This window comes from Leptonotus elevatus, chromosome 18, assembly GCF_054856555.1.
Source record: "Leptonotus elevatus isolate MCC_2025b chromosome 18, RoL_Lele_1.0, whole genome shotgun sequence".
NCBI classification, from domain to species: Eukaryota; Metazoa; Chordata; class Actinopteri; order Syngnathiformes; family Syngnathidae; genus Leptonotus; species Leptonotus elevatus.
Genome location: NC_141256.1, coordinates 17015441 through 17085671, shown reverse-complemented (window position 1 = coordinate 17085671; position 70231 = coordinate 17015441). Strand labels below are relative to the sequence as shown.

The following is a 70231-nucleotide window of genomic DNA, read 5'->3' as shown; positions in this document are numbered from 1 at the left end:
TTAGTGGATTAACACCTTCGCTGTTCACAACGGGTACTCCTGCAAGCCTCTGACCAATAGTTTTCAGGCTGGATTCGGGTTCGAATTCCTCGCCCTCTTGTCTGCAATGTGACATGATGTGCACATTGTGCATGTGAAGAACGATACGTGCCGTTTCATTTTTTGTCAATACTCTGCGTTCAGTAGCTTTAATGATTTGGTCTTTATTGTACATTTTTATAAAGTACAATATTTTCAAAGTAGCATTTTCCTCATTTAAATACGTTCCCCTAATTTTGGTTGTGTTTATTGTTTCATGATGGAACGGATTAATGGCGTTTAGATTCATTTCAATTGGGGAACGTTGATTTGAGATCCGAGTGGCCACGCCACGAATTAAACTCGCGTCTCAAGACGCCACTCTACGGTTTGGGAAAGAACAACACGCGTTGCCGTTTGGAACAAGACGTACGCGTGCTCGAAGCCAGCCCGGCACGTCCCGATCGCGACGTCATCAAAAAGGAGTCAAAGCGGTCAAAGAGCGCATCATTGCCGCTGTTTTTCACAGATGCGACCTCTCGTGTCAAAATTGCTGACGATTGTTTCTATGGTTTTAAACGGATCCGTTGAGATGAATGAATAACGGGTGATGTCACAAGGCTTTTGTCTTTTGGTGAAACGAATAGAAATGATGTGACAAGGTTTCCAAAGGATGAAAAGCTTCAAAGAGTCGCCGGCGGAGCTCTCGACGTTCGCGTGAAAAAAAAGATTGCGTCGACGACTGAGATGATCGCAATCCAAGTGCAGCAGCGGCGGCGGCGAGACGCAACTGGTATGCGGCCGCTCTCGTACCCAGTCCCGCTTTTAAGCCATTTATTCGTTTTTCGTTGAAGCTGACCTAACTTAACGTGCCGTGAAAATACTCAAGAAGTTGCTTTGAGGAAGTCGACCGGATTTTCCGATTTTCAAGCTCAGGACACGCAAATGAGAAGCAAAATTTGTTGGTGTGCTTTTTTTTCCTCACGCTGGAAATGCGTCACGTCTCGTGAGTGCGTTAAAAGCCAGGTTTGTTTATTGATGGCGTGCAAGTCGCTTCAAGCCGGGACAGCGTTCTTCTTTGCGATTGGACGCGTAACAATTTGCTTTTATTGTCATAAAGTGGCCGTCAAACAAAATCGTTATCCTGAGAGGAAGAAACCAAAATCCATCTGATCAAGAAGAATGTTTTCCGTCAATTCAATCAGGGAGCGCCACGAATATTCAAACGCTGCACGTTTGGGCCTTTTAAAAGCTCCTCAAAGTTGAATCTGCTTTAAATGAGTTGGAAGCGTGAAAAGAAAGTTGTTGTTTTTATACTTAATATTCCGTGATTTTATTGTAGCGCCTTTCAAGGCCCTCAAAGTCGCTTTTCTACTGATGACGCAGCGTCTGGACCGAATGGGGGTTCAGAATCTTGTTCAAGGGTACTTCGATGCGGTCGCAATGGCCCGGGATCAAACCCGCAACCTCGGGGTTTGCGAGATACCGCTGATCCACGCCCCCTTTTTATGACTCTTATTGCAAAATTCCAAGGGGGGGGGGGGGGGGGGGGAGGAGCTTCACCGGACCCGAGCTTCCTCACAACATTCCAAACAGTTTCAAGATTCGAAATTGTTCATAGGTGTGAACGCGAGTGTCAACCATTGTTTGTTTACATATATGAGTATAAAAAGTCTACACACCCCTGTGATATTGAAGACCAACATAAATCCTTTCAAAACGTTTCCCCTTTGTGACCGACATGACTTGTACAACCTATTCAAGAGAGAAAGTGAAAATGATTGAAATGATGTGCTTGCAAAAGTGTGCACACCCTCTTATATAACCAGAACGCGGCTGTGTTTTGGAACGAACCAATCGCATTCAAACACTTCCGAGACTCCCCCCAAAATGAAATGATTTTCCTGTCAAACATTTGAACAGGGGTGTGTAGACTTTCTATGCCCGCTGAGTAACCATCTGGTGAGGACAAGCCATATTTTAAATGTTTGTCTGGGAGCACTTTGGCCATAACTTGCTTTTTTTTATATATATTTTCGCTCCAAAAGCCTCCATTCCCGCTGGGGCGAATCGCTCGTCAGCTGCGCGACGTCCTGATGATTTGTCCTCCTCAACGACATATTTTGTTTTCCAAAACAACTTTCGATGGCGAGGGAACGTTGGCTTCTTTTCCTCGACGGTGTGACTCTTCCGATGCTTCGCGTTGAAAGTAAACATCCATAAACTGATGACCGCATTTTTTTTACGATTTGTTTGTTTGCTAGGAGGAGGCACGGCAAACTGTTGCCTCGGCAACGTTCTGCTGGCTGAAAGACGAGGCTCGTACCCTTTGACTGACAAGCACATCGTTAAGGGTAAGTCAGCTCGTCATGGCACGAGAAAAAGGAGTGTTGTCATGTCACAAGAAACATTGTTGAAAATTCGGTAATACGGCACGAACATTTCTGTAGTCATTATTTTTGACAAATGTCACAATATGATGAAAAAAGTTGCAGTTGGAGAAGAGAAAGTCGTAATACAGCAAGAAAAAAAATTCTATGAAATGACTTTCTACATTTGACAAGAACGAATTGTGATTTTTAAAGAAGAAAGATGGAATGTGGTAAGAAAATTGTTGTATTGTGATCAAGATTTTAATATTTTAATGTGTGACAAAACATTTTTAAAATGTCACGAAAAAAAAGTTGGAATTTGAAAGTCGAAGATTGGCACGAAAAAAATGGGAAAATTGTTGTGTTGTGGTCAACATTTTAATGTATTACAATATGAGCCAAAAAGTGTTGAAATGTTCCAGAAAAAAATGTGGACTTTGGATGAGATGTTGAATTATGGCTCGAAAAAATGTAAATGTCACATAAAAAAAAAGTCTGATTTTTATTTTTATTTTTTAACAATATACCCAACTCATGTTGAAATGTTACAAACATAAATTCATGGAAAAATGTTTGTTATATATCAAAACCTTTTTATTGGAATGCCCCCCCCCCCCACAGAATTGTTTGTTTTTCTTTTCTCATACTGTAGTTCACAATTTATGACTTTTGTTACATGAAAACATTTATTTATTTATATTTTACAGCTCAGTATTGTTCCTTCGGTAGTCGAGTCAACATGTCATCAGCATTGCTCTCTTCTTTTTTCTTTTATTTTGGCAGGAAGAAAAAAAAAAATCTAAAAATGTTGTAACTTGACGATCTCCTCACATAAAGATTTGATTTCTCTCAATAAATCGCTCCATTCTGGAGTTAATTGTTTCAAGTGACGAACGTGTCTTTTGGACGTTCGCAGCCAGCGAGCATCCTCGCGATTTGGAGTCGTCAAGGCGGAGGACGACGACGACGCTGAAGACGTTGCTGAGCTTCCGAAGCTTCTGCCACGCTTCGCGCCTCCTGAGCGGGATTGTGCCGCCGAGCGCCGACTTCCTGCATCTGCTGGATTCCGACTACCTGGGCCAGGCCGCTGTAAGGAGAAAAACACTGCTACCTTGACTTACAAGCCAACGCAATGCAACTTGTAAGTCAAGGTCCAAATGTTCTTTTTCCAAATCTGACTGTTGCCGCGGCAGCGCATGCTGTCCAAAGTGGGCTCGTGGGACTTTGACGTTTTCCTGTTTGAGCGGCTGACGAACGGTGAGCCGGCGCCGACCGAACGCGCCGCCGACCGAACGCGTGGCTCTCGAGGTCACGTTTTGGTGCTGTCTTTGTGTGTGCGTGTTGTAGGCAACGGCCTGGTGACGCTCACGTGCCACCTCTTCAACATCCTCGGCCTCGTTGCTCACCTCCAGCTGGATGTCGTCAAACTGCTTCGCTTCCTCGGTACGTCCAAAACACACAAAAATGGCAAATTCGCAAAATGGAATTTTCTTGCCGGGGGTGTCGAAACTGCGGCCCGGGGGCCATTTGCGGTCCGCCATCCATTTTTTAGTGGGCCCTGGCATATATTAAGAGTGACATTTGACGCCATCTGTAAGCTTCATAAAAAAAAGTTTGGAGCGTGTCAGAGTGAGAAAAGTGGCGAAAAAAAATTTGGTGGATTGAAATGGGATTCGGCCGCAGGGCTGGCTCTAGTCTCAGGGGGGGATACAGGGCAGAGGCCACCCCAAAATCTGAATTATAAAAAATGAAAATTGAAAATAAATTGGCTTAAAATCGTTTGGTTTGGAAAATAGATGGATGGATGGAAGTCATCAAAATGTGCCAGACAGGAAGGACAACTTTCACACCAGAAAAAAAATGTGGTCACAAAAACTTATGTCAAGAACCTGGCCTGAAATTTCTCACTCACATCAAGTTCAATCAATAAAATAAGATTTTGCCGCATATCCTGTTTTTTTTGTAGAAGACAACCAAGTCAGGTTGAAATGTATTGTTGCAAAGCGTTGCCACATGGTGGTGCTGTTGTCACATTATAAGTCTGATTGAAATGATCCAGATGATCATTTGTAAAGCACCTCACCCACCCGCCATCTTGAAATATGACCCGATGGGAATTCGCTTGCCGGTCTTTTTTGGCGGCACAGGATATGGACACCGACCGTCAAGGCGTGGCTACAAGTGAGCCGTAATCCCCGTAATGACCTTCGACCGCCTTTGTTGTCACGGAAACGAGACGCGCGCGAGATTTCCGTTCACTTTTTGACGCCATCAACTTTTTTTGTTTGTTTGTGTCGTCAGGCATGCTGCGACGTGACTACCACTCGCACAACCCGTACCACAACGCCGTGCACGCCGCCGACGTCACGCAGGCCATGTACTGCTACCTGCGGGAGGACAAGGTGGGCCGGCACGCGTACACATCGCTTTTTCGTCGACGTGATTTTGTCACGGGCCGAGTTTTTCCCGCCTGGACGTCGAAATGCGACGGCGCGCTTTTTGTTTGCTAGCTAGCAGATGAGCTGAGCCCGCTGGACGTGTTCCTGGGCCTGATGGCGGCCGCCGCCCACGACGTGGACCACCCGGGCGTCAACCAGCCCTTCCTCATCAAGACCCGACACCACCTGGCCTCCCTCTACCAGGTAGCACGCGCGCACGCACGCACGCACGCACATTCAAAATGAAGCAGAAAAACCCAAAACCTGCGCTGGTGATGTGCAGAACATGTCGGTGCTGGAGAGTCACCACTGGAGGTCCACGGTGGGAATCCTGCGAGAGTCGCGCCTCCTCTCGCACCTCCCTCGTCACCAGTCGTAAGAACGCGCGCACGCACACGCCCCAACAAGAACAGACGTCTGCCATGTTGTGTTTCAAATTTCAAAGTGTTTCATTTGGCCATCTTGATGTTTATTTTAAAAAGAAGAAGCGTCATTTGCTGTGGTTGGCCACAAGGTGGTGCTGTTGTTGAAACCTGACATTTACATCAGCCGCATTGATTTGAAACGTCTCCCTCGTCTCTACAAAAGAAGGATTGCTGAAACTTGAAAACTCGTCATCGTGACTTGAAATTTCTCACCTAATTCCATTTTAGCGTGCTGTAAATAAACTTGTCAAATTGTAATTTGCCACATTTGAGGACGTTTTCGGGGTCACGCCCGTCAGCAGGGCTGGACTAGCACAAAAGAAAATGGGCCCTGGCATTTTGATTTAGGCCCACCAGCTCGGCCCCGCCCGACTCCCGCCTCACATGTAGTTCTGCCACTGATGAGGTTTCAGTTTGCCATCTATATTCAAACAAATTATGGGCCAGTCTCTTATCGTAAAATGTAGGAAAATAATCATGTTTGACCGACTTGAGAATTCTTACGCACGTTAAGCTGACTGAGAAACCTTCTTAGTGATTCGATATTTGATTTGTGTCCGTTGAAAGCAGTTAAGACTGTCAGGTTCCACATTTGCATCTGGGCTAGGCTGACCATTTTGAATAGATGAGACCTTCTTCCGCATTCGGCAAACAAAACTCAGTGACATCCAGTAAATAGTTCAACTGAGAATATGCAGGCTCCTGCTCGTTGTCACGGCAACTTCAGGGTCGCAAACGCTGCGAGACCGCCTTGCGTTCTTGTGGCGCAGGCACGAAATCGAGCAGCGCTTGGGTTCGCTCATCCTGGCCACCGACATCAGCAGGCAAGGCGAGTTCCTGCTCGGCTTGCGGGCGCATCTGGACCGGCGGGACTTGGACCTGCGCTCGGCCTCGCACCGCCACTTTATTTTGCAGGTACGCCGACTCCGCCCCCTCACCGTTGGCCAAGGTTGAGAGCCGCGTGGTCTCCGTCCGCAGATCGGCCTCAAGTGCGCCGACGTTTGCAACCCGTGTCGCGTTTGGTCGCTCAGCAAGCAGTGGAGCGAGAGAGTCTGCGAGGAGTTCTTCAGGCAAGGTCCGTCTTGCTCTTTCACGCTTCCTCGTACCTTCCAATAAGGCCCGATACCGATACTCGTCCATCCCTAGTTCCGTTGACATTGTATAAAAAAAATGCAAATCAAGTCATTCGTTGCCATTGACGGCTAAAGACGTCCAAGATCCGAGTTCAATTGCTTTTTTTTTTGTTTTTAATTCAATCCAAATAGCATTTTATTAAAACAATGGGAATAAAACACAATACAGTTTTAATTATGTTCAAATATATTTTAAAAATTACCTTCTGTTTACATTTAAAAAAATAAATATGAATAAGAAAAATGTAAAATGTAAAAAAAAAAAAAAGGATGAATGGGAACTAATTTGCATGATTGGCATTCCCCCCCCCCACACACACACACATTTCCATGTATTAAAATAAAAAGTATGAAAATAAATGTTTTAAAAATCCATCTTTTTTTTTTTTTGCTTTTTCAAAAAAAAAAAAAAAAATTAAAATGGAGTTTTGCAAATGAATGGTAACAATGGATTTTTCAAACGTTGACCTTTTAGGCGACCTGGAGAGGAAGTTCAACTTGGAGATCAGCCCGCTGTGCGACCCGAAGGCCGACTCCATCCCGGCCATCCAGACTGGTGAGGACGCAAAACCCGCACGCGCACGCCTGAGATCGTGTCGTTGCACAAGTGTGCACACCCTCTTATCACATTTCTGTGTTGAGAATCAAACTCATGTAAAATGGGCGTCGGCAACACATTTTGCCACCATTTCAAGCCTCTCTGATGAAGCCTAAATAATGTTCTAGTAGGCTTTCCCTGCCATTTTTTATGCTTTTGAAAGTTTCGTGTAAAAGCCTCAAGGTTTCATACTGACAAAAATTTGCGCCCCACCTCCAAATCTCAATCAAAGGTTTGGCTGCTTTTGCACGATATTCCGGCCTCTTCCTCTTAAATTGCGGGTCGGTTTGTTGAGGAAGGCGGAGAAGGGCCCAAGTTGGCCACCTGACGCGCCGCTGTTCGTCCAGGCTTCATCTCGTACATCGTGGAGCCTCTTTTCACCGAGTGGCGCCGCTTCACGGGCCCGAGCGTCCTGAGCAGCGCCATGATGGCCCACCTGCGGCGCAACAAGGTGCGCTGGACCCGCCTGCTGCACGACGCCCAAGCGCGGCCCCCCGACCCCGCGGAGGACGTCCCGTAAGGCGCCGCCGGCTGCCACCCAATCCAATGAAACGGGTTTTTTTCCCACAACATGGCGTGCGTCCCGACAAATCGCAACATGATGCTAACAGATGTCATTTCTTTTTCAAGATCAGTTCAAAAAGGGAAACTCGTCAAATCTTTCATTTGAGTCAATATGATTTCGATGATAACGTAACAGGAACCCAAATTTCATCATCTTTGGAAAATTCAATAATTCAAAATTAAATCCAGGACATTCAATATTTTGTTTTCACAGTGCAATAAATTTGAAGGAAATCTTCAAAAGGATTTGTTTTTCACTTTAAAGTAATATTTGTTCTTCTTCGATTTTGTGATACTTTTGAAGATGAAACCTTCATTTCTTCAGTAGAAAAATAGTGCAGAAGTATTTTCCTAAAATGGGAGTTTCACTTTTCCACTGGTCAGACAAATGAACCTTTCTGCAATATGCTAATGAAGAGCGATCGGATGTGCTTTTTTTCTAAATATGAACGTTTGACTGAAGAAGCGAAAAGAAAAAAAGGGAATACACGAATTGTTGACAGCTAAAATGAAGAACAAGAAAAAAAAAAAATTTTAGACTGAGGACGAATGAGTTTGTTGACGCATTGAAGCGTTTTTTTTGTCCACATTTCCCGTACGATGGCCTTAACAACTTTTTAAAAGACGTATTAAACGGCCCGCGTTCGCCTTCAGCTGCTCAAGTGCAGAGGGGGATGGGCAAGGCCTTTATTATTTAGACTGAAGCCTCACATTTATTTTTATATTTCACAATTAAAAAAACGTCCATTGCAATATTTATATATATTGTGTATTGGTACCATTTTAACAAATGTTTTTGGGGGGTTTTTGACACTTGACTTCTGCTGCTCAACTGCAGAAGGAACCGCGTGAGGCGAGGCCTTTATTACGACTAAAGCATCGCAAAAAAAAAATTTAAATACTTTTTTCCCAAAAAATTCCACAACTAAAAAGCAATGCTAAAAAAATGTTATAAGAAATATTGTATGATGTCGCTGTGCAATAAAAACAATCTTGAAATATTTCCATTTCATTTTTTACTTTGCCGTTATTACAATTCAGGCCTCAAATTGACTAGAAATATTTTTTGTACTTATTATTATTATTATTATTATTATTATTATCATCATCAATTGCCCTCTGGGTACTGTGAACAATAAAAATATTTGCCTCAATATCATCTTTTCGAAACTCTTTTTTTGTGTGTGTGTGGCGAGTGGCCACCAGGTGGCAGCAAAGTTGAGTGAAAAAGAGGCACGTGGTTAGGAGTTGGGTTAACCCTAACCCAAACCAATTTGACCCGGGATGGACAAGGTGGCTCATTGGTACAATTTCAACATTTGAGTTCATACAACAAGTATTGAGCAAAATGGTTAGCAAGCGTGAATTAATTTCTGATACTTTTGGATCATTGAACATGTCTCGGGTCAAATTGACCCGAGACATTGCGCTTTTTCCTCAGGAATTTTTTTTTTTAATGTGTCACTATCATAGCAACAATGTATTTTTCAATTGGATTTAAAAAATAATAATAATCATCTTTCATCACAGGGCGCATTCAATATTGTCGTGCGGCGTCGGTTTACTCGAGTAAATGTACTTCTTTTCTTTGACTTGGTATAATTGAGAGCTAAAACAAACGGGTTGGTTTTTCCAGCATTCAAATTGTGCTCATCATGTGCGACGTTTGACTTGCATTCAACCTCATCACACACACACTGTAAATATTGACACTCCAAACAGACCCCCCCCCCGCCTCCCCCCTTTCTTGGTTTTTAGCCCCCCCTAAATGACAGTGAAGGCACCACTCCCTCTGAAACAACAAAGTGTGCTGATAATCATCTCCCTCATCAGCCTGCAAAATGCTGCACTTGCATTTTGTAACCCCCCCCCACCCCCCTCCCCCCTCCCCCCCAAATATCTCAAGGGAAAAAAATAGACAAAAAGGGCCACTGTGGATTTTCAGTTTGGACGCCACTCACGCGTGGCCACCTTTATTTTGTCTCCATGATCCGATTGGGGGGGGGGGGGGGGGGTTGATAGTTTGGGGTGACGATGCTGGACGAGGCCTTTAAAATCCTCCAAACAAAGCAAAAGCTTTTATTTTCAGGAGAGAAAAAAAAAATCCGAATTCACATTTTGTTTCCGTTCCCGGACGGCCCGAAAATCAACATGTCCGCCATCCTTGCCAGGATCTCGGCTTGAATGGGGCAAAACGGGAATTCCCCCGCAAATTCCGCAAAAGGGGAAGTTGAAAGCTCGGAGGGCCGCGCACCTCGTCGAGGTCGCGCGGGGTCACCGCCGTCGTCACACTTGAACCCAAAACGTGCGTTCCTGCTCCTGCATGCCGGCGCTCCAAAACATTTGACTTGCAAATGTTCCAAATGCAAATTCCGGCAAGGTGAATGGGCAGCAAGCAGCCCGCCCTGCCGTTACCCACGGCAACCAGTCTGTTGTTGCCACGTCAGGATTTGCATGCCAGATAACACACAAGCTGGTTCACTTCTTTTTTTTTAATTCAAACTTCCTTTTTAGCTCATCTTGACTTAGTTCTTAAAATTCAGTTTGTTTTTTTATTAGCTTTTTTGTTGTTGTGGCTTAGTTTTAGTGTGAGATTTAGTTTTGTTTGTATTACGGAGTATTTGTTAAGCGTAAGAGAAAAAAAAACTACGATTCCCAAATTTGGTTTGAGGCAAATGGGATTTCTTTACGATTCTATGTTGAACGTGACGGCGTTCTTGTGAATGTTGCTGCTGTGCGATATCCGGGAAGCAGCATTTTTCTCCATTTTTCTCCCATTTTGCAGTGAAATGAAGATGACATCACGGTTGGCGATGACATTTTTCCCGGGATGAATTTTGTTCCCAGTCGGCCTCGCGACCAATCGCAGTTCAGCTTCAGAAAACAGGCGAGCCGCGATTGGTCGTTACCTGAGCCCTCCTGGCGCTATGACGTCACCTCCAGTCGATAACAAGTGACAAAATGGCCGCCTGATGCGGCGCGGAGATAAACCGGTGGATTTTGTTCGTTCGTATTCTACAACGGCAATGTTCGTCACAATATTATGTTTGGACTCGTGTCAATATTGTGAGGACAATTTTTGACTTCCATTTTATAAAGAAGACAATAAAATATTGTGTATGATTTATGTTGTAATTTTGTGGACAAAAAGTTACACCAGCTCCATTGATGCTATTTGTTAACTCGCCAATGTGGTTTTCCATTATGTGTTAGCATTAAGCTAACATGAAGGTCAAGTTGCGCGGTTTTCCATTATGTGTTAGCATTAAGCTAACATGAAGGTCAAGTTGCGCGGTTTTCCATTATGTGTTAGCATTAAGCTAACATGAAGGTCAAGTTGCGCGGTTTTCCATTATGTGTTAGCGTTAAGCTAACATGAAGGTCAAGTTGCGCGGTTTTCCATTATGTGTTAGCATTAAGCTAACATGAAGGTCAAGTTGCGTGTTTGTTTACGTCAACAAAGTGTAATTGTCTTTGTTTGAATGCAGCCAGCGTCACGCGTGAGTGACATTAAAACGCTTTTCAACCTGTAACGTGTACCCGGCAACGTTCGTTTTCACCAAAACCTTTTACCGCTAGCCAGCTTCATTACACAAAATAAAATTGAAGAACGCGTTTGTCGACGTAAAGGAGCAGGTGGAGTTGAAGTTCATGAACGTGTGTGTGTGTGTGTGTGTGTGTCGTGCCCCCCCCCCCACTCTTTGCATCACAACAGAATGAGTGACACATTTCCCTTCCCCTTTCGTGTTGCAAAACAACGCTGGCGCTCGTAGTAGCCGCTCGTGAAAACAGTGAGGAAGTTGTCGCCAGGAGGGGAAGTGTGCAGTCGCCTAAAAAAAGAAAAACAAATGGCAACCCTCATTGAAAGACAAGATGTCTTCCCCTTTTTTTCGGCGTGGCAAAACGTGTGCGACGTTCCAACACGATGACTTTGTTTTGCGTTGTTTGTCATGGATGATGGAGTGACGGGGAACAGGTGACGTTCCCTCGCTTTTGGAAGCAAATCAATGTTTTGCGTCAGTTCCCACCAGCGCCCGCGTCGCCTCAAATTGTCGTTTTCTGCGCACAAAAAAAGTACACAAAAGACAACATGGAAAATGTTGTCTTGGGGACGAACATTTTGAAACGGCGTCCACTGGGATGCGGTTTTTGCTGCCGTCACCGCTTCAGGTTCAAGTTTCCAAACGTTTTGCTCTTCGCCGCCAAAGATCCGAACGGAAACGATTCACAACAGACGACAGCATAAAACTCTTGACTTTTTGGATTTCGGCCTCTTTTGCTGCCACGTCGACCCACTTGGAAGTTTGGAGTTGGTCAAATGTGCGTGCGTGCCGTGCCAGGAAGTGTTTTCCTTTCTGGGAAAAGACGAAGGAGGAATGAGGAAGTTGGCGCCGCCTTTTGTTGCCGTGCTTTACCTGCTTGTCAACTGGACAAATTGACAGGCACGGAGACAAGATTATTTATTTTTTTTTAAACCGGTCTCGCGCCATCCCTGCAAATTGGACTTGAAAATGATCCACCTGCTGGTTACAGGAAGTCGTTGACATATGAAGTCCCGCAACATTCGTGGCACTTTTTTAACTCTTTTTTTTTTTCCTCAACTTTGAGAATCTTTTTATTTTTGGATTCATTTATTTCACTAAAACATTTTTTTGCTTTATGGTGATGACATTATTAGTTCCAAATGACATTTGAATGGATTTGATAATTGGCTGATTATTTTCATGAAATTAACTCGAAATGATGGTTTGAAAAATGAGCATGAATTACTTTTTTTTTTTTTTAAATAGAATTAACCTTTTTTATTATTGGTAATTTAGCCAATCTTCCCTAAAATTGGTTCATTAAAACTAAATAAATAACATGATTTATTATTTTGTTAAATACATTTAAAACATTTAATAATGAAATATTTTCCTTCTAAATACGCAGAATTCTTTAAATATTTTTGTTCAGCTGTGGGAAGTATCCAAGTACAAATACTTTGTATTTTTGAGCTATCGACATTTCCCTCGAGTATTTATTTCTACTTTTCTGCCCTCCATCGTTGACTTTCTTCTCCTCATTTGGTCCAAATGTTCCCTTGACACGTTTCGAATCGGTCCGGTTGGCGAACTTTGGTTGTCAATCAAACGTCTGCCGTCTTTCGGAGCAACATTCTCCGGCGTGGCTCATTTCGAAAGAGAAATTGTCTTTGGTGTTGTGCTCACTGGAGCCAATCCAAAAAGGATCCGGCTGAGCAGGAAGACTTTCCCAACGCGGGTGCGAGTCCTGACACGACGGCCGCCTTCGCGCGACCTGGATGGGCCGAACCAACAGGGAGTGAGTCCGGACCCGGAAAAACGGGATTCCAATCATCTGGGCTCACGGAACCACATGCCTTTCGCCAAGAGGTTCCCACGAGAAAAAAGCCGAGGCGCCAAAGTGTTTTTTGTTTTTGCTGCCGGCCGGGTCGACCTGCTCGGGGGGGCGGGCGCGCGAGAACCTGACGTGTTCAGATGAGGGTCGGTCTGCGTACGGGATGAAGACCTGAAAACAAACGGCAGGTGATCAGATATCGCGGTCGACTCTGTTTGGATCGTAAACTAAAGTTTTACTTTTGAACCCGCAGTACTTGTTTCGAGTGGACCGAGCATATACCGTTTTTAGGACCCTGTGGCTTGATAGTTGTTCTCAGTTGCTTTTGTAAATGACAAGGTAGTAATGCAAACTTCCAATGGAAAATCCACTAACGAAGGGTCCTACAGTCCAGCCCCAAGTTTAGTAGTTTATGACCCCCTCGACCCAATAGTTTATGGCCCTACATTCTAGTACGTAATGTTGCTACAGCCCAGAATGGTCCAACACTCGGGTACTGATTGGCCCTGCAGTCCAGTGCTTTATGGTCCTCCAGTCCAGCATCTGCCGTCCAAGATTTATGGCCCCATAATCCAGTAATTTAGGGTCCTACATTCTAGTACATAATGGTGATCCAGTCTAGTACCTAATAATCCAACATCCCAGTGTTTATTGTCCTTCTAATCCAGTTCTTAATGGTTTTACAGTCCAGTGCTTTATGGTCCGACAGTCCAGCATCTGCCGTCCAAGATTTATGGCCCCACAATCCAGTAATTTAGGGTTCTACATTCTAGTTACTGAATGGACCTGGAGTCCGGTTCTAAATGATCCGACAGTCCAGCACCAAACGGTCTTTCAATCGAGCCGTTATAGTCCTACGGTCCACTTTTTAAACATGTTTTGACTTGTTGGTAAATTCATTCGACTTGATTTGATTTTTTTAAAAACTTTTTCACAATCTTTGACATTTTTTGGGGTTCCCCGCTGGTGTACCTAATGTTGTGTCCCAACGTTATGAATGACGTGGCGCCGCGAGGGCCCGGCGGGCCGGTTCGGCACTCGCTGACTCATCTTTCATGAACTTTACCTAAAAGCCGCCTCGGAGCCAGGTGGGAGTTTTTTCACCCAAACGCTGACTCACTCTTTGCATCTGATTTGCATAGTTTTGCATTCGACATGTCCATTCATCTTTCTATTTGGGGGAAAAAAAAAAAGGGTGACAAGAAACGAGAAGAGGAGAACCTCCCCCAAGGCAGAGGCAAGTCAATGTTGCTTGGAGATGTTTATCAAATGTGACTTTCGCCTCATTTTTTTCCCCCCCCCTCCTTTTGTTGCTTCATCTCTTGTGCAAACATACATCATAGAAGCATGACGCTGTTTGCGCAGCGGCTACATCCGGTTACGCACGCGCGCAGTCGCGCACGCGCACGCACACGCACACGCAGCCATACGAGAAATTGTTAATGTTATGTTATCATTAGCAGCTCTCAATACGATGCAAGGCAGCTTCACACTTTTGCAAACCGCATCCACAATAATACACATTTTAAAAAGCAATTCAAACTTCCCTAAATGAATTAAATACAAAAAAAAAATGAGTTGTTTAATGCAAAAAAAATAAAAAAAACAGAAAAAACCTGCATTTCAATACATTCATCACGCAAGAGTTTGGAGAAAACAATTGTTGACAACAAAACAGCAACACTGACACACAACGGCGACTTCATGTTCCTGCCTGGCCAGTTTGGACGCGCGCGCGCGTGCGTGCGTGTGCGTGCGTGCGTGTTAACACTTGCCCGTCGCGAGTGTGTGTCTGTAAGTGTGTATTGTGCTGTGGTGGCAAGTCATAAAGTACAAATACTTTGTTACTGTACTTATTTGTTGATGTCTTTTGACTCTCTCGTTTTTGAGAAGTGCTGCCTTGAGATACAAGCGACCCAACTTAAGAGTTTCCCAAGCTTTGAATTGAATTACATTTTTTTAAAGATCTGAGCGCTTTATGGCGGCAGCTCGACTGACTTGTCGGATGCTGAACGATTCTTCGAAAAAAAAAGAGAATGACACGTGAACCACATGAGTTAGCTTGATGCTAACTCATAATGGGAAACACTGCAGACATGCTATCGAATAGCATCCACGTAGAACAGGAAGGAACTGATATTTGAACAACGGTAGTTGTGAAAGTTATCTTGGCTTGTGTCGAAAGGGCTGTTTTTACTGCCCCCCGGTGGCCAAGTTGCGCACGCCAGAAGCCAAAGTTTCATTCTTCACATTCTACTTCATTGATATGTTTTGAGAAAGTACGACATTATGGAGCGCAAGTTTCCTTCTTGGAAAAATATGTTTTATTTTGTGGGGTGCGAAAAGACGACTGATTTGAGTTAAAAGGCTGAGGATGGAACGTATTAAGCTTGTATCTCAAGGCACCGCGGCATCTCTACTTTCTACTCCTTTCGTTGTCAAGATCACTTTTTTAACTTCACCGGATGACATCATCATGTAAAAAAAAAAAAAAGGACAAATATAGAGAGGCGATGTCAACTCTGGTTGAGAAATGTTTCATGCTAATCAAGTACCTGTACTTGTACTCGAGTACCGAGGGTGAGTACTTTTGCCACCTGTACGGTGCGAGTCTCCACAAAACGTACGTCGTCATACGTGCTGCTTCACATCACCGCTCACCTTTCTTCTGTTTTGCCTCTGCTACCTGTTTGTCTGGATCGGTGACTAACGCGCGCGCACGCACGCACACGCACGCACGCACACACCCCCACACACCTTGTACTTGTGGGCATCAGAAGATGCCTGACTGGTATGACAAAAGCAGACTTTTGACGACAAATTCGACAAATGATCTTATGCTGGTTTGTGTGTGTGTGTGTGTGTGTGTGTGTGTGTGTGTGTGTGTGTGTGTTATCAAGACCTGTGTTTCCTGTTTTGCAATACACGATCTGCCCTCCCAAACATCTGCCACAAGATGATTCAGGAGCTGTTGTTGTTGTTTTGAAAAGCGAGGCTTGATGGTGTGTATATATATATGCTATGCATATATATGACGTCAATAATTAATTCATGATTAATCACAAATTAATCTTACATTTCGCATCCGTTCTAAATGTACAATAAAATATTTTTTCCAAATTTTTCATACTCTCGTTAGCCTAAAAGTGGAAAAAATGTGATAACCTAATGCAAATATGGTGGCATATTTAAATTCATTGATACAGTCATTTCATAGTAATTCATAAAGTTATTTGAAGTTAAAGTAAAAAAAAAAGAAGGTGTGAGACATTGATTTGTGTTCGGGTCATTTTCTGCCACTAGATGGCATAAGCGTTTAATGCTGGACATTGATGACACCACAGTGGCAAGCGGGCGAGCGTTAAACGAGTATTAAAAAAAATGAGAAAGCAACTTCATATGAACTTGTTTATGAACGCGCTCATTTTGACATCCCTGATCGAACCCTAACCCTAACCCTTCTTCAATCGTGTGCTCGTTTGCTTTGTGCGGTCTCCGATGATCTCCTCCATGAAAGCAAAAACAGCAGCTTTATCTTCTGCCAATGATCTGCCTGCTCTGGTTGCGCACCTGTACTTTTACCAGCGGTTCAAATCAGCCCGCGTCTTCTGCATGCCAGGAGTGTGTGTGTGCGTGCGCGCGCGCGCGCGTCTTGAGTGTCACGACGAATAATCGGTGCTCAAGGTCAATTGCGGTGCTTTCCCGCCGCGGCAGCTGCGCGTTGACGAGGGGGATCCCTCGCCTCACTTAACGATAGTTGATAAAAGTCTGCATTTCATAACACACGCGACGCCATCTTGAGAAACAAGAAAGAAAACAAACCCGATGCGATGTTGCGTAACACACTACTCGCCTGAACCCGGGACCGAGCCTTCTTATAGGTGTGCCCTTTGTCGGGCCCCGGCGTTGCTTTGATCGAGGCAACTGCGGTCAAAAAGATGCAACTCGTGTTTTTGTGCGTGCGCGTGTGGTTTTGGCCCAGGATGGGCGGAGTTCTTTTTGCGAAGAATGCGGCCCATTTAGCCAGAAATGAAAAGGAAGTGGGTCAAAGCGGCACAACAAAAATGTCTGCCGCTCCACAATAGCAAGCAGTCGCAGACGTCCCGCAAGCGGCCTCGCTTGGATCCAAACTCATCCGAGGACTGACGATGAACTTCGCGCGCGCGGGATCCGCCGCGCGCGCGCGCGCACACGCGTGAGAGGGAACATATGTTGATAAATGCGGGCAGCGTCTTTTATTATCGTTCCAAAAATGTGCGCAAACAAAATACATTCCGGTACGTTCAGCTGTTTTTCTCCATTTCAGGTTTGCCAGTTTTGGGGGGGCGTGGCTAAAAACAGCACCGCATGGCGCACTATGGAGTCGCAATCCATAAGAACTTGGACGCCTTCATTCGTTATTCCCTTCAGATAGTCCACTAACTAGAGCGCCTCGTTGTGGGCCGCAAGTGTGCGCAAGTCACGGCGAGAAAGACAAAAAGAGAGTGGACGGTTGAATTCCATTCGATTTCTAACCCCCCCCCCCACCCCCCGACCCCCTCCTAACTGACTTCTTATTTGTAAGACATTTCTTCTTCTTTTTCTTCCAGGACTTCTTTTCAGTCCCTCCCAGTGTGAGGAAGTGGGAATTCCGTGTCCAACGGTCCGCCTGATAAGGCCGCAGGTACGGCAGATGGTACGTGGCCAGCGGATAAGGCTCGGGAGATTTCTTTCACAATTCCTCATGCTTTGTCCTTGTTAGTCGCAGCAACAAAAGAAACGCCATTTGGAGGGATTTCCCAAACGGAAAGTCTCAACGGATTGTGAAGGAAAATTCTGCCCCCCCCCAAGCTCGTTTCACGTAACATCATATTTGGTTTAACGTGTCATTCTGGAGTAGACCCACCAAAAAGTCTCATGAAACGATGTCTGAAAAAATACAGTGGCCATTTTGGGGGAATTCCAGGGCTCAGTCAAAAAAAAATGTCAGCCCCCCCCTAAGCAAGTTTCACTTAACAACATTACATTTGGTTTATCATGCCAATCATGAGTAGACCCACCAAAAATCTCATAAAGTGATGTCCAAAAAGACACAGGAAGTCTGCCATTTTGGTTGGAAGTGGCCATTTTGGGTCATTCCAGAGTTCCTTTCAAAAAAATTCCGTTTTTCTTACAAGCATGAAAATTGCCCAACATTTCCATCATGAGTCGAGCCACGAAAAAGTCTCAAGAAGCGACGCCTGAAAAGATACTGCAAGTCGGCCATTTTGCTTTGGCGTGGCCATTTCAGGGCCGCCATTCAAAGGAAATTCGTCCCCCGAAGCTAGTTTCACTTAGCCACAAATTTGGTTGTCATGTCCGACCCACAAAAATGTCTCATGAAGTCATGTCCAAAAGACACAGGAAGTCTGCCATTTTGGTTTTGAAGTGGCCATTTTGGGTCATTCCAAGTCTTAAAAAAAAAAAAAAACGTTTCACTTATCAACATCAATGACAATCATGACCAGAATCACAAAAAAGTCTCCTGATCCATGTCCAAAAAGACACATGAAGTCTGCCATTTTGTTGTCCATTTCAAGTGGCCATTTTGGATATTTCCAAGAGTCCTTTCAAAGACAGACGGACTATTCCTTGTTTTTTCATCAGATGATATTGACACCAAATTGGAACTTAGTGCAGATAGCAAGAATTTGGCGTTTTCGTCCTCACACGTGGCCGACGTGTGATGATGCGCTCTCAAACTCTCGCTTCAAACCGTCCAATGGCCGAACATCAGCCACGAGATTCAAAAGTATCCAACCAACAATGTTTTCCCTCCAATTGTTTGGCAGCGCGCAGGTGCAGCTAGCGTAGCTAGCATAGCTAGCACGCGGTCCGTGCCAACCGCCCGGCGAGTTGACGCAACAATTTCCACGTGTTGACTGTCAACACGGTCGCGATGTTCTTCTGCCGCCTCATAAATAACAAGAAAAGAGCGTCCGGCGTGTGAAACAATGACACGGCCGCGCTTGCGCTTTCTCCGCATCCATCTGTTTTTTCTCTCTCTTCGACAATCCCGCAACTTCTTATCTCGCTCGAGCACGGCTGCGCTCCTTACACACGCACACACACACCACAAACAGAAGTCTGTTCCTGCCACCTCCTCGGAAACGCGCGCGCGCACACGCACACACCTCCCGCACGCCGCAGACGAGTGAAAGCGTCACAAACGGCGAGTGTTGAACTGTGATAAGTTGACTGCGAAGTCTGTGGGTTTTGTGTTTGCGCTCATGTGGCAGCGCAGCATTCTTGTTCGATATGAAGGAGGCCGTCCCGAAAATCCGGATGGAAACCCGCCGTTAGCAAATATCCATTCATTTGATCATCGATTCATTATCGATGAATCGATGACTTCGTTCATTTATTCACGACAATCGCGGCGTGCCGTAGCGTTCGTTTTGGCTGCGCTGCGTCCAGTTGGTGCACGTGTTCAATTTCTTTTATCCAATCAAATGTCAGCTTTTACGTGTTGCCAATTCAATTAGCTTTCATGATCGGTGTTGCAATTGAATTCACATTTGTCGTCATTTTCGCACTCTCGAATTGTTTGCCGGGAACGAAACTTGGCAAGACGCCGCTGCGATGTTAATGGGCTTCATCCTGTAGTTCTTATCTATGGACGGACAGGTGGCGGTAAAATCGCCCGCGGCGTCTTCAGGCGCCCACGCCCACACAAATTCAAACACGCCATGTATGCTCAGGATGCCCCGCCCAATAATGGTCGCCTCCGCCACAAGTCAAATTGCCCTGCAATAAATGCCTCAGATTCGGTTCATGGGACAAAATATTAGGAACATGCTCTCATTTGAAAGAAAATAAGTGACTGGTCATCCCACAGCGAATGGTTTGTTGTCGTTAAGAATCGGGTTCGGGACGATCAGGATGACGTGTTTGTTTGTCTGACGACATTCCCGCTCGTTTACTTTTCCTCCTTTTTGCCTCCTTCATATTTGCATTTGTTCTTTTTTCCGACATGCTGACTGTTGAGCCCACGGGCTTTTGTACATTTTCCTAGCAGGCGCCACTATTAGCATCGACAACACCCACACGCACACACGCGCACGCCCACGCAATTTAATTAATTATAATGTAATTTATATAATTTTTTTTAAAGCAAAAGTTTTTCTTTTCTTACCTTTACATGCAAATATATACTTTTTAATTATATTTTAATTAATTTAAGAAATAAAAGAAAATACCTCTTTTTTTTTAAAGTGCAATATAATGTTTAAATATTTTGTTACTTTATCATTTAGAAATTCAAATTACATCAATAAAAAATGACTGAAATATGTATTTAAAAACTTAAGTACAATATGTCAAAATTTATTTCTATATATTTTTTCCTGCACTGCCGTTTTGTTTTCTTCATTTTCATTGTCTTATTTGTGTGTGCCTTGTTTTCCTGCAGTGTGCACTATGGCCTCTTAGGGGCAGTGTGTTATGACACATGGAGATAACACACCTAAAACTCGTTACTAAAAGACCCGAAGAAGAAATGTCGCGTATCAAGACACCAACGAAGAAGAAAAAGTAGCCGACATGGGGAATGTTTGCTAGGCTGCAAAGGGCTAAAGGCTTCAAGGAGGAACTTTAAAACAAACAAACAAACAAACAAACAAACAAACAGACAAACAAATAAATAAATAAAAGAAGTGTTTAGGGCTGCTTGACAGAAGATGAGGCTTCTCTGGACACGCTATTATTAAGAAACAACAAGAAAAACTGTGAAGGAGTTGTCAGGTAAGACCAGCTGTGCCAAAAGTGGAGAATGAAATCTTTGAAAAAAGTATAAAAGTGAAGAAGGAAGTGGAGGAAAACTGAATTTGAACAAAAACTAACAAATAAAAACGCCAGAGCTCGGAAAGGGAAAGTTATTTTGTTTGTTAGCATTTAACCACTCATATGTGTTGTGTTAAAAAAAATTAATAATAATAAAGTACAATGTGTGTAGTAATTGTTTTGCTTTACGGCGGTTACTTTACAAAGTAGTGCAGTCGATACAGAAACCGCTTTACAGTACGCGCTCAGCATTTGTCGTTGAACTTGAATTTGAAATGTGGCCTTAAGAAATAGTAAGAATATTTGTACACTCATATGTTGATGTGTGTATTAAAAACTTGTAAAATATTATTTTGGTTTACATTTAGGACCGATACAAAATATGGGATTAATTTGCGATTAATCACGAGTTAACTATGGAAACCATGCAATTCATTGACACCCTAATACTGTTAGAATTTTGAAAAATCTATAATAAAAAAAAAAAATCAACTTTGTTTTAAAAGAACAAAGTGCAATTATACATACTTTAAAAAGTAAGATGAATAAAAGTTGATGAAATGGAATGTAATATTGCTATTATGTTGTAAAATCACCTCATTTTTGGAGCCCGAATCAAACGTAAAATTCTGTAAAATGTTAGAATCAATGTAAATACTGCAAAATGTAATGAAGAAATGCAAAAATGTATTTTTTTATTTGGGTTATTAAAATGGATGATGATGATGATGATTTTCTAATTCCCATTATTCTTACAATTCTTATTACCCACAGGCGTCTATTGTGTGTCGTGAGGCGTTGCAGGTGTACCTAATGTAGTGGCCATTGTGCTTGTTATTGCTGTGATGGTGCGTTTACTGCCAGCTGTAAATGGAATTGCTGCTGTTGTTTTTTTCCCCCCAATTATTTTGCTCTCCTCATCCATTCCTTTGCCTCCATATGGCCCCCTCATGAACACTTGTGACACACGCACACACACACACACACAAACACACACTTGCTCACATCAGCTGCCCATCTTGGAAGCGATGATGTCATAGCAGTCGGCACACACTCCTACTAAGCCAGTTTGTTTCGTAACAGGTGTCATGCATTCGAAGCGTTTGTGTGTGCGTGCGTGCGTGCGTGCGTGTTTGGTTTTGCGCCTTTCCAATGAAAATGATATTTTTGGACTACTGACCACAAACAAGCCCTCAGTTGGCTGAGCATTGTTGTCTTATTGCTGCAATTATGTGCCATCTTGCTTGCCCGCACACACACACACACACACACAGACCCATGGCGAGTTCAAGGTCAGTAGATGGGCGACTGTGTTTTTTTCTGGGTGGCGAAGGCCCGGCGGCGGGCCTTTTGGCGGCTCGGGAAAGCCCGAGCGGGCAGGCGGGCGTGTTGTGCATCAGTCAAGTGGAGCGTGATGTTGACGCGAATCCACTTGTCAGCATCACTTAAACGCAACAATGGAGCGCATGCACACCACACGGAGGAGGCGGGGCTTACATGACTTGCATGGACACTGCAAGAATACTGTACATTGTACGAGGAAGGAGCGGAGGAGGCGCTCGTGCTCTTTTGCAAGTTTGCTTCTATACTTTTGTTGCCACTCATAGGAAGTGCAAAATCAAGCAAATCTTCGCGCAGTCGAGAAAAATATTTTCCACGCTCGCCTCATCTTTGTGGCCCCCAAATTCAACATGCGATATTCAGCATTTTCTAACAATGAAAGTGATCTTAAAGTTGCTTGATTTTTCAAATGTATCCACCGAAATAATTTAGAATGCTGCAAAATGTATTTATAGAAGAGATGCGAAATCAGTAAAAAAATATTGATTTATTTTTAATAGATTAAAATCCCCAAATTGAAGTGGAATAAACATCATTTAAAAAGCTGGATTTAATTCATTAAAAAAGGCAAACGTGAGTATACATTTTAAATAAAGGAATGATTGAAAATACTGAATAAATAACATTATACACTAAAACAGAAAAGTTCATATAGAAAGTAATTAACAGTTTAATAAAACATTATTGGTACATTTTTTACATACGATTATGAAATGGAAGAAAGGATAAGAATAAAATAAATGAAACGAATAGCCTCAAATTAAAGTGGAAGTAAAATGAATCAACAATAGCAATTTATTAATAAAGTAACTTTAAGAGCCAAAAAATTTCATTAATTAAATAATTAATATATATAAATAATTAATATATAAATATAAAAAGTATCAATGTAAATGTGAATGTACCCCCCCCCCCCAAAAAAAAATCTTGAATTTTAAATACAACTTTTCTCTCGCTTATCGTTTCTTAACTCGTAAGTGTTGAATTGAAAGTTTAGTAACTTTGTGAATGCTGTGTTGTATTTGAAGTGTACGTCATTGTTTTTAAGGCTTGTGACGGTGGCCAGCAACTGAGATTAGTGCGTGTGCGCGCGCGTGCGTGCGTGCGTGTGCGTGCGTGCGTGCGTCTCCATTGAAAGGGCCTTCCTTCTGCTCTATTTACCCAGGTGAATAGAAAAGTTGGACCAAGCCTGAGCGGGAAAACATGTCATTTGCTGTGTGTGTGTGCGTGCGTGCGTGTGTGCGTGCGCGCGTGTGTGTGTAAGTGACTCCCCCAGTGTCATGTCCGACCCCCGCATCACGGTCTTTGTGTTGTTGTGCTTGTAAGGAAGCAAACGTAGACTGTGGAAGAAAACGGAATGAGTTCTTAGGTGGAAATGTCTGACTGCAAACACGATATAAACACAATGCTAACATGCTAACATATGACAAGTTAGCAACCTGAGTACAGAGAGCAACTATGACAGGTCCATGAGTCATTTTTTTACACAATGTCCTATGGCCACATGCTCTTTAGTTAATGAGTATTGCTCAAATGCTAACATGCTAACAATTGGTATGCTACAAGATCGCAATCTAAAGAATCACTAAGGTAGCTTGATTGTAAAGGATTTCACACCGTGCGCTGTCGTCGATATGACAATAACATGCTAATGGTTGCTATGCTAACATATCAACAAGTTAGCAACCTGTCAAAAAAAAAAAGTCAACCGAAGCTCAAAAGTTGGGAAAACTCAGAAGTCTGTGTACTTATATGTCAAAGTTAATACTGTAGTTAATTCTGACATGCTAACAGTTTGTATACAATTTTTTTTTTTTAATTGCTAACAAATTCAGGCTTATGAAGGAATTGTGTAGCTATGAAAATGATCCAAACGCAAACGTCTCGGCCTGGGTGGAGGTCGTTTACTTTTTTTTAATTGAATTTTCTTTAAATTGTTTGCTTTTTTTTTTTTGTGTGTATCCCATGTTGCACTTTGACCCAGTTAGCATGACGTTGGCCGCGCTAACCCACTTTCTGTCCGAAAGTTCAGTTATTGTGTGCCGCCTATCTCCAGCAGGCACACGTCCACGATACTGTACATCGTGTCTTTTTTTTTTTCTTCTTGTCTCCGTTCTTCTTTGTCCCCCCTTGCGAACACAACAAACAAACCGTTTGGTCCGCCAACGAGAATGTGGGCCAAATCTGCGCTGGCGAACTGTTAGCGAGGAGCCTAATCTCCTCGCCAGCAGCGCCAACAGTCGCCATCTCGCCGCTTCTATCTCCATCAATCTGTGTACGTATTCCTCATGTGTGTGCGTGCGACTGTGAGTCGCGCGCCGAGCACAATGGCTGGCAAAAGTACTCGGCGTTGTAACTAAGCACAGATACCAAAAAGTACTGATACCTAAGGAAAGTCATGCGTTTATTTCTACTCCTGCAGTGAAATTTGTTGCTCATCCGAACAAGTCTTGTTTAAACGAGAAGGTTTTCTCGCTTGAATGATGAACGAGAACGTTTTCTGCTCTTAATGAGAAAAATATTTCCTTTCCCACTTGCAAGTCACTTTTGGGCTTCCGTATTTTTGCTGTTAATTCGTTACAATAGCCCATTTGATAAGTACACATATTTAGTTTTTCTTGCGTAAATAACAGACATTAAAAATCCAATAATGAATATCAAATGGATTTTCCTGATATTGATTCATACATTATTTTAATATCTCTTTTTTCCCCATAAATTAACAACAAAATAGAATTTTAAAGGCCAACCTTTTTTTGTATCTTAATTTTTTCTTGAAATTTGCTGTTGACATGAATTTAAAAGTGTTGTCTTACATTTATGAAAGACTTGATTTATTGCACTTTATGACAATTAAGAATCTTTTTAATTTCTATTTCCGACGATTGAATTTGAATTATGAAAACATTTGCTGATGTCAATGTTTATGTAACACTTCACCTGTTATTTTCGTTAATAAAGAAATCATTTAACCAGTTACTGCTCTGCAATTTTTTCATTTGGAATTGAGTTTTTTAAAATCATGTCCTTGTTTTCTAATAAGAATTGATGTTCTATAATTAATGTCAGATTGAACTAAGTCAATCGAATCGAAAAAAAATAAAATCGAATGGCACTGAACTCTTTGAAATCAAATCGATTGAGGAAGTTTGAATCTTACTTCTTTCCTCAAATCTTAAGAAAAGTCAACAAGAACAGGAGTAAATAATTACAACATTGTTATTATTAATATTATTAAATGACAGTTAGTACTTTGTTATTGTCCATAAGGCATCTTGACATTAATACGTGTATGGATACAAAAAGACTCTCGTAAAAGTAGAAGTACAATTGAACTGCTTTACTTCCGGAAAATTAGTACACGGACCAAAATATACAAAAATGCAAAAGTAAAAAAAATATATATTTTTTTTAATTATAGGTATGTTTGATACTTTTTTTTTCCAGACCACTACCAGTATGAGTATTCTCATATTACACTACTAATAAGGAGTATATTGTCTCTCCAAAGGTCCAATTGCACTTTATGTTATTTTTCATTTCTGCACTCGTCTTCTCTCCTCATCTTGGTCCCATGGATGTGGAGGCGATTGGAGTATTTGGGCTGGTGGTCTGGGGGGTGGTGTGTGTGTGTGTGTGTGTGTGTGGGGGGGGGGGGGGGGACGCATGTGGTTATCAGGCCGTAGCAGCCCAGCCCAGCCCTCCTACCTGACCGCTGCCAGCGGGGAGGGGCCGCCCACGTGCGTATCTGCAACCACAAAAGTGGTCAGCGAATGAGGAAATCAGGCCCGACTAATCTATACAGGCCACCACACAGCACAGTACTACTGTAAGTTGTGTGTGTGTGTGTACTGTACACGTGTGTGTGTGTGTAGCCTGTCACTTCTGCAACATCCGTCTTATAAATCCATTGCGACACAGCAAACTGAATTTATGAGCCAATCTGCTTACGACAGACATGTTTGATTTGAAAAGGGAAAGGAGGCTGGATGCAAAAAAAAAAAGAAAAAAAATGCTGAAGTGTTCCAACTTCTGCTTTTATTTCATGATATCTATTTTGTGTGTAACGTCGTATAATTTACTTTACACTATTTGACAGCATGCATCAGAAAAGCAATTTGGATGTTTTTTTTTATTTTTTTTTTATGGGTCGGCTGTCAAAATTGTGGGATCTAGTATCGAGCCATGTGGAACGCCAAGCAGGCCTGAATTTCAAATGTCAACATTGATTTTCTGTACCGTTTATGTTTACTAGCATCACGTATGAGCTGTAACGTCCCCCATCAGACTTTGGCCGAGAGGCGGGCTACACACGCACACACACGCACACACACACACACACTCACACACACACACACACACCCACACACACCATCCATCTTTTTAATGTCCAGAGTGACACAAACACTACAGTACGTTGTCTTCTCACAGTATCCATCTGACTGCTGTTTTTGCCAACAAACACATAGACAGACAAGCGTGTGTGCGCACACACACACACACACACACACCCACACACACACACACACACGCACACACACACACACACACACACACACACACATCCAGCTGCCTTCTCAGTCGGTGAAAGCAGGTGTCTGTGTGTCTCGTGGGCTTTAGGGTTTTGGGGGGGGGGGGGGGGGGGGTTTGGTGCGGTAAAATTCCAAATGAGAAAGTCTGCTTGGGCCTCCCATTGCAACATCATAACCTCTGCCACTACTGCCCCCCCCCCCCCCCCACTCTCTCTCTCTCTCAAGCTCATCCACTATAGAAATACATTTCAACAACAACAGAAAAGCGACATTATTATGCTAAGTTCCTGTTAGCGTGTTCCCTCTGAGACTTTGCGAGGGGATTTTGCGAGACGGCGGCTCGGCCGTAAATATAGCGCCACTTCTCAGTGCGGGGCCCCCCGTGGCATTCGTGACCTCAAAGGAGAAGAAAGGGCCCTCAAGAGAGAGAATGTGAAGTTGTTTGTTTGCATTGGAGGTGTTTGACGCGAGAATGCGTGCTGCTTGACTGGAGACGTGAAGTTGAAAGAGGCAAGATGAAGATTTGGAGCAAAAATAATCGCAGCAGTCGAACGTCAATGTCCTTATAAAGCACTTCGTTAGGTTGACGCGGAGTTGTTTTCATGACTTTTTGCTGGAATGTCAGTTGTCTCACCCAGTTGGATCGAAGCCATGTTAACATTCCCACTGATAACATCAGTGGGCTCAGCATCGAGCCTTGCGGAACACCAGTTTTCTCCGTCGTCTGAAATATTTGCGGGCTGGATAGCGAACCTTGTGGAATGCCTTCAGTTTTCTGCTAAGACAGTCGCGCCCCGTGTGTAGCACGTCGCCGACGATGGGACATTGTGATTTCCTCGGAATCTTTTGCAAAGGTCAATTAGTGTTGCATTACGATGATTGTTATCTCTTTCATACCTTGTTCAGTCTTTTGTTGCTGTTTCTTATGCACTCAATTAATGTCAAAAATACAAACAACGCTCAACACAAGATTGTAGTAAAAACAACACACTTTATTTTACTAGGCAGTATAGAAAAGTATCAAAAATGTGAAAACTTGGTTTGTATAAAACAGCTAATATCAAACAAGGCGTATCACAAAAAGGTACAAAAAACGACAAAGTGTTTGAAATGGGCTAGCGCAAGATGCCGATTGAATATGCATAACACAAAACTATTCAAATACATGAATATCTAAAAAAACAAAAAAAAAACATGCACAGTCTTAATTTTCATAAAATATCAGTGTTTAGTACTCTCCTTTTTTTAATGGATAAAACTCAAGTGCATCTTGATGTCCCTCCTGCCGGGTGAAGCGTGTGGTCTCACGCACAGACGTGTCAATATCTTGGAGACAGAAATCCTTTTTCCATATATAAAAAAAAAAAAAAAACGTTTGTTCATTGAATTCTTCCCCATCACAAAAAAAAAAAAAAGAAAGAAATTAAAAGGTGACAATGTGGTAAACGCTTAATACTTGTAAGGTTGTCCCTTTTCTGCGGCGTAAAACACGACTGACGTTAATACAACTTGTTCAGTAGTTTTGTGTTTAACAAGAGGCGACACGCGCACCAAACACTTGAAATCATCCGTAGACCCGTTACAGCCTTAAAAAAAAATAAGAATAAAATCATATCATAAAAGTCGGTCAGTTTTCAATCCACGAAAGATGCCGCTGGATACGCAATAATGCTAAGAGGGCGTCAATACTAACGTCGGCCAACACTGCCGCTCCATTGGCCGACCGATTGTGTGGGAATAAAAAAAATACAAAAAAATTGTCACCATCCAAACATTGAAAATAAATTAATCAACTTGTTCTTTATATTAATATCAAAATTCTGAATTAAAAATACAGCCCAATGCTAATGATATTTCCCCACATTTTCAATACAATGATAAAAAAAAGAAAGAAAAGAAAGAAGACAGGACCAAAAGGGACAGAACAAATGCATCAAAAACAAACAAACCCAAAGCAATTGTCTATATATGAAAAAAATATAGAGTCTTTGGTTGGTTGGTTGAGCAAGTGGCGTGCAGGAGCCTCTCCCAACGGTTGGACCACAACAAATATGAACCCCCGACCCCAAAACGCCGTCTACGCCACCAGCGTCCTGCTCGGGAAGGCGGTGATGTACTTGATGTGGCTGGCCTCGGCCGCCATCGCGCTCTCCTCGCTTTTCCCGCACGTCGTCTGCTCCCAAGAACTCAGCGGCTGGCGGGAGAACAAAACGACAGCGTCCAATCCATTCGTCGTCGATGTGGGAATTTACATTTTGACTTGTGCTCGTTTAAGTAGTAAAATGTTGCTAAATCAATTGTCAATTGAAATGATGTGACATACCGGTAGTTGGCTGTGGGACGTCCTGTGAGGAAGGAAATAGGATTTGTGTCCATCGTCGCTTAGCAACGAGCTTGTGACCAAGTCCTGATCGGTTGCGGGGCGGGAAAAAATATCAAACCTTCAAATTCAAGATGGTGCTGATTGATGACCAATTACGAGAGTTGGACTTACCGGTACTTCCTGTGCAGAAGCATTTGGCGAAAAGAGCTGCGTGTTCATCTCTTGACCGTCCCACTGCATGTATGGACTCCTTTCACACGGAGATTCCACCTTCGAGTAAAAACAAAATGGCATCATAATCATTGCAGAAGCTACTTTGACAGTCACACTTATTTATTGGTCTGCTATAAAAATCTTCCGGATCTAGTATGGAGCTGTGTGGAACACCAAACACTTTTTGACAGATTCACGTACATAAGCAAGGCTGGAATTTTAAATGTAAAGATCCATCCGTGGATTTTTTGCACCGTTGATCCTCTTACTCTTGGATAATGGATTGTATTTTCATGTATTTTTTTTATCTCCAGTGCAAAACAACTACAACACGTGAATCAGAAAAGCCGTTCGGGCAATTATTCGTGCACTTATTTACCAAAAAAAAAAGTGGACCTAGAATTGAGCCTTGGGTACCGCCACCAGACAACAGATTTTTAATCCAATCGTTTTATTTTGCTGTCTTGTCTGACTAAACAAACAGTTTGCTCCGATTCCATATCGTCAGGGCTCGTCTCTCTCGCTGCCTGCGATACGTTTCAGTCAAATCGATTTTTTGAATATGGCCTCTCCGCATTGCGTATTTTCTCCCGCCTGCCGCAGGCGCTTGTGGCAAACGCCAGCGCGTGTCTGCTTACCTCTTGCTTGATCTTCTTGAGCGGCGGGTGCTCGATGGCGCACTCCATCGGCTCCTGCTTGATCTGCTGATCCGAAGGAGCGGAGACGACGCAAAAACACATCAAATATTCATTTTCAGTCGCAGAATTTGAACACATTTCGTCACATTGGCCTCCTGATTCTTGCAAGCCGTTGGAATTTCTAAATGTTTAGAAGATCTTGGGAATCATTTTTCAAATGCCCAAAATTCCCATTTTCCCTAGAACCCCCCCCCCCCCCCCTCCAAAAACAATGAAGACGTCCGACAAATGCAAAATTGTCCATTTTTAAACTTGAAAGACATTCAGGCAACTATTTGAGGTATTCCAACAATTTCAGCTTTTTAGCATAGTTCAATTTTTTTTCAGCAAAAATCACTTCAAAATGTTCAGCTCATTGAGGACATCATGGGGACAATTCTTCACCAAATTCCTCAATTCCCCATTTTGATGATGGAAAATGTCCTTTTTTTTTTTACAATTGTACCAAATCCTTTAAAATTTTCCAACCATTCTTGCATAAAAATGTCTAGCTCATATAATATATATATATATATATATTCTTTTTTTTTTTTTTAAATCTCTCTCCACCTAATTTATGTAATTCTGAACTTTGCAGTTGAATTGAATATGAAATCTAGTTTCCTCGAACGGAACATTTGAATTTGGAACACGTTGTATTTACATTCAGTTTGTAATCAATTTTCTTTGAGGTCAAAAGAAACAAAAACAACAAGTATTCAAGGTTCGAGATAAGTTTTGCTTCTCACCATCATCTTGAGCGGCTCATATTTGGTTTCGTGCGGGGCTAAGGCGGATCTGAAAGGCGAGGGCGTGCAGGGGGACGATTCCAGGAGGGAGCGTCCGATGTTGGGAGCATTGAACCTGCGACGGAGAGCCGACATTCGTCTCCAAATCTCCCAACGGCGGAAATTCATGTCCGAAAAGCAAAACGTGGACGTGCGCGCTCACATGTCGTTGTCCTTGGCGGTCTTGGCGTCCGCGGACGAGCCGAGTGGAAGACGCTCGCTGTCCGAGTGCTCCGGACTCATCGATTGGCTCAGCAACTGCCGGGGGAAGAAAAGATGGTTGTCAAAGCTTGGAAAGCAACTGACGCAATTGAACGCAACAGCACGTTTTTAATAATACGGCATCGCTGAGAAAGTTTCCAACATGTAATGAAAAAGGTGTTGCTCGAAAGCGGCGCAGGTCGGGGGTGGGTTGGCGGCAATCCGGAAGCGGGGGCGACGGCGCGACGCGACGTAGCCGCGACGTAGCCGCGACGTAGCCGCGACGTAGCCGCGACGTAGCCGCGACGTAGCCGCGACGTAGCCGCGACGTAGCCGCGACGTAGCCGCGAAGTAGCCGCTTACCGAGTCGATGACGGACTCCATGAACTCGGGCATGGCGCCGGCGTGCGCCCGCGACGCCGACACGCTCTCCTCGGGCAGGCAGCTCCGATCCAGCGGCGGCGCGGGCGCGGCCGCCTGCTGCTGAGGTAATGACATGGCCACGCCCTCCAAGGTGCGGGCTAACGGGCTGTGGCTAGCCCAGCTCGGATAAGGCAAGTTGATCTGGGCAGGGCAGAAATAACAAACAAACAAACAAACAAACAAAAAAAAAAACGTGTAAGATGGAAGCAAAAACAAAAAAATAAGTCAAAATGTGCTTGAGGGGCGTCGAAATGGAAGAAAACCAGAACGGGAACTGAAGTTGGCAGGAGGGTGATCGTAGTATTGTGTTGCACAAGGGGTCGTCCACACACACGCACACGCACACACGCACACACGAGGCAAGACGAGGTCCTGTTTCATCACTTGTGTGCAGCAACAGGCCCCCCCAGATGTTTCCTCCATCGTATTCACACAAAGCTAACCGCTGTCACTGCATGGCCAGGGTCAGCCTGTGTGCACATAAATCCTCTTGACACACGCACACACACTTTTTTTTTTTTCCACACTTGACAAACTGGGTACTCGAGTTTCTAACTGTTTTTAAATTTAGAAAATTGTTGTTGTTTTTTTGCTCTATTGTTACTACAAATGTGCTTTTTGTAATCTTCTTAGTGGACTTTGAAGGATCCGTCACAAATGCTGCAGTGGCACATTCATGGTTGCAAAACGTTTTGAAATGCTTCATCCAAAGTTGGCACTTTTTTTTTGCATCTTGTCTTTTATCCTGTGACAATTTGGCCGCAATTGAAGTCCGGCATCAAGGCCGCAGTTCCGAGGCGTTTTGGAGCTCCGGGCCCTCCCGTAGCAAACCCACGTCATTTTCCACCAAGAATTGTCTTCTTCTTCTCCCTCTTTAACGCCGTGGATTCTAATGTCGGCTTTCCAAATCTGTCAGCTCGTACGCGCCGATCCTTTTTTCAGACTGCGTTTGTTTGACTCATTTCCTCTCAAATGTCTAAACTCCCAAGATCCAGGCCCGCTTCTTCCCATTGTCCTCCATTTTGCTGCTCGCCGTTGCTAACATGGACGCACTCCAGTAAGTCGGACTGCCTCGGCTCTATAAAATGCTCCCGATCCTAAACTTGTGCGTCAAGTTTGACAAGTATTCAAGTTAAAGTGGGTCATTTTGAGCCAAATTGTCAGTTTGCCTATCGCGCCTAATAAATATGCTTGAAAGTGATAAGGAAATGCGAGTCCCCTCTTTGCTTGATATTAAAAAACAGTTGACTGGAGTAGAGCTGTCAAAATTAATCGGCAACTATTTTAATAATCGAGTAATCGTTTGGAGCCATTTTTTTTTATTTATTAAAAATTGCTTTAATTCTTTGATTTCAGCATATCAACAGTAATTGTTGACTGATTTCTGTCGTCCTTCATGAAAGAAGACTGATTATCTTCTGTCTTTAATCCAAAAAAAGACATTTGCAAACATCTGTTTTTACTTTGGAAACCAGTAACTCGGACTGGGCAATATGGCCCAAAAATAAAATCTCGATTATTTATTTATTTATTATTTACTACGATTTTAATCTATTTTAATCTAATAAACCCAACCAACGTTTATTTAAAAGGTGTCGGACAACAATAATTGAATACGGATTCTAAATCAGCTTTAACATAAACTTAACCTTCACAGTTGGCAAAATTACAACTCACAATAACATCTGGATGTAGCAGGAGATAAAAACAACAGCTTTTAATAATCCAGTAGACAAAATTAGATGTCACGAGATTTAGCCAATTTTAAACGATTGGATTGTCAAAATGACGATTCATCGAATTCCTTCGATTCATTGCCCGGCCCTCCCGGTAACATAGCACAACTTCAATCACCTTGGAAGTCATCCCAATGCGATCGAAGGCAAATGCGAAAACGCCTCCGATGGTATCGAATGTACGCGGCGCGCACGCGGGAGCGAGCGCGCGACTACTCACGGGTAGCGCCGGCTGCCCTCGTAGTTCGTTCTCGGTGGACATGAGCTGCAGTTCGATCTCTTTCACCCTCTTCTCCTTCTCGGGGTCCTCCTCACTATAGTGTCTCTGGAAGAAGACAAATAGGACATTTGCGCCAATTGATATTGCTGTCGATTTTTTTTTTTCTATCCCCCCCGCGAGCTTTTTTTGTACCTGTATTGCGGCCGTTCCGTGCTGCGGGATGCTCAGGATGTTCAGGTGCAAGGCCATGGGGAAAGGCACCTGTTGGAACGATCACAAGCAGCCGTTTGTAGCAATGGCACTAAGGATAGCGCGTTGACGGCTATACTTGAAGAAGAAGGCACTGACTCGTTGCGCGTCGGACATGTACGCGTAGTTGAGCGGCGACACGGGTCCCAGCTGCGCGTGGCCGCCGGGCGAGTGGTGCGGGAAGGCCAAAAGGTGGCCGGCGGGCTTGGCGTAGGCGTGGCCCAGCGCCAGCGGCGAGCCGGCGCCCTTGGCCGCGGCGCTCTGCAGGTAGCCCTCCTGCTCCACCTTGCGCCGCATGGTGGAGTTCCAGTGGTTCTTGATGGCGTTGTCCGTCCTGCGTGCGGGGGGACGACACGTCGATGACGTTTCGCAGCGTTTTACAGCAAACCGCTTCCATTTTGCGCCGACTAGCCGACATTCTGGATAAAGCCGTCTTGGATTGGCAACATTTTGAATTCATTGTGGGAATGCTTCATATGTTATTGTGATTTTGATTCCCCACACTTTTTTTTTTTTTTTTTTGCCACATGATGTTTCTGATTGACAGTGTTTACATTTGAACTTGCTTCAAAAATTCACGCCTCCTCGTCTGATGATTCCACATTGCTTACAGCATTAGCACAATTTCATGATGAATGTCATTTTCATTTTCATGGGGACAGACATTGAACTTTTTCTAAGTATCGCATTTCCCGCCCACTTCATCATCATTTCCGAGGCGTCTGATACGGCTCGGTTTGCTAAAAGTGCGTCGTCCAGTAAGCGGAAGGTCAACATTTCGTCATTTCACTTGATGAGCATTCCGCATGCATTCCGATCTTCAGCTTTCGGCATCCCAGCGCAATTTCTCCACAAATTGCGCTTAGTCTAGTTGTTGAAAGATTTTCTTTATCGTCTCAATCCTCGGAATGTAAATGTCCGATTTCTGTCGTCCTCCAGAAAAGCAAGCCGATTGCGTGTTTTCAAAATAAGATAATAATAACATTTTTGCCGATGCACCGAAATGTTACGGACCGAATCAGTAATGCAATCATTATGCATTTAGATTTGTGCATTTTTCTGCACTGCCAATTGGAAATAATGTCCCAGTTTTTTAATAAAACATGTACAAAAAAAATTATTCCATTCATCCAATAGTAATAAAAAAAAAAAGACAGATCAATCGAGTATGAAAATTGATACATTATCTGAAGACATGTAATCAGATCAAAATTGACTTCACATTTGTATTTATAATTGATTTTGGGTTCGATTATTGGATAAATCAATGGAACGAACGATAGAATAATCGCACTCAGGTACACTTTATTGATCGCTTACCAAAGTAAAAGCATAAGAATGAAAAAAGAAGGACTACAGAAATCGGAGAATATTTACTGTTGACGATTTGGACCATCAACAAGGTCCTAAACGATGAATCAATTATCAAAATAGTTTTCAATCGATTTGATAATCAATTAGCTTGTCAATGAACCGATTGACGTTTGCATCAGTTTTTTCCTTCTCGGCCCGGTGGTCATCGTTTTGTTGCGTTGCGTGCGTGCGTGCGTGCGCGCGCGCGCGTCTCACCTGCCGGGGAGCTGCTTGGCGATCTCGGCCCAGCGGTTGCCCAGCTTCTCGTGCGCCTGGTAGATGATGTGGTCCTCCTCCTCGGTCCACGAGGTCTTCTTCACCTCGGGGTTGAGGTGGTTGTGCCAGCGCTCGCGGCACTGCTTGCCGATGCGACCCTTCAGGTGCTTGGCGATGACCGACCAGCGCTTGGCGCCGTACTTCTGCACCAGCTCGATCACCTGCACGTGGACCAGAATGGGAAAAAAGTTCAGCAACGTTCTCGCTTTCTTTATCTCTGCGCGGGTGAGCGAGAACACCTGCCGAGCGCCGAGGGAGTTTCCTGTGGAACGTTAGCCGCCGTGCTAATCATTACAGCCGCACCTGGCCGCAAAAGGCGAACCCACTCGGACGCGTCCAATAAACGCCTCGCGGCTCCGTGGAGATGACAGACACACTTTGGTGTTGCGTAACTTTTTTTTTTTATACACTCTAAAAACAGTTGGGTCAAAAGTAACCCAATTATGGATGAAAAATGGACCGATCCCCATAATGGGTTAATTTGACCCAACTTTCTGGGTTGTTTTATACAAAATGGCCCCATTTTTGGACCCAAGTAATATTTTTGAGTTGTTTTACACTAAAAGAACCAATTTCTTGACTCAAAGTTGGGTCAAATCGAGCCAAGAAGAGGATCGGCTCATTTTTGACCCAACTGTTTTTAGAGTGTAGGGACTTAAAAATGTGCAATGAGGATTTGTTTCTTAAGAGTTTCCTTAATCATGCGCCATTTGGCGCCATTTGGCGCCGTTTTGCTATTTGCGTACTGAAATTGTTTTTCATGACTTTTCTTCAAGCAGCTTGAAAAATGTTTTATTTTTATTTTCTTCAATTAAGCTGCTGCACCTTCTAAATATTTCATCCAAATAAATATTTTTATGTAATTATTATTACTTTTATTATTAAATATTATTTTATAATTATTATTTATAAATAATAAATACAAATGTAATACTTAAATCACTCAGGTCACATTCTACAGCTAGCAACTATCCCCCATTTTTGGTGGAAATCCCCCCCCCCCTTTTTTTTTTACCTGATCTCCCACTTCCTGCATGGGATTTTTTTTTTTTTATCCGATCCGCCACTTTCTTTCGTTTTTTTATTAACCTGATCCCCCACTTATTCTTTTTTTTCCCCTCTTTGAACGTTGAAATTTAACATTGAATGCGTTTGGACGCATCAATAATTGTTTTGAATTTTCAAGGCGCTTTTGCTGACGTGTTTTTTTTTTACCCGCTGGTCTTCCTCTTTGGTCCAAGGGCCTTTGATGAGTTCTGGGTTGAGAACCTTCTGCCACCTGTGCTGGCACTGCACATCTGTACGGTTCTGATGCGCACAAGGAGACAACTTTTGTAAAAAAACAAAAACAACCACCACTAACTATTTTTGACTTGACAGCAGAGAGGAATGATCTTAAAGTCCAAAACACGAAAACACGGAAGGTCGCCCAAAACGTTCCCCAGGTTGGCCTTGTGGTTACGTTTCATCGTCAAAAATCCGCCCAGTTACGATTATTTGGACATTACCGATGATTTTGGTTGGGCTCTCGTGCTAATGCTAGCTTAGCAATGCCTCTATGTGTTAATGCACTCTAAAAACAGTTGGGTCAGAAGTAACCCAATTATGGGTCCAAAAATGGACCAATCCACTTGATGGGTCAATTTGACCCAACTTTCTGGGTTCTTTTCATACAAAATGGCCCAATTTTTGAAACCCAAGTAAAGGATCTGACCAATATTTGTGAGTTGTTTTTTTGCTAAAAAGAACCATTTCTTGACTCAAAGTTGGGTCAAATTGACTCAAGGTAGAGGCTCGGTCCATTTTTGAGCCATCGTTGGGTTCCTTTTGAGCCAAACTGTTTTTAGAGCGTGCCGGACAGCGTTTGAGAATTGAAGCTCAAAAAAGGGAACATCTCTTCCGCCAGGAACCAGAACGCCCGAAAGTTGACGACGTCGGCTCGACTTACCGATAGTAAACTCGCGATGACCTTCCAGTCGTCGGATCCGTGAAGCTCCACCAGTTTCTTCAACTTCTCATCCTGGTGAACAAAAAAAAGATGACCTTGAAGGTTGCAGGACGTCGGCGAGATCCATCGCAAATATGCGCGCGCGCGTCGTACCTCCTCTCGCGTCCAGCGGCTTTTGCCGAGGTGCCGCTTCCCGGGTTTCGCCGACGAGCCGTCGTAGTCGTGGTCGTACGTCTCCGTCTCCTCCTCGTCCTCCTCGCTGCTGTAAACACTGCGGATGGGATGAGGAGGCGTTGGAGTTGAAATGTGATTCATCCGCAAAGAACCAGTCGTTCTTGAAGTTTTGGGTGCTTGTCGTTTTGCCAAAACATCCACAAAACGCTCCAGTGAAGACGGGGGGGGGGGGGGGGGGGGGCTTTATGGATGAACAGGTTCTTATGTTTTTGGTTTCTACAGATACTGGGATCGGCACACGCGCTGGTAATTTCTCCAGCCCGGCGTGTTCAGACCTGCGGCCGCATTGTACGCCCGCTCGCGCACACGCGCGCGCACGCACACACACACACACGCGCGCGCGCACGGTGACTGCAGCCAATCAGAATTGAGGGCAAGGCGGCTGTTACACGGCGACAGGTGAACAGGAACTGCTCTCAGGTGTGAGATAATGCGTTCGGCAACTTCCACCTTTGCCGCCGTCAATTGGAGAACAAGCGGGCTGCGCAACTTTGAGGAACTTGGACAACAAGACGCCTTTAGCACAACAAAGGAGAACAATTGGTGATTATTAGGTCATCAAATGAAATAGCGACATGGTTTTTTTTCTTCTGAAAGTGATGTACAATGAAACCTTCGCACCTGTTTTAATGATCTACCCCGCAACCACTGATCCTCCAAATGATTCACGATCACTTTTAGTGGGACAGAAATGACTCGTCCCTTCTTGAGATTCTGTCACTTTAGAGCAAACGGGCCCAACATTTTCACAAGGAGTTAGTTGCAGAGGTGCGACAATTAACTGAACCACCCAATTGATTATCAAACTAATTGGCAACTATTATGATGATCGCTTAGAGACATTGTTTACTGAAAGTTGCCCAAATCCTCAAAATGTCAGCCCCGACGGTCAATATTGTCCAACTTGCGTCGTCCCCCGAGAAAAAGCCGATTATGACCTGCGTGTTATTTGAGTGTTTCATCAAAATAAGACGTTTGAAAACAAAAATGCTCTTTCGTGGTAAACAAGCATCCACATTTTTGCTGATTTTCTGTCAAGTTACAAACCAAGCCAATAACGCACTCATCATTTGTGCATTTTCTGCACTGTCAATTTGAACAATTTGTCCTTTTTTTTTTTTTTTTTTTTTTTTTTAATAAAGCCAAGGAAATCTATTTCAATTCATACTTGGTGTGACATTTTCGTTTGAAGATGTGCCGTGAGATTGTTCACACTAAATATGAGGCGGCACAATAAAGGCAATCTCTCCCGCGCAATCAATAATTACGTAAAATGCGAAAGTGAAAACATGCGCGCTTCGGCTTCGGCTTTGATCTGCACATTGCTCCGCCATAAAAAAAATAAAATTACTTGTGTCAAAAAAAGAATGAGGACAATATTAAAACAATTTCTCTATTAGGATGCAATGTCAGTAAAGTCATTATTAAGAATTGAAAAACAATATATCCGCGCGAGTCCAATTGGGTCAAAGCGTGGCACGCGCCCGTCCAAAAAAAAAATCGAGCGTGGGGGTACGCACGCGCGCACGCTCGGGCGCACGTGCGCGCACGCACACAATGACAGCAGCGCCAGATGACCGCCACCTGTTACGGCGCGCGCGAGATTGAAGCACTCCGCGCAAACACACAAAAAGCGTACGGAAAGACTTTACACATTTTTTTTTGGGGGGGGGGGGGGGGCTGGGTGAGTCGAAGATTGTTTGAAAAGTCCCCCCCCGGAAAAACACGTGCCTTACTTTCTTTTCTTTTTCTCGCAGTCAATGTCGACCATGTTGGTACCTGTTTCTCGGCCGCCGAGTCATGTCAGTTGTCCACCGGATTGCGCGGCTCGCAAGCTGGGCTGCTCCTCGCGTTGACGTACTTTCGCTCTCGGCGCCGGGTTCTCTCTCCCGGCGAGCTGGCAGGTTGACATTATTTTAAACTCCGCCAGCTTCTACTACGGCTCCTCCCCCCTCGTCGTCGTCGTCGTCGTCGTCGTCGTCCCGCCGCCCCCTCTCGCCCCGCCCCCCCCCCCTTCTTCTTCAAGTCCCGCTCCATTTGGCGCTCCTGCGCGCGCGCGCATGCGTAGAGCGCGTTCAAGTTCTTCAGGAGTCGAGAGTGGCGGCGGCGACTTTGCACTCTGATGCCGACTCCGAACTGAATGAGACCTGTGGCTGGGTTTCGCTTTTTCGCGCTGTGTAACTTATAAATGAATCCCTTATTACTTCTACTTCAATCCCAACGCGTAATGTGTTCCTAAGATGACATTTTGCTACTAAAAAGTGTGTATGATTGATCCGTGCCAGTGTTGACAAGTAAAAATTCACAGACGAATTAGTATCAAATTAAACTCGAACTACAAAGTGTTCGACTTAACCTTGGCAGCCTTGCCCTTCATTTAAAGTATGACAGTGTATTTTACGAAGTGCCCGTGAATGCATCAATGCACCCCACTAAAAAATTGCTGGTCCTCGCTCAACTTTTTCTTTCTTTCTTTCTTTCTTTCTTTTTTTTCATCTTTCTTTCCATCTTTCTTTCTTTCTTTCTTTCTTTCTTTCCTTCTTTCTTTCTTGTCTCCAACACATTTCAAGCGTTACTTCTCGTTCTTGTGCAAAGGAGAAGGAAGTTAGCGTAGTAAACAATTGCGGAATGACCTTTTGGCATGCGAGGACGGAACGTGAAGTTGTGCTGCTATCTTTTATTTTTTTATGGGGGGGGGGGGGGGGGTGCGCACGTGGTGATCTGTCAGAAGCCCAGATAGCATTCGAGATATTTGGCGGCATGTATAGCCTCGCAAGAACAAAGAATGCATTAATTCAAGCATAGGTCTAATTATTGTATGGAAAGGAATGCATTGCCCCATTGTTTGATCATTCATCTCAAGGTGCAGTGTTGTTTTTAAGCCGTCATGGTGATCATTATTTCATTTGAAGCGGAAGCCAGTTGAACAAGTTTATCAGCTTAGTTTTTTTTTTTTTTTTTTTTTGAAAGCTGATTTATAGCGTCTTCTTTTTCATGCATGGGTGCAGTGTGTGTATTATGATTATCATTTTGTTTTGGTACTCCACCCCCCCCCCCCCCCCCCCCCCCTATCCGCACCACCACCACCCTCCCCTCCCACATGCCCTTTTCACTCAGTGCATGGGGGTCAATGCTTTATTTGTATAAATGTGTCTTCGCATTGTATTAGCTCCTCCATACGCGACCGTATTGTCCTGGTCACTTGTAATTACCATCAGGCCTGATGAGCCTTTTGTCCCAGGGCAGTCATCAAAAATAGTGGCCTGCTAAAAGAGGCTCTCGTCTACACACTCGCGCAGTTAGGGAATTGCTGAAACGAAGAAAAAAACAAAAAACCTTCATTTCATCTGTAATGACTGAAAACATCCGCACGTGTTTATTAGGCTGTTGAATATAATTGCAAATGTATCATGTGGCCCGTGATCGAACGTGGCAAGCGGGTTGTTCGCCTTGCGTGTTAGGTTTCCGAATGCCGCACCTGTGTACACATGCATTGTGGCTCTCGTCATGTATTCAACTCAAAACTTTATTAATATTGCAAGCTTTGGTCAAATATGGAAATGTGGTAATTTAATGTCACTTAAACATTCCAATTGGATTTGCACTCATGCAAATGAATCCAGCGCCTCAACTTGCTCCATGTGAAAGAGGCGACGCCACGCAAGTACGCCTCCGACTGTTGCCTGCACCTCGAGGGTGTTATTAAAAACTACATCTTGTTATCTGAAACCAAATTGAGGGGGAGCCTGAGCCAGGCTATGCAAACGAGCCGAGTCGTAGTAGTCGGGAGCGGGAAGCCTACCCGAGACCCATTGACTCCTCGCCCGGGACATTTGCATGGGCGCGATTGGGCAGGTTAAGAGCGAGCGAGCGAGCGAGCGGCCATTTTGACTTGAGCTTCCCCCTTTGCAAAGCATTGTGTGCACAGGTTGGCTCATTTGAATGTTGTTTTTAATGATGGCCTCTGGGCTTCCAGATCGCATCCCCAGCAAACTCTCCAAGTTGACAAACGCCAAGCATATCATGAGATCCTGTACGGTTGTTTGATTTGGGAAAAGCCCAAAAAATGAAATCAACTACTTTGCAGTAATTGGTCATGCAAGTTTTTTTTTTTGCTGTTTGTTTATGAGCTGCAAACGTGCTTAGCGTTTCGGTCGGTTGGAAGGATTAGGCATAAACTATTTAATCAAGTCATGCTGGGAAACACGAGCGCCACAACACCTCAAGTCCTAAATGAACGAAACGTGTCAAAATAAGACACACAGTCAGGAAAGTTACGGTAATGCAGTTTTTGTTTTTTTGTAGCGTGAACTAGTCGTAAAAGTCCTCAACACGTTACTTGACGTGTAATTCACGAAACATCTGCAGCTGAACCCCGGGTTCTGACCCGCATCACCACCAATTGATAGCCGAGTGCGCTAACTGCTAGGCTAAACTCCCACATAACCCACAAATGTGCACTTAAAAGGAAACAAAACTTTTTTTTTTTACAACAATATGTTGTGTGTTTGTTGTTTGTGTAATAAAAATTAAACGCGCATTCATTGAAAAATGGGCGAGGGTGAGACACAAGATGCGTCATGAGTTAATAGTTTTTTAATGGCTTAAAAATAACTCCACTATTATGTGATACTTGTAGGATAATTAGCCATGTTGAAATGTCACTGCAAGTAATACTTGGTTTGTGATGGCAGCAGTTTAACCCTTGAATGGATTATTTCTAGGCTGCAAATAATGACTACATTTTAATCATTGATTAAAATTTTAACCATTGATTAATGTGTGGATCATTGTTTGAGTAATCCATAAATCGGATAAATAACAAAGTTATTTCCATCATTTTATTCCAGAACACAACATTATTTCAAATTGACAATGCAGAAAATGCAGAAACATTAATTGATTATGATTTTGTTACTGGTCTGGTGCGTGCGTCAGAAAATGGGCAAAACATATGGATTATCATTTTGTAAAAGTAAAAACAGATGTTCGCAGATGTCTTCTTTTGACTGAAACGATCCGTCTGCTTGGAGGAGTACAGAAATCTGAGAATATTACTGTAGAGAGGTGGAAATTGCAAGGATGTGGACAATTTCAAGTCAACAAACGTGATCAAAATACTTATTAATTTAAACGATTGATTGTTGCACCTGTAATTAATTCAGTCGAATGCATCATCTTTGCTAGATAAACACAAAACGTTTTGTATTTCGCTCCAGAGGGAATGTAATGTCAAATAATAATAACAATAATTCCCTCTAAATATTATATAAAACCTTTTGGGATTATCCCGCTTCTGTTTTATGTTGTCGTTGAACTATTGCAGGATACCTCACAATGAATGCCTTAAAAAAAAAAAAATAAAGCCAAATGTAATTTTGCTGTATTGAAATAGTGATGACGCAAACAAACTCAACAACAAGCGATTCAATTGTCTTTTGTTGTTTGTTTTGTTTTTTTGCACAAAGCCCAAATCGGACTCATTCATGTCGCAATCTGTCCTTCCATCTGTTGAGTCCATCGAATCCGTTACTTTTTCTCCAAAAGACTTTTCGGAGGGGAGGAAACAATGTTGTCATTTTTTTTTTTTTTAATAGAGTGCAAATGAGGACGTTGGGATGAAGGAAGCCCACAGAAGGGCTGAAATGTATTTTAAAATGTTGCGCAAGGTCGTTTCGTGCGATAAAATCACAACCTGTTGCAATATTTTCCATCTCCATTGCGTGGCTTTGAGACGTCCCAGAAACATTTACGCTGCGATGTGCTTCATCAATCAACTTATCTTATGTACTATTTTAGCATCCTCTTATTCTTCCTACCACATTCTTACAAACCTCAGCAGATGTCTTCTTCTTCTTTTTTTTTGGGGGGGGGGGCTCTAATTTCACACAAACCTCATAGCCCCTTCCACTAGCGATAATGCAAGTGTGTGTTTTTTTTGCACCTGCTTTCATCAAACTGTTTGACATTTCCATCCTCCTCTTTTTCATCTATTCAGGCTAGTGCAGATAAATGCCCACCCATGCACGTTATTTTTTGACGGCGTACACATTTTGTAGCTCTTCAATGACGTGTTTGTTGATAGACATCTGCACTCGCACGCGAATGCACCAATTCTGCTATTGGTTTGTTTTTGTTGTCTAATTATGTTGATCACTAAAACAACAAAAAGCGCAGAATGCTTATGTTGAAAACCGACATGAAAACCAGAGAGCAGTTTCTTGAGTGAAAAACAAGCAAGAGTGGCCATGTCCGATCCAATCATCGGGATCGCTCTGTGAAAATCAACCACTGATGTCACGGGTGACTTAAGTCAAAGAATCAGGTCCAGGAAAATGACATCAACTGATATAATAAGCATTACGAGACGCGCCATGAAAGACCTTCAAAGAACAGAGGTCATGAACTTGAAAAAGTGTACCCTTGAGGAGGTAAACGCCTCATTAGCAAAATATGAGAAAATGACAGCATACAGCAACAGCCCTCACAAAAATTCTCTGAGAAACTTTTACGGTCTGATGAGACAAAATCAGCAAAGAAATGAGCACAACAGTTTTATTTGTCAATCTTGTCACAATTTACACACAAATGAACATAACATCATTTAGAAACAATCACCTTAACTTAAATCATAAAGTTCCCCTTGAAATAAAACTAAAGCATGCGAGTGACAGAAATGTAGCTCACCCAGTCACATCAACATTATTTCACACACCTTTTACGCAAAATGTCCCTTTAACTCTGATGACCATTTTTTTCCCAAATTGAAAAATGTGTCTGATAATTTCCATTTTTCAGATAAAAATGTGTAATTTGAGGCAACTGCAACTCCCCCCCCATCATAAAACAGAGACAAGCATGTAAAATCACGGCAGTAAAACACACAAGAAAGCCATAACAAAGCGCTACCCTACCGATAGTTGGATCCCATGTTGAGAAAGTGACAATCCAAATTGACGACGTCTAATGACGTCGGCGGAATTAATTTATGTTCACCGCAGCACTTAAACCTCTTTCATTCTTTGAAGCTGCTCATCTTTAAAAAAACAAAAAACAAAACACATATATATATATATATATATATATAGATATTGAATGGCAGGTACATTTAGGACCATAAATAAAATGCGTTGTTTTTTGTTTATGAGTGACTGGTGTCCCACGTGACCGCGCAGTCTAGCCGGGCTGAGAGATGCGCATGCGCAGAAGCGGCGCGATGGCTCCGGCACTCTGACAGCGACACACATGCCACAACATTCGACCAAAAACGAACAAACCAAATTTTCCCAGCTGGCTCGACAAACCACACATGAGACAAAATGTCTCGACATAGAAACGTTCGCGGTTACAACTACGACGAAGGTACTTTAACTTGGCGAGTGGTTTAATCCTCATGGCTAGGCCGCAGCATGCTAAGCTAGTTAGCCGGGAAGCTAAATTGCCGTGTTATCCAATGGAGCGCCAGTGGCTAACGTTAGCTCGTGAGATTGTTTTGTTGTCGTGTCAACTCGCAACCATTGCGTCATGTTACAAATGTATCCTACGCGGATGTGTTGTTTGGACGTGACAGAATGTGCTAAAAGATAAAGATGTACAGTAACTACTGCGTTGCATGACTATTTAGAACCTGCGAAACAAGTTGGCAAACTTTGTATTGGTCCAAAAATGAATCATTCGTTCCCTCTCGTGACATTTCATTTAAATTATTAAAATAAACTGAAATATTACCATGGTAATTATTTCCCGTTTAATTGTGTCATTCATTTAGTCGAAATGCCTCAGAAGATAACTAAACGGGTGGCATAAAGAATGCGCCGTTCCAAATAGTGTTCACTTAACAACCAAGTAGTGAGAAGTTTTTGTTATTATTATTATTTTTCTTCTAGATTTCGAAGAGGATGACATGTATGGGCAATCTGTGGAGGATGACTACTGCATATCACCAGCAACAGGTGGGTTGCCTATTGGAGAGTTCAAACAGTGGCTGAGAAAGGCGCACCATCACACGTTTTTGCCAGCTGATGCCAAGCAAAGATATGCAGCAAGTGTCTGTAGCACTGCGACACAACAGCTTTTGCTTGATCAATATGCACTTACGGAGAAAAGCTACGAAAATAAAAACCCGACATGTTTGTTGTTGGTTGCACCGTTAACATTGCATAGTCAAAGAGAGCCAGCCATTTTCAACGCTGACAAATCAAATTGTAAATCATTTGTTAAAGTAATATCCCTACGTGGTGACTGACCAGAAGTATCGATTTGGATTATCTATACATCACCGGCATTAATTGATGGACAGAAATACATAATAAAAAAAAATGAATAATTTCCGGACCATTTAAGTGAAATTACATAATTTTCATATGTTTCTTTGCCTTTGTACAGCAAATCAGTTCATCTACTCTCGTCGAGAGAAGCAAGTGCCGAAGGAGGAGCCTCTTGAGGAGGAAGAATGCGAAGAGGATGTATTGATGTCCCCCAGCATCAGCCACAACCTTGACCCGCTTGATCAAGGTAACGTGTTTAACTTTCTGAATAGATTCAGTCAAAAAAAATTATTCAAAGCTTATTCGGGATCAGGAGAAGAGAGAGCATCCCAGAAATGAAGAAATCAATACAAAAATAAATTTTTATTGATTATTTTGAGTGTGTTGTGCCCCGCCCCCAGCCAAGCTCTACTCCTGCCTGGACCACATGAGGGCTGTGCTGGGCGACTCGATGCCAGACTCGGTGTTGAACCAGGCAGCCATAAGATGCGGCTTCGACGCACAGAGAGCACTGGATGTGATCTTGTCTGAAGACCCCAAAATGGCCCCCGCCGTCCCCAATGACATCGTCGGCGATGTCGAGAAAGCACCGCTACCGCAAAGAAGCAGGCAGGCGGCCGTGATTGAGAAAGGTAGTTGTAGTTGTTTCAATTTGAATGCTGGAATAAGTGTGATGAGAACGGTAATTTCTTGGAGCTCGAGGATTCTCAAAAAAAGTACAACTAGTTGTAAGCAAACTCCCTCTAGTGGTATGTGAAAGAATCACTGCCCAATCGCTGTTCAGTTGTAATTTTTATTAGTTTTACGTTATTATTTTTAGATGCAGTTTTATTTTTATTTTTTTGTGCCATATAATTGAAAACACTGTGTAGCTCATTACATTATCCATTCCAATCTACTGTGTGACGAATGAGACTTTGGCATAGAAACAGCATCTAATATTTATTTACAATAAGCAATTGCACTAAAAGTCAATTGGTTTGTGGAGTCAACATCAGAAAACCTCAATGAACACACACGCAACGTTTCAACCGTCCTGGTGTTGTTTTTTTTTTTTTTTTTTTTGGGGGGGGGGGGCGGGGGGGGGGGTCAAGAATCTGGAAATACAATATGTCTGTAGGATATTAACTTCAATTCCATTTTTCCCCTCCACTATCCAGAATAATTATAGAAGCTTAAAAGTGAGTCGTACATAAAAACGTATACAATTTAAGAGCACATTTTTTAACAAAGTGCCTCTTTCCCCCCCCTCTTCTGTTCCTCCGGATCGATGGTGTGATTCCTCCGTCATGTCTGCGCTCCTCCCTCCTCTTGGCCAACTGCAATCGGCTTTTGTAAGGTAAGGAGCCGACCCGTTTGCTTCTCTGTCAGACATGGTAGCCGCGGCGCCCAAACCCGACATATTCGCGCGCCTCGGTCCGCTCGACATTTCGTCCCCGCTCGCGACGCTCGGCGACTGTCAAAGGACGCGTGACAGCGGGCTAGGCGTTAGCGGCGCTAGCCTGGCGCAGCTCATTTCTGAACATGAACGCAAAAGTCAACAGACAGGAGTGGGCGACACGGGGCCCAATTTGGCCGCTGCGCCGTCCCCGAATGCTACGTCTCTTGTTTTTAATAATAATCTGACTTTGGGCACGCTAGCGTATTTAAATATGTCATCAGCTCCTTCGCTGCTTTCAGCTTCTCTTAGTAGCCTCTCCATAACACAACCCGACGTAAAAACTGCAACTCCTCCTCCTGGATTTGGGTTTCTGGGTCCCGTCGTACACAATCCGCAATCGGCGGGAAGCGAAGACTCAATTTGTCACCCTAAAGGAAGCCTGTCGTTGTCCGATTTAATCCAGGAGCATTCCAACCGTCGCCCGATTTCCACGGACTTTTGCTCCGGCGACAAAGGAGGGCTACGCGAGGCGACGCCGACTCTCTCGCTGTCCGAGCTGGCCTCGCAGCACCAAAACAGAGTGACCCCCCTTCCCAGCAACACGGACATAAACGTCAGCGGGATCATGTCGCTCTCCGAGCTCGCATTGCAGCACCGCGCCAGAAGCCCTTCGGCGGAGACGCGGCGGGCAGCGGGTGCGCCAAAGCGACCGCCGGGCCTCCCGGAGCTGCTTCCTGCCTCGCGTTTGACCTCCGAAACCTCAGCAGCCTCAAACGGGTCACAGTACTTCTTCAGCTCGCCCGTCTCACCGGCGAAAACACCGCTGGTGGAAAGCGTTGGGAAAAGTGGTGCCAAAAGTGAGCCCCGCCGCAGGGTTGAGAACCCCAGGTCGAACCGGGGCATCGATTTGAGCGCTCTCGTGGGTAACATTGACCATTTGCCCTCGCCGTCCTTTCCCGAGCCGCTCGCCTTCGGCTCAGAGTCTTCAGTCTTCGCTCGGCCGTCCGTCTTTGCCATCGCGTTGACCTTCCGGAGCTGCCGGCGCCACAGAAGAGCGAAAAGGCTCGGCAAAGTCGCACAGAAGGCAGGAAGCTCTCGATTGGTCGTTCTCCGCGAGGCCAACGAGCAGCACGGACTACTTGAGCAGATCGTCCCGTTTGTTTTTGACACGCCTTCGCCGGACGACATCACCAAGGCCAATCAGAGGAAAGCTTTCACCCGATAGACCAAAAGTCGGATGACACCAGACTGAGGGGAACCAACCAACATTTCATGAGATCTCATGAAATATTTGTACCTTAGCATTTATAGAATTTTTTTCTTTTGTTCAACAGACACTTCTTATGATACTACTGTACTTGATGTTGTTGTCTTAATTGTTTCGTTTTTTTCTGGCAGCTAAATGAATGTCTTATCAAATTTTATATATGTCGTTTTTTTCTTAATTCTGTGTACAAAGATGTTTCCATGATTTTTTTTTTAAAAACAAAAACATTGCTTAAGGCCTTTTAACCACACTTGACAGGAATGACGTTTTTGTATAATTGAAAGAATGATCTTTAAAAGTGTGGCCTCTTTTCTTGTTTTGGGCTTGGCAAACCCCACCTCGAAACCAGAAAGTTGATGTTGGTGCAGGTGCATCTATTGGATCTGGATCAGCTAACCAGGCTGATGGTTTACTGCTGCTTGGGTTTGACATTATGGGAGAGAGAGAGAGAGAGACAACCTTTCTTTTTTTTTGTGGGGTGGGGGGGGGGGGGTGAAATGACACCTGGAGTTTTTCTCATCGACGAGTGTCACACACAGACTTGGTTTTGCTCGGAATAAACCCCCCAAATCATTATTATCAATGACGTAGAATTGACTTAAAGGAATAATAATAATGAGAAAAGTGTTTTAAGTGAGTGTGTCAGCCACCGCAAGCTGCCTGAGGTTAATGTGTTCATTTTGAAATAAAGCTGAATTTAAATATGAGTAATGTTTGACCTTCTTTGCCCATTTAGATGAAAGGGTTGGTAGAAAATTATTTTTGCTTCATTTCAAGTCTTGATCAAACAATTGTTCATTACCATATTGACTCTATTCCCAGCTATCTGTTTGTCGAAGCAGTCATTTTGATTAGAGTTATGATTTTAATCCTGAATGTATGCATCTAGCATTGTGAAAGGCTCTTCCCCCCCCCCCCCCCCCCCCCCCCACTTGTCGCGTGAGTCATGATGAGGTTTTGCTTTGAATCATATTCTGAGTGAATGACGACGATGGACTGTTTATCTACTTTTGAGGCAGGCTGGGAAAATATAGGCTGATGTATGTAGAAGATACTTGAGTCATTTTCTCCCGCTTGATGAAATGCAGCGATGGGCCAGTGTTTGGATTGTGATGGGTGTCAACCCCACGCAGGTGCGCAGGACCCCAGGGCCGTCAAACACGGGTACGAGCCTGCCCCAGGAAAAGGATTGATAATTAGGGCAGATAGTCACAAAACCGGTCGAGCCCGTTTCTCCCGTGTAACCTTTGGAAGAGTTTGGAAATGTCTTGTGATGCCAGTTGAAATGAATGGAAAAACATTGATCCTTTTTATTATTTTTTTATCTTTGCGGCTCCTTCTTGTTTGCGCAACTTGCCCATCGGGGCAATGAAACAAAATCATAAATACAAATGACGACTTTTGCAACTACTATAAATGATTTTGTGAACTGCATTTCCCATTTCCTAAAAACCTGTGAGCAAAAATATTGCAGTTTCGGGATGTTCTGTGCCAAATCATCGGGGGGGAAATCTGAAAATTGTAGCCAAGCATATTTTGAATTTATTGAAACATTGTGTACTTTTTGATAGTGATCTCACAACACTAAATCTCAAATTTAAGGTCAACCGGAGCAGGTGTTTGTGAGTTACAGCTTCCTGAATTTTAATATTTGTGGCAAAAAAAGGGGGCATCATGGCCGCCTTCATTTGAGCTCTTCTTCTATCTAAGGCACTACTGGGTCAACCTTCACAAAACGGCTATTGTTGGAAAGAGAATTCAACCAGGATTCCAAATCTTAGAAGATTGCTGCAAATTTTAGTGACCTTTTGTTTTAGTTGACCTTGAAAATGACCTTGTTGATCACAGGACTTTAACAAAGTTTTTCACGAGATGTAATCTCACATGTTCTCTAAAAACATATAAAAGGTATTTTTTTTCTTGTTTAGCAACAATTAGGAGTTAAAGTAACCTCATCCTCAGATATTGATTGAATATTCATTGATAGTCATTAAAAGTGGAATATTAATTGAATGGACATTGAAATGTGATTTTTCTATGACTGGTATTTTTTGCTTAATTTTAATGTTAGTTTAGTTTTAATTTCATAAAGTTTTAAAGGTTTTGAAACGGAAGTTTTAAAACTTCAATATACTGTACCTTAAAACCACATTTTATGTTTACAAAACTAAAACTAACTAATAATTCTAGTGAAAATGTCGTTCGTTTTTGTCTTTGTCAGTTAAGATAATTTCATACATGAGCTTTCAGAAATGAAATGTTTTTATTTTTGTATTGCTGCACAACCATAGCGACAGAAGAAGCAAGGTACAAGTTTGTTTGTTTACTTTATTAAACAATAGTTCGTAGCCTGTTTTTCTTTGATCTCGCGCTCAACAAATATTCCATGTATTAGAAAACAACAACTAAAAGTAATAAAAACGAAACCAAAATGAAGCATTTTTGATTTTTTTTCTAACAAATATAAACTTACAAGCTAATGAAAATTCCAAACCATATCCATAACTCTGGTTAGCGTTATATAGTTGTTTGAAATGTTTAGCTGAGTTTGAGAGTTAGCGTCAGCTGGGAGTTGCGCTAAACAGCCCGAAGCATCGTTTTTTTTGTAAGAATTCTTTCTCATCTGCCAAACTGCTGCTTGTTGTAAGTGACCGATTGGGTCGCTCTTATGTCAAGGCAACGCTGCATTTCTATCAGGGATCTCCTCTGGCGTGCGCACCTTTTGTCCGTCCGGCTCTGTCGTCTTTTGAAGACGAGCGAGCGAGTGTGTGGGTTTTGAGCAAGATGCCGCGCTCGAGGAGAAAATGTCACCGCAGGCGCGCATCGGCTCGCTGCATTCAGCTGCCAACCATCTCGCTCGTCTCCACGACGCGACACCTACGTCGGAAACTCTCAATCTCATCGCGTCTTGTCAGGGTTCGCAGCTTTGGCAGATCAAATCAATTTTGGGTGTCGCGCAATGTGCAAAATTCCTATACTAGCGTCAATTTGATGGTCACTCTTGCAGTATGCTCCAAATGACAATTGAAATCCAAATGTATAACTCTTGACAATAAAAGCAGCACTTTGGTAAACAGTCAGCGATTAAAACAAACAAATAAATAAATAAGAGGCTCAAAGCTTCTTAATGCCACTCCCCGTTGAGGTTTGCCATCAAACTAAACAAAGAGAATTACACGTGTATTTAAAACAACCACAGCTTTGCTGACATGCTAACAGTTAGCATTGAGATTTGCGGGTTTTAGAAGAAATGGGTATTTACTGTCACACCATCTTACTGAGTCATTTGCAGCAATAGTAGTTGTAGACGAAGAAATGTTTGTGTCTCCCGTTGGCCAAGGTTGGCTCACGAGAAGGAGCAGCACAATGAATTGGATTGTAGCATTAAAGTGGAAGTCAACTTTAAACAATTCTTGACAATAATTTGTTACGGGTGACCTCATTCTCATTAATTTAATATTTGTGGAATAAGAGTTATGAAGCAAAACCCTGCCATTTTTATCCACCTCCGGGGCGGCCATTTTGCCACTTGCTTTAGACTGAAGATGACTTCACAGTTGCTCAAGGCGCGCCAACGACCAATCACAGTTCAGCTGTTTTCTGAAGCTGGGAATCGGTATCCGGCGCCAAAAAATGGTATCGGAACAACACTAGTTGTTACCTCAAACCTGAGCAACTGTGATGTCATTTTCAGTCGACAGAAAAAAACAGCTGGATTTTGCTGCTTAACTCATATTTCACTAACGCAATATTAACCAGAATACCATATTTAGATCAATGGGGCTGCATAGAACATATCAAAAAATGTCAAGAAACAAAAGATTTGGGTTGACTTCCACTTTTTAATCATTTACCATCAATTTTGTTATGGTTTCACGCTGTTTTTGTAATGTGCAATATTTCTTAATTAATAATGAATTTTTTGAAAGTTAGGCTGGAACAGATTAATTTACCATTAATTTCAGTAGGGAAAGACGATTTGAGATTTCAGAAATTATTCAAGTGGATTCATTATCTGTTTTATAGCTTTCGGGTTTTTGGCAGTCTTGACATGTTCCGTTATTGGAGCAAATGAAGGAAAATATGTAAATGCCTTCTTAAGGGTTAAACACAGGGAGCTGCACATCAAGCACAAGGACGTGACTAACCAGGATGTTGCCTTAAAGTGTCACACATTTGAATGTAGTCGGGATCACTCTTAAATTTAAATAGCAATGAACTTCAATGAGGGATAAATTCTTTTCTTTGGCTGCCCGTAGCGATATCGACTAGTGAGTGTCTATAATAGAGTGATTAGCATAAAAGCAGTTGAAGCTGGTTAGCTTAGGCTGACGAGGATCATGACTGACTTGCATATAACGGACCCCGTGTTCCTGTCAATCCCCCCTCCGACACCCACTGCCAGCGCTTCTTATTTGGCTTGAGCCTGTGTGTTCTGACAGGGGCGGCGGTGGGGCTGATATTTGCATATCCTGGGCCAGCCTCTCGTATCCTGTGCTCAGTTAGGCCCTCGGGGCGCCCACTTGTAAGGATGACTGGCTCACTGCGAGATCCTGCTCCCGAGCCTCAGAAGCCCATTTGTTGTTTGTAGTTGAGCTCAGGCCGCCCCGATGTCACGGCTGCCCTCGGGGCCCGCTCGCAAAAAGAAACAAGACTAGCCTGAGAGCGCAGACCTCCACCAAGGCCAAAACAACAGCTCAAGATAGTCGTGCCTTGTCGTTGAGTGGCTAACAAGAGGAGGCTCAAGGCACACTTTTTGTAGTTTGCCATTTAAATGATCTTTTTAACCCCTTTTATTTGTTTTCTTAGTTCCCACTTCCTTACATCATATTGTCTTTTAGCATTGTTTGTACCTTTTATTTTGTTGTCTTTTAATTTTTAGCTCCAGGTTTCTCTGTTCACCGCCGTCTTTTTTTTTTTTTTTTTCGGGAGGGGGTCACTTGTAGGCTAAATGCTACAAAGATAGCACATTTCCTCCATAATGCCACGGGTTATTACTTGCGCATGTGAGAGTGAAAAAAACGAACTTTCTTTAAGCATTTGGCCCACTTTATACCGAGACGTACAAAACATTATTTATTTGTAACTTTTACGATTTATTATGTGTGCCGTGCATGAATAAGGTTCAGCATGCATGTGCATGTCAATACTCTGTGGCATTATGGGAAAATATGCTGTTTGTAGCGTTTAGCCTACAATTTGTATGCTCGAACGTGTTTGCAAGTACGTGTGAACGTACTTACAGTGAATACGTTTGAACGTATTTGCTAGTCAAAAATGCTCCACGCTTTGGTGAAGTGGCACCACCGAAATGCATTTAAAATGTACCAGTAGCCTTGCATCTATCTTTCTTGGATGGCTGTTTACACATTTAATTGCGTGCCCTGACACTGTGTTTTTGTAAAAACGCTAGTCGGCGGTTGAAGCGTAATCTGAAACATAAACAAACCAAGAAGTTCCACTCAAACCAATTATTTAAAAAAAAAAAAAGAAGAAGAAAAAAATCATGTCAACATTACCTCATCTTTTGGCTTGGCTGGCAAGCTTCCTTTTATTTCGATGGCAAAGCACAACATGTTCGTTTGCTTAAGGAGATGTTTGTTTCTTCAAACATTGGAAAGTAACGGTTCCGCTCCGATGCATGACTTTGGGTACCTGACTGCGCTGTCTTTGTGAACCAGTTTCATTTCTCGACTTCATTTTAAACTCACTGTATGTGTCATTTTGATTGTGAGCAGGCTGACCGAATTGTGTTGGGGATTTAATCGGTCCCTCGGTATGGCCAGATTCAATCTGTCCACTTTCTTTGCTTCAAACACCAGAAGGACTTTCTTTTCGACTCTTGTGCCGAGTCGATCATAATTGCCTCATGTCGTAATTGTGCCGAGGTGCATCTTATCGCCCCCACACGGTCAATCTTGAAATAGGAATGAACAAAATGTGCATTTTTCTGTCAAAAACGACAGAGAAAATTTACAAATTTGCCGCCAATGCGGTGTAGTTGTCAAGATTAAATTGTGCAAAGTGTCTTGTCATGCTTCTGCTCTAAAACAGGACGCACAGCCCCTTGAGAGATTAACCCTTTGCGAGCCAGGAAGTCACACCGACCGGTGTGCAACCTTACAGTCTTAAATGAATCAGTCGCAGATCAGTATGACTTGCACGGTTGGCCATTTGGGACTGGGATGACAAAGCTTCTTTTTTTGGGGGGGGGGGGGGGGGCAAGACTTTAAATATGAGCGAGTCAAATTTTTCCCAGACGAGGTTATGCAGAGAAATGGTTACAAATACTCATACCCTTGTTTGTTTTGCATTGTCAGTGTATTTTAATCAGAATTCTCAGCATTATTTTTTGATGGCGAAAAACAAAACTGATTTGAATATACTGTAATTGTCAAAGAAACCAGAAAAATCCGGCTCATGAAAATGCGTAAAAGTTTTCACAATTTTCTTGTTGGTTATATTGAATCTGAATGAGAGTGTCCATCCGTCCTTCTTGTGTTCCTCGTAGCTAAAAGCAGAGACGCCTCAAACAATAAATTGGACTGTGAAGTCGTACCCAAAGTGGCTCGCATGACCGTCTCTGGCAAGAAGCAGACCATGGGCTTCGATGTTCCCAGGTACCGAAAACACACCCGCACACACATCTACGAGTCACAAGATTAGGTACACCCCCACAAGGCACTGATGCTCTTGTGTTAGCTCTCAATGAACCTTTTATTATATGTTAAAAAGCAATCGCAATTTGATCTTTTTTTTGTTTCAAATCATTCAGAGAAAATAGAACGTATTAACCCTGGAAAGCTTTGTAAAACAATTCTCTTCATATTAAGAGTTTTTTCCCGGCATCCGTTCCATTCTGTAGCAGTCAGGCCACAGACGTGTGCCGTTCATTTGATTCTTCATGACGGTTTACCTTCACTCGTCTCTGTTTTGGTATCCTCAGCAGCGGGGATAACGGCGTCGTCGCTGCCGTAGCGCGGCGAGGCAACAGCCCCGAAAACACCAACGAGGCCACGCCCAAACGACCCGAGACGCCATCTCGGGGCTCGAACGAGGACGAGCTCTCCGGCGTGCACACTCCCGGACGCTCCGGCGGAAAGGCCCGGCAGGCCATTGACGTGAAGGCTGAACTGGAGAAGAGACAAGGAGGCAAACCTCTGCTCAATTTAGTGGTCATAGGTAAGAGCCGATGCGCACATTTCACCTTATTAAGCCAAACATATCATATTAAATACAAATATATTTTGAGCCCTCTATATTTCATGAGTATAATATTTTTTCCCACCATTAAAACCCTGACGTATATGATCTGACACATGCATTGCACGGATAATCCATAAGAGGGCAGTATCGCCCAGCTGATGGCTATTCCAGCGACCTTGCAAGTTCGCCCCAATTGACGAGAGAGACACTGATATTTATTAATAGTGGAAAATGTTCTTTCAGATTTTTGGAAATACTTTTATATGTTTGATATGTCTGTTAAGCGTTATATTTTTGACAGTTATAAATGTACAAATTTAAAGCATTGTGACCGGATGTATCAAATATGACACAAATCAAAAGTCATATGTGGAAGTTGATTTAAAGGGGAAAAAAAGTTCAAATGGACTAATAAATACTCTATTTAGAATCTGAATTTTCACTCATATTTCATGGTTCAGGCTTTCTAATGGTAGGGGTTTTTTTGGGAGGGGGTGGTCTGTAGAACTTGTTCATCAAGTAGAGAGAAAGTCAAAACAATGGTTAACGCAAAAATATTGATACAGTGGTATTAAAAAAAATTGAGTAACTACTACCATTTTTTTTTTTTTTATCCACAGTCTCGTGGAGGATTAATGAAGATGCATTTGTTTGAGTGTGCGTTCTTTTCAAACTAACCTTGTTACATTTAGGCCATAGAAAAGAAGTGAGTCAGTAGTTTCACAAGTGTTCAGTTTCTGATAGTGTGAAACCTGCATCCATTTATCTGCCCGTCTTCATATCTCCACTCTTGCAACTTTCCTTGTCACATCTCCAGCTTCCTTTTGGCCATCTCTTATCATCTCCCCCCGGCCCCCCTACCTGCTTTATCACTCCCGTCGCAGTCTTCCTCTCCCCATCTTTTCTCCGTTTACATTCGCCGTCCCGCACCCCGCCGAGCGGCCTCCTTGTCTTCAAGTCTCGTCTTCCTTATCCGACTTGCGCAGGTCACGTCGACGCCGGGAAGAGCACGCTCATGGGTCACCTGCTCTATCTGCTGGGCAACGTCAACAAGCGCACCATGCACAAGTACGAAACCGAGTCCAAGAAGGCGGGCAAGGCCTCGTTTGCCTACGCCTGGGTGCTGGATGAAACTGGCGAGGAGCGGGACAGGTACGCACGCGCGCGTGTCCACGTAGAGATTGGGCTCAGAACCTCACAAAAAAAGGAATCCGAATTTGCTTTTCGTTTAAATCAAATGTCACATTTTTCATTCAAATGTATGTAAATATGGACTGTCCAGTTGTTCATATATTGTACATAGCACTACAAGTTATACACATTCACGTGTAATCCTGATCATGAACTGGTAACTAATTTTTAACATATCAAAATGGCGAACAAGTCAGTATTTTTGATGGGTACGTTTACGTGGAACGGGTATTCGTTTTGGCAGGTATTACCAATTAGAACGGGTAATCTTTTTTTGAAAGTAGAATGGTTATCGGTTCATTTTCAAACTCCACAAAATTGTTACTTTTACTTGAAACACATACAATAGTTAAATAAGATTTCTCTAAAGTTAGATTTTTTTAAAGTGAATTCAATTGTTTATATTGATTTAAATGTGTTTTTTTCCCTATTTATTTATGTATTTAGTTGAGTTTAATCGGTGATTTAAACAACCTCGGTTGATATAACTACTGAATGTATTTACTGTGCAGGTCTTTTTATTTATGTATTTATTTGAAAGAAAAATGTGTTCATCCGCAGAGGCGTGACAATGGATGTGGGCATGACCAAGTTTGAGGCGGCGTCAAAGGTGGTGACGCTGATGGACGCGCCCGGACACAAAGACTTCATCCCCAACATGATCACCGGAGCTGCCCAGGTAATGACACCTCCTCCCTCCTCCCTCCTGCGGATTCTTTTTTTCAAACAAAACCACTTGGGGTACGACTCGAACGTCTCCCACGCCTCCTTGCGTCTCGTCCTGCCAAGCTTGACGTTGTGGTTTTGGGTGTTGCTCGTTCAAGGTGCGCTCGACGGCACCTTGCGTCATTTCTCTTTTTACCATATGACTGTCCTCACTCTCAAAGTGCGATTACCTTTTGCATGAGAAAATTGTAGTTCACGTCGAGGTACTCAACTGTGCCTTCAACCACTTGCAAATTCCATGACGAGATTGCCAAAATGCCGAGTTGTGATTCACAAGTGTTTTTACTACAAATATTGACTGTAACTTTGACTGCGTTGGGTGTTCAGATAGTGTAGAAAATAATTTGTTCTGTTGGACCAGAACTCAGTTGTAAACCTAGGACCCATTGTAGATTGATATTAGCGGTGTTCCACAAAGCTCTATACTAGGTCCATGGATTTTTACGATATAGTCTATATACATAAATGTCACAATTAGGGGTGTCAAAATGAGTGCGTTAATTTAAAGTTTCTTTAACGCCACTCATTTTATTTGATTTTTGTCATGAATGTCCAAATTGTCCTGCCACTCTACGGTGTGTGTGTGTGTGTGCATGCTGTTGTTCTCCTCAGGCAGACGTGGCCGTGCTGGTGGTGGACGCCAGCCGAGGGGGGTTCGAGGCGGGTTTCGAGGCGGGCGGCCAGACCAGGGAACACGCCCTGTTGGTGCGTTCGCTCGGTGTCACTCAGCTGGCCGTGGCGGTCAACAAGATGGACCAGGTCAGAACGCCGCCACCAAACGCTGACGCTTCATTCGCATGTGAAGCGGATGTGTTTTCCTCCAACAACGCTGAATGAAGCCGCACCTCTCCCTTTTGCCGCACTCGTCGTCTTTGTTCTACGAGCTGGTCCGGCCACTTGCATGTCCCGACTTGCGTGTCCCTCCCAATGATCGCCACATGTCGGAATGTTGTCCGAACTCCTTTAACATCACTTCCTTTAACTTCCTTTTTAACAAATCCTTTTCATTGGTGGCTCGCTGTTGTCGCTAACTGTGTGAAAATGTTGCATATGCGCAGGTTAATTGGCAACAGGAACGCTTCCAGGAAATCACATCTAAACTCGGCCACTTCCTCAAGCAGGCTGGCTTTAAGGTTGGTTGAGCTGCGGTTGAGGTTCTTGCTACAGCACGTTAGCATTTGAGCTAATGTTGTTTTTTATGTATTCATCTTTGAATCCCCAGGACTCTGACGTTTTCTACGTCCCCACCAGCGGCCTGTCGGGAGAGAACCTCAGCGCCAGGTGTACAGTGTCCGAGCTCACCTCTTGGTATTCTGGTCTCAGCCTGCTGGAGCAGATTGGTAATGCAGGAATGAAAGTCAAGCGAAAGCCTTGGAGGAAGTGACAGTCAGTGATGTGCTTTCACTTTCAGCTAGATGCAAATCAGGAATCCTACCAGACTAAATGTTAACATTTCGGGGCGTGTTTTTCTTTGTTGTTTTGCATGCAGATCCCATGGTCAAAAAAAAAAAAAAAAAGAGTTCCATAATGAGTTTGTAATTATGCTGTATCAAAACTGAAAATTGTGCGAGCTGGTGTCATCTTTGAAATGGCGGAACCGCGACACGCCCCTTCCAACTTTCTTCCTCCAATCCGACAAATTAATTTATTACTTTTTTTTTTCTTTTTTTTTATAAAATATGTAAGACATGTACGGAGCCATGGATCCGAAATTGCAATAAATAACAAATCCTACAATTTGATTTGTCTGCTTTTCCTCCCAAGATGGCTTCAGGCCTCCGCAGCGCTCTGTGGACAAACCTTTCCGACTGTGCGTGTCCGACGTCTTTAAAGGTAAACTTGCCGGCTCATTCAACGTATCTTATCCGTTTGTGTGTGTATTGTGCGCACCCTCGCTCAACCCAACCCCTTTTCTGATTTCACGTCACTGCTGGCGTTCTCCATCCAGACCAGGGCTCGGGCTTCTGCATCACTGGCAAGATCGAGGCGGGTTATATTCAGACTGGCGAGAAACTGCTGGCCATGCCCCCCAATGAAACTTGCCTCGTCAAAGGTAACTGAAAATGTTGATGACTGGAGAGAAAATAATCGGCCAGACTGAAATGGCTGCGGGCATGTTGGGATTAACACTGCCATCATGTGGCCGCTGTGTGACTAACATCTCGTCAGGAATCACTCTGCACGACGCCCCTTTGGACTGGGCTGCAGCCGGTGATCATGTCAGCCTGACGGTAACTGGAATGGACATCATCAAGATCAAGTAAGGAGACTCCATTTTGTTTTTTTGTTTTTTTTCATTAGTTAACAGTCAGACAAATTGATCATGTGTGTTTCGTCTTTCAGTGTGGGCTGTGTCTTCTGTGACCCCAAAGAGCCCATCCGAGTTTGTACCCGATTCAGGGCGCGACTTTTACTCTTCAATTTTGAGGTTCCCATCACAAAAGGCTTCCCGGTAAGCACGCTTGGATAAACTCCAGCACATATGTGACCCTTGTCAGGATAAGCTGTACAGAAAATGGATGGATGGGGACATACTGTCATCAGTTTTTACATTTTGTACAAACTTGCGTTACCTTTACCTACCTTAGCATTCAGTCAGTTTATAGCTTTAAAGCTCTGATGTGATTGTGACTTCATTTCTCTAGAACAAGGTGTATTATTACAAGAATAAATTATTATATATATATTTTCCTTTAGACATGTTTTTTTTTTAATATATATAATTAAGCCATGAAAATTAAGAGCAAATAAATGGAGTGCACTTGTATAGCGAAAAAGCACACAACTTTGTCCTAATGCTAATACACAATGCAAAACTACATAGACCAGCTAGCATACAGCATTGCTCGTGGTGCGAATTGGTGTTAATTGGTAAAACAGCAGATGTTTCAACACAAACTGAATGCATCAGCAAGCAAAATACAACTTTGTTCTTGTAAAGATGAACCAAAAACTCTAGTTTTGCCAATCTTGCAATTCCCCCCCCCCCCTAAAAACAGGGATTTCGTATAATGTTTGCGAAGTCCTGAGCAGCTTTAAACATCCCGCATACACACACACACCATGCTGGAAACCAAAGACCAATTAGGACTTGATTTCTATGTGCACGTGTTACTTTTAATTGTGTGCTTGCAGGTCTTGTTGCATTACGGGACCGTGAGCGAGCCGGCCACCATTACCAAACTGATGAGCATTTTGCACAAGAGCAGCGGCGAGGTCCTCAAGAAGAAACCAAAGTGAGTCTTGCTCGGAAATCAATCTAATATAATAATAAATAATAAATCAAATATAATGAAATGAATAATATAAAAAAATATATAATATATATATATAATAAAAAATACAAATAAAATCCATTAAAAAAAACTTTCTAAAAGAAGCCCCCCCCCCCCTCCCAAAAATAACTAAGATATCATCAGGCAGGTGAGGGGTGTTGAGCGTGTGTGTGTGTGTTTTCTGTCAACAGGTGTTTGGGCAAAGGCATGAACGCCATGGTGGAGATCCAGACGCAGCGGCCCGTGGCGTTGGAGCTCTACAAAGACTTCAAGGAGCTGGGTCGCTTCATGCTGCGCTACGTGGGCTCCACCATCGCTGCGGGCGTCGTCACTGAGGTATGCAACACACCTGGTGCATTATTTGGGGGGGGGGATTAAGTCAGGTCAGCGCCCCACTGGTGTTGGATAACTGTCAAATGTCACCACAATTGATTTGATTTTTTTATATTACATATACTTATTATTTTTTTGCTAATGTAGCCGTATCTGCAGTTTTTTTTTTTTTTTACGTCTTAATTGAATGAACTAGTCTACTAATTTCACTTCATTAGTTAATTATTTTTTTTTGTCTAAATGACTGGAGTGAATGAATTAAAATGGACAAAGGTGACCTTTTGTCCAGCTATCGATGCCAGCGACGGGCAGACGAATGAAGTGCTCTCCGTCTCGATGGCACAAAGGCGCCGCCGTTTACAATTGACCTTGTTTATCCACTTTTTGTTTGTTGGTGTGTCGTGAGTGAGATGATGACAAAGTGAGAACATTCAAAGCAAACATTCTCCTGAAATGTTTTGTGTTTAACTGGTCCCGTCTTTCCTTTTTGACTCCAGATCAAAGAATGAAAGCGGCCTCCATCAACGTCGTCGCCGGAGAGCGCACTCGCGCCAGCGCGACGTCCCCTCCCTCCATCAATCCGGCCTCACCCGACTGGCCCGGTCGACTCTTGTCAACCAATGGCGCGCGGTTGCAAGCTCTGAACAAGCGCGGGCGGCGCCCGGCGATGTCCAACATCCGCACGAAAGGCTCGCTTCGCTTGACGTCCACGCTTTGGTCGGACATGCGGCGCTTAATTGACGACGCTGTATTCTCCTCGGATTGACGGGTTTGTTCAAATATTGAAATGGAGACAAATTGAAGCAGCGCACAAACTTGCCTGCGCTGGTGGAGCATTACCAGGACAAACCAATCCCGCAGCGAAATATTATTTATGTTGATTTGGGAAATGGCAAAGTTCAATTTGAGTCGGCAGGATTGAAAGGATTTGCTTATGGAGGAAATGTTTGGTTGTTGCGTTGCATGTGGAGTCGCGTCGGTGGCTCCGAGTAGACTTTTAAAGGAGGTTGATGAGATCGAGATAAAAGAAAAATGCTCACGAAATCGCTTTGACTTGTTTTGTTTGAAAATCAAATGCACCACATTTACCGAAAATATCTTTTTATCTCTGTTTTCAAAACAAAAAAAGTGAGATTTTTAGTTTTAGTTTCAGCTGCTAACTGTTAGCTTCGAGATGCAAACAACCCAAAAACTCTTTGATAACAATAAGTAGAAATGTTGGACCTCATTAATACTTTTACTCAAATTTTTTATTTAGCTATGAATGGTAACTTCATTTGTCGTAAAAGTGAGCAGAGGAGTAAGTGAGTAAACATGGAGTGAAATTTACGACAATGCACTGATAATGAGCCAACGTGTGGAATGGATTGAAAATCTCTTTCATGTCACGCCAGCGTCGTTTCATTTGAATGTTAATGTTGATACTACTGCGCTGTCTTCTGATAACTCATGAGCAAATATTTGGCTTTGTGACACTTGTAGCTCGGGGAATCATTTGTGGGGGGGGACAAATATGATCTGGCATCTTAATTATGCCTGTGTGTGTGTGTGTGTGTTGAGATTAGTCCATGCGGGTTTCCCTTGAGAGTAAAAGAAAATACATTTTGCAAATAGGGATTAGCTGCACCCTGAGCTATTACAGGATGATTTTATTAATATATTCTTTATTCCATTTTTTTTTTGTAACTAATTGTGCTATTTTTTTGTTTGGTTATTGCTGCACGAGTTGGATTCAAATTTCTGCTTTTATAAACTTATTAATGATCACAGATTAAGTTTTGGCTTTGAAAATTCTAGAAAATTATTTAGTCACGGGGAATCATTTGAAAACAATATGCATACATTTAAAAACTACTTTTAGATTATTTCAAAAGGGAAAAAAAAGTTTTTTTCAATTTCACTTCCTGATTTTCACAAAAATGTCTTTTGTTTTCAAAGTTTGTGGTTTGTCATCGATTTTTGTTTTTTCTCTATTTCACATTCAATGTTATTCTGATGCTCATTACCTCATTGGTTTTCAGCAGTTTATTTTGGTAACAAAGGTACAAAGGTATGAAGCCACACACACACACACCCACTTCCTGTGCACGTTTATCAGCGCCGTGTAGTCCGACTGGGATTCATTTTGACTCTTGACAGATTCAATTCTCAATTTTTGTTCTCTTTTTGCACTTTGTGATCATCAGGTATGCAAAGCAGCATGCAGGCGGGCACACACTTGGTCCTGGAGAACTTCATCGGCGGGAAGTTTGTCCCGTGCCGGAGTCACATCGACTCGTACGACCCGTCCACGGGAAACGTGTACTGCAAAGTGCCCGACAGTGGCCGAGAAGAGGTAACATTGAACCTTTAACCATTTGTTGTGCATCATTTTCTACTAAAATGAGTGCAGGCTTGATGCGGAGTTTTGAACCCTTTTTATTGTGGAGAACATTCTAAAAAAAAAAAAGTCCTCCAAATAAGTTGAATAGACTCACCCAAAAAATGACAAGAACCTTTGCTCTTTGCAGAGTCCACAGGCGAGTAAATAATTAAGCGCACGCACGCACGCACATGCATGACTCGAAACTTAAAAGACACTTTTGCTTGACATTTAAGAATTGAACTCTCCGCTGTCGTGGATTCACCAGTACAGGCCCAAAACAAAACCTGAAAGTTTCTCTTCTCGCTGTGCTTGCAAAGGTTTTCGGCTGGCCCTTCAGCTTCCGCCTACATTCCAACAAAACTTGCATGTTGTTAAGCTTCATTAAATCACCCCTAGGTGGCGGCAGTGAGTGACTTTGGATTTGAGATTAGCGCAGGTTTCAAATCGAAGATCCATTTTAGGGCTCAAATCTATTCTTGATGGAGGGAAATCATGGCACACTTCTTAGTTGCATATTAGGGATGCAACGATATCCAAACATCATGATACGATAAATATCACGATATGAACCTCACAGTATAATAATTATCACGACATTGTGGGGAGGTTGGTGATATATCAAAAACATCATGTACTGTGTAAAAACTCACGATATTGCCAAAATACGTAAATATATTTGCTGGTATGACTGATTTATGTGAACTGCTGCAGTGGCCAAAACATTCCTAATTAAAATTAAACTGCACACAAAAAAAACTAACCACCAGAGGGTGCTAGAAATGGAATACAACCTCACCTTTGTAACAGATGTGCTGCTTTAAATCTCGTGACATGATGACGACGATATTCTGGCAATTTTAATATCGCAACATTACGGATTGGAAATCAAAGATCATTTTGCCATCAATTGCATCAATTCTCATGCTTGTTTTTGCCAATTTATTGTTCGAGTGTTACAAAAGCGTCAGTCATTGTGCTTGACATTTTTCTTTTTGCAAAAAACATTTTTGTTCTGCTGTACTGGTGATTACTTAAAAATGGAAAAAGCTCGAAATGAATTTGATCGGTTTGGTGCTTATATTGTCACAGAAGACTCGATTGAGTTTAGCAACACTTGTTGCAAACGTGTTGGGCAGGTGGAAGCGGCGGTAGCTGCGGCCAAAGAGGCCTTCCCAGGCTGGGCCGCTCGCAGTCCAGACCAGAGGGCTCAGGTCCTCAACAAGATGGCCGACCTGATCGAGGCCCACCTGGAGGAGTTGGCGCAAGCTGAGTCCAAAGACCAAGGTGTGCACAGCCCATATTGTCAACACTTTGGTGGTAAACGCAGATTTGATGATTGTTCTGAAAATAATTTATTTTTATTCAGAATTTTCACAAAGTTAGAGTCAAACTAAAATACCCCCCCCCCCCCAAAAAAAAAGCAATTTCAATGGATGACAGAAAAGAAAAGGGGCTGAACACAGAGCCTTGTGGTACGTCTCAGTTAATGTTTAGTGGAATTAGCGTCCTTTTTTTCTCTCTTCTTTTCCCCCTTTACTCTATGTTTTGTCCGCTGTGATGCAACATTTGCAGGCAAGACGTTGACGTTTGCTCGCACCGTGGACATTCCCCGATCAGCGTACAACTTCCGCTTCTTCGCCTCATCGGTCCTCCACCACACCAATGACTGCAGCCAGATGGATCACATGGGCTGCCTCAACTACACTGTGCGCTGCCCCGTAGGAGTCGGTGAGAACACTTGCGCGACAAGATGTTTTATTTCGTTTTTTTTCATTTAAAGTACGAGGATGTTTCAGTGGAAACAAGTGGAGCAGTGACTTGTTTGTTACTGTTTGTGTAGCTGGTCTGATCAGCCCCTGGAATCTTCCTTTGTACCTGCTGACGTGGAAGATCGCGCCCGCCCTGGCCGCGGGCAACACGGTGGTGGCCAAACCCAGCGAGATGACGCCGGTGACCGCCTGGATGATGTGCAAGCTGATGCGGCAGGCCGGCAAGATGGCGTCGCCGCAGACGAGCCCCAAAAACTGGACGGGAATTAGAACATTCTGCTTGCTGCTGCAGGTGTTCCGCCTGGCGTGGTCAACATCGTGTTCGGGACGGGCGCCCGGGCGGGGGACGCCCTCGTCGGACACCCCGACGTCCCCCTCATCTCCTTCACGGGCTCCACGGCAACGGCCCGACTGATCACCGAGCGCAGCGCCCCCTACTGTAAGAAGCTGTCGTTGGAGCTGGGTGGCAAGAACCCCGCCGTTATTTTTGCCGACGCTGATCTGGACCGGTGCATCGAGACCACCGTCCGCTCCAGCTTCTCCAATCAGGTGAGAGGAGAAATTTTGCAAAGTGTAGTGACCAGGAGTGACCACATGAGGGCGATAGAGCACCATTGTAGAGAGTTAGCGAAACGTTTGACATTTACTGACCCAGGGCTTATATCTTCCTTTAGAAAACGTCCAAAGCACACCAACAAGCTGAAATGTCACAAAAAGTAGTCAAATAAAATATTTATGATGATGATTTATTCTCAATTTTCTGACAAATGTACTCACTGGGCATGTGTGTGCGTGAAACCAATGAACCTGTGAGTCAAATCAATTGTTTCCAGGGAGAGATCTGCTTGTGCACCAGCCGGATTTACGTGGAGCGAGGCATTTACTCGACGTTCTTGGAGAGGTTTGTGGCCGCCGCCAGGAAGTGGAAGACGGGCGTGCCTTCGGACCCCGACAACAGCAATGGCGCGCTCATCAGCAAGGAGCACTTGGAAAAGGTGAAAAACACAAAACACAAATATTCAAAACCAAACTGAACACTCAATTGGAAAAATGGGACAAAAAAATTATATGAGGAAAAAACAACTCAGTTTTATAAAATAAAGCCATTTTGTTGCTATGATTTTTCTTAAGAGAGAGAATAAGATTTTCATGATATTAAAAAAAAAACTTAATTTTTGTAAGTTTCATAAGAATAAAGTCATTATTTTTACTAGAATGTTTTTGGGGACAGAGAATAAGATTTTCATATTTAAAAAAACATTTGTCTCTTGAACATTTAAATGTCTGAGAAGTGTTTGTAACCCCCCCAAAAAAAACAAGAGAAAAAAAAGTGTCATAAAACTTGCAGGCCTCTTTCCTCGCTCTACAAGAGCCATGCAGCATTATTACTCCTCAAGATTGAAAGTCTGGCAATTTACTTACTCAGTTTTGTTAAAAATGGATCGCTGTAATGAAACTTCCTAAATTGCCATTTTTTTTTAGCATATGAAATTAGCATTTCATCCAGATTTTGTGGCGGTGTGTCCAGGTGCGCGGCTTTGTGACCCTGGCCAAATCGGAGGGCGCCACGGTGCACTGCGGCGAAGGCGTGGACCCGCTGGCGGTCCCGCAACGCAACGCCGGCGGCTACTTCATGGGCGCCACCGTCATCTCGGGCGTCCCGCAGGGCTCCCGCGTCATGCAGGAGGAGATCTTCGGGCCCGTCACCTGCGTCAGCCCCTTCGACGGCGAGGGGCAGGCGGTGGCGCTCGCCAACGACGTGCGCTACGGGCTGGCGGCCACCGTGTGGTCCGGCGACGGGGCCAAGGCGCACCGGGTGGCGGCCGGCCTTCAGGCGGGCCTGGTGTGGACCAACTGCTGGCTGGTCAGGGATCTCAAGCTGCCTTTCGGAGGCATGAAGAGCTCCGGCGTCGGCCGGGAAGGCGGCAAGGATTCCTACCACTTCTTCACCGAGGTCAAGACCGTCACCGTCAAATACTGAATCGGACAGCAGGTGTGCCAAACGACCATTTTCTCCATCTTTGCTCAGCTTAGGTTTTGCCACCACAACTGAAGAAATGCTGCAAATTAATTTTGCCATCATTTTTTTTTTAAACAAAACTTTGTTTGTAATTTTGTCATATCAAAACATTACGTTTTACAAGAATAAATTTATTTGATAAAAAGTTATTTCTGAAGAAAGAAGCCACTGTTTTTAAAGTATTAAATTAATCAATATTTAATAATAATTAAATGGTATGTAATCATGTGTAATACAATATATAATTATAATAATTTATTATTTCATTATAATTTCATAATTTAAGGATTTTGTGGGATAATAATAATAAAATCACTACGAAATATAAAATATTTATGAGAACAAAAGTCCTAATTTGAGAATAATTTTTTTGTAATTTTATTACAATAGTAATATATAGTGACTTTTTTTTAAAGCACTTTTACGAGTTAAACATTTTAAAGTTAAATGTTCATTTTTTTAAACCGTGAAATTTGACAAATTATGCAAATGCAAGTTGTTGTTGTTTTATGATGGGCTCGGGGGTGATCATTTTTACCACATAAAAGTTTTTGATTAGCATAAAAATATTATACACATTTATTCAAATAAGCTTGTAATATTTGATCCAAATAAAAATGATAAAGCTTACTAGAAAAAAGTTTTGCTATTATGATAAAGAAAAAAAAAAGAAAACATGTATGAATTCAACCCTGATGAATAAACCTTACGGTCAAATACATGATGTTATAACAGTGTTCTAACGTTGTTATAACACTGTTACAGCATAAAACACAAACGTGAGTGCAGTGCACTTGTACGCCACTGTGAGGCGTAATTCCTTTGTGCTTGTGCATCTGTACCTAATATTATGGCCAGTCAGTTCATTACGTACGCTTGTTGAAGCCTATCTGATAGGGAAGTTATGTCATCGTGTGTCAAAAGATGTGATGTCAATCCGAGATTCATGAGCGCAAAAACAGGCCTGCCGGCTGCCATCTTATGAATTTATGACGTTCAAAAAAAAGCAAGCAGGCGGGAAGACTTTGGCCTTTTTCCCACGTCATCGTGTTCTCCTTCTGTTTGGCGTCGCCGCTCCAAGTCCAGTAAAGTTTGTTGCCCTCGTGGCGCCGTTTAACTCGCTGACGTAATAAATGGCTCCTGCTTTTCCTGCGGCGGCGGCGGCGGCCTACATGCCGCACGCCGCACGCCAACTTTGGCTCCGCAACAAGTCTGAACGTTGAACGAAACCCACGCGGGGGAAAAACACGGGACTTTTTTTTCTTTTATTTTTCTCACTCAGGTGCAGACTTGTTGATACTCACGTTTGTCAAACCTGTTCGGGTCCAAGCAGGAATTCACGTTTGCGATGTACTCAGCCAGGCCCCTCAACTGCTGGGGAAAATGCCGCCGATGGCGCTTTTGGGCTCAAATGGAGCTAAAAAAATTGTTTTTGTTTAGGGCTAAATGTTGCATTGTTTTTTTTTTCAATATTCATCACGTCTGGACTTTACAAAATGTAGCATTTTTGTTCCAAATGTTAAAGTTTTGTGATAAATTCTGAATAAAAATGCAGTTGAGGTTTAGCATTTATGTGGTAAAACTGGCAATTATGTGGTTCAAAATGTTACATTTTTGTGACAAAAATTTTTACCTTTTCGAGGTTCAAATTTAACTCTTTGACTGCCAGACGTTTTCAGAAAAGGGATGCCGCCAGTGCCAGCCGATTTAAGCATTTTGACTGATTTTCAAGGTCCACAGAAAATGTTCTGTTTGGACTATGGAAACACACGTACTACCAAATGAAAGATTGGACTTTCATCTTTCATCAGAAAAAAAGAGTTTGTTTCTACCTTATTCCGTTCTTTAGTAATCAACAATAGAAAATGGTTAGTTTGACCCAATTTCGCCTGTGTTGGACCAAAATACGGAGAAATCAAGCTTTTAGTGAAACGATATTATTTCATGCATTCTAGTGAATTTGACACTTCTTTTTGTCCATGAATGATGCCACAAACACCTAAATAGTGCTTTACTTCTATAAAACACTACCACCAAGAATGAAAAAGTGTTTTTTGATAGCAAAATACGTTTATTTACATTCAACAGTGTAACAATTTGACAACAATTTGGCAAACTATTTACAAATGTGTGCAACTGTGGTGCTATTTACAAATATGTGGATGTTTCAACGACAGTTTTTCTTTTTGTAACACTCTCCTGCGTGCAAGGAGACGCAACAGCATTTGCACAAGATTGCCTCTTCGCGTGCGCCACTTTCTTGCCGGCCGTTTTTTTCCGGGGAATAGCAAGTATATACTGCAGTGTGTCATCAAGTCTAATATCAGGATCATGCTACGGTTACGTTACGGTGGAGTTACGTCTCGCTTCCCCGTGTCCTTCAGTTGCTATACCGGGTTGGTAGGAGATGTTCTGATCCACTCCATTCATGGTGGCATCGTAGTCCAGAAACAGTGTCTTCTCCGTGATCAGACTGTACCCGCTCCTCCGATGAATATGCATTGGACTCGGGGTACTCTTCATTGTCCGATCGAATGTCCGCTTGTGCAGCTCCGCGTTTTCCGGCCTTAGCAGCGCTAGCCGCGCTAGCCGCGCTTTGCCGGTGGGGCTTACTACGTGTTCATAACAGTCACGTTGGCGTAGAGCTTCATCTTCTTCATCATCATCAATCTGCATTGGTCGATGCCAACTCTCCATCGCCCGATCGAATGTCCGATTGTGTAGAAGTACCCGGCCGGCTATTGTGCGCGTTTTCCGGCCTTAGCAGCGCTAGCCGCGCTAGCCGCGCTAGCCGCGCTTAGCCGTGAGGCTTACTACGTGTTCATAACAGTCACGCCAAAGCTTCCAACTTTGGCGTAGAGCTCGTTGTCATCATCATCGTTGACATCAATGCGCTTTTTAGTATTGATTGATGCTTTCCGTCTTTGAAAAAAATGCTCAAGCTGAGCTGCTTGTAACCGGTTGCTTGGTCAAGCCATTGTGGCTTGGATCAGCCATTGTCTCCTCAACACTCTAGCTCCGCCTCACGTCTTCTACTGACGCCCACGGTGGGCGGCCCATCCAACCTTGTGCAAAGAGAGTCATCGCTGCCCTCTAGGGGCCAAAACGAGTCTTTGACTAATCAGATCAGCCTGATTCTTTCAGCACAGCTGCCCAAGGCTTTCCTGCACCCGTTTTTGAAAAAAAAAAAAAAAAACATAGGGGACGTCTT

The 70231-nt window shown here is 43.2% G+C and overlaps 4 protein-coding genes across 16 annotated transcripts in view; 3 read left to right on the top strand and 1 right to left on the bottom strand.

Annotated features, from left to right (window-relative positions):
* Positions 1-8702, top strand: part of LOC147158962 (3',5'-cyclic-AMP phosphodiesterase 7B-like) — an 11739-nt gene extending 3037 nt beyond the window's left edge. For 6 of the 11 annotated variants that reach the window (XM_086061053.1, XM_086061055.1, XM_086061054.1 and 3 more), the window contains 11 exons: positions 2283-2372; positions 3307-3479; positions 3584-3647; positions 3738-3833; positions 4692-4792; positions 4901-5032; positions 5112-5203; positions 6024-6168; positions 6232-6323; positions 6862-6942; positions 7332-8702. In XM_086061053.1, coding sequence (XP_085917179.1) covers positions 2283-2372; positions 3307-3479; positions 3584-3647; positions 3738-3833; positions 4692-4792; positions 4901-5032; positions 5112-5203; positions 6024-6168; positions 6232-6323; positions 6862-6942; positions 7332-7731 — 1466 coding nt within the window. In that variant the 3' untranslated portion in view covers positions 7732-8702. Of the gene's footprint in view, positions 1-603; positions 812-2282; positions 2373-3306; positions 3480-3583; positions 3648-3737; positions 3834-4691; positions 4793-4900; positions 5033-5111; positions 5204-6023; positions 6329-6861; positions 7091-7331 lie in introns of those variants that run through there. The other 5 variants (XM_086061060.1, XM_086061057.1, XM_086061061.1 and 2 more) reach the window with 5 other exon arrangements.
* Positions 8703-20484: 11782 nt separating this feature from the next.
* Positions 20485-61910, top strand: hbs1l (HBS1-like translational GTPase). 2 transcript variants are annotated; one of them, XM_086060700.1, is made up of 18 exons: positions 20485-20667; positions 45107-45172; positions 45606-45734; positions 45889-46119; positions 54647-54755; positions 55082-55317; positions 56328-56493; positions 57094-57211; positions 57871-58017; positions 58317-58391; positions 58481-58598; positions 59023-59091; positions 59207-59311; positions 59428-59518; positions 59602-59710; positions 60394-60494; positions 60725-60869; positions 61364-61910. In XM_086060700.1, the coding sequence occupies exons 2-18, from the start codon at positions 45124-45126 to the stop codon at positions 61373-61375; spliced, it is 2010 nt and encodes a 669-aa protein (XP_085916826.1). In that variant the 5' UTR covers positions 20485-20667; positions 45107-45123; the 3' UTR covers positions 61376-61910. The 2 variants fall into 2 exon arrangements, with proteins under 2 accessions (XP_085916826.1, XP_085916825.1); XM_086060699.1 differs by lacking the exon at positions 20485-20667 and adding an exon at positions 44416-44582.
* Positions 27551-39157, bottom strand: myb (MYB proto-oncogene, transcription factor). 2 transcript variants are annotated; one of them, XM_086061842.1, is made up of 15 exons: positions 39000-39157; positions 37140-37257; positions 36987-37058; positions 36254-36346; positions 34979-35199; positions 33509-33743; positions 33353-33421; positions 33161-33265; positions 31145-31345; positions 30744-30838; positions 30542-30656; positions 29754-29819; positions 29074-29172; positions 28903-28986; positions 27551-28773 (listed from the first exon to the last, which is right to left on the bottom strand). In XM_086061842.1, the coding sequence occupies exons 1-15, from the start codon at positions 39020-39022 to the stop codon at positions 28657-28659; spliced, it is 1713 nt and encodes a 570-aa protein (XP_085917968.1). In that variant the 5' UTR covers positions 39023-39157; the 3' UTR covers positions 27551-28656. The 2 variants fall into 2 exon arrangements, with proteins under 2 accessions (XP_085917968.1, XP_085917969.1); XM_086061843.1 differs by having other exon boundaries at positions 29754-29816.
* Positions 61911-62070: 160 nt separating the features above from the next.
* Positions 62071-68590, top strand: aldh8a1 (aldehyde dehydrogenase 8 family, member A1). Its single transcript, XM_086060701.1, has 7 exons — positions 62071-63201; positions 64368-64515; positions 64804-64959; positions 65072-65221; positions 65293-65549; positions 65834-65995; positions 66529-68590. The coding sequence occupies exons 1-7, from the start codon at positions 63055-63057 to the stop codon at positions 66979-66981; spliced, it is 1473 nt and encodes a 490-aa protein (XP_085916827.1). The 5' UTR covers positions 62071-63054; the 3' UTR covers positions 66982-68590.
* The last annotated feature ends 1641 nt before the right edge of the window (positions 68591-70231 follow it).

Coding starts and splice junctions, on each gene's coding strand:
- myb (XM_086061842.1), bottom strand. CDS start 39,022: ATGACTCGGCGGCCGAGAAACAG. Junction 30,657..30,743: donor ACCGCCAAGGACAACGACAT/GTGAGCGCGCAC, acceptor TCTCCGTCGCAG/GTTCAATGCTCCCAACATCG. Junction 28,774..28,902: donor CGTCCCACAGCCAACTACCG/GTATGTCACATC, acceptor TTCTCCCGCCAG/CCGCTGAGTTCTTGGGAGCA.
- hbs1l (XM_086060699.1), top strand. CDS start 44,540: ATGTCTCGACATAGAAACGTTCGCGGTTACAACTACGACGAAG. Junction 45,735..45,888: donor CCTTGACCCGCTTGATCAAG/GTAACGTGTTTA, acceptor CCCCGCCCCCAG/CCAAGCTCTACTCCTGCCTG. Junction 59,711..60,393: donor CCATCACAAAAGGCTTCCCG/GTAAGCACGCTT, acceptor GTGTGCTTGCAG/GTCTTGTTGCATTACGGGAC.
- aldh8a1 (XM_086060701.1), top strand. CDS start 63,055: ATGCAAAGCAGCATGCAGGCGGGCACACACTTGGTCCTGGAGAACTTC. Junction 63,202..64,367: donor CCGACAGTGGCCGAGAAGAG/GTAACATTGAAC, acceptor CGTGTTGGGCAG/GTGGAAGCGGCGGTAGCTGC. Junction 65,996..66,528: donor GCAAGGAGCACTTGGAAAAG/GTGAAAAACACA, acceptor CGGTGTGTCCAG/GTGCGCGGCTTTGTGACCCT.